This window comes from Podarcis muralis, chromosome 8 (assembly GCF_964188315.1).
Source record: "Podarcis muralis chromosome 8, rPodMur119.hap1.1, whole genome shotgun sequence".
Taxonomy (NCBI): Eukaryota; Metazoa; Chordata; class Lepidosauria; order Squamata; family Lacertidae; genus Podarcis; species Podarcis muralis.
This window is the reverse complement of record NC_135662.1, coordinates 6,206,179-6,278,030: the sequence shown is the minus strand read 5'-3', so window position 1 is coordinate 6,278,030 and position 71,852 is coordinate 6,206,179. Positions and strand designations below refer to the sequence as shown.

Below are 71,852 nucleotides of genomic sequence, written 5' to 3'. Positions count from 1 at the left end.
CCTTCTGCAAAGTGGCATAGCTATGTTGCAAAGCTAAACATGCCAGTGGTGGGCGGGGCCACAGGCAAAAGTAGGTGGAGCCACTGATATCAGTCAGTCAGTTTTATTGCACATAGCCAAAGGTTGCCGCAATGTACACAGAATCATCCAGCAATTAAAAGAAAATATGCTGGACTAATACAAAAAACTTAAAACATTTATATTATCAAGACATTACCTACTCTAAACAGAGCTATAAAAGTACCTTAATATACAGCTTAAAAGGGACGCGGGTGGCGCTGTGGGTAAAACCTCAGCGCCTAGGACTTGCCGATCGTCAGGTCGGCAGTTCGAATCCCCGCGGCGGGGTGCGCTCCCGTTGCTCGGTCCCAGCGCCTGCCACCCTAGCAGTTCGAAAGCACCCCCGGGTGCAAGTAGATAAATAGGGACCGCTTACTAGCGGGAAGATAAACGGCGTTTCCATGTGCTGCGCTGGCTCACCAGATGCAGCTTGTCACGCTGGCCACATGACCCGGAAGTGTCTTCTTAAGCGAGATGGGCGCGCAACCCCAGAGTCGGACACGACTGGCCCGTACAGGCAGGGGTACCTTTACCTTTAATATACAGGTTAAGACATTAAACAATAAAATTTGTAGGCTAGAATCATCACATAGGCAGTAATATATTTAAAAATAATGTTAATTAATACAATGTGCAATTATATTCGGAGTTTGGTAAACATAGAATATATATTGATGTAGATAGGGTCAAATAAATTCATCTCCTTTACAGTTGGTGGCTATCTTGGCTATATAATTTGCTCTAATTTTCCTAGCGGCAGTTGCAATGAGCCACTGATATGAACTTTGCCTTTTGTACAGTAGGCTTTCCCCACCATCACTGCCTGGCTCTCCATCCTCTTTTCAAGCAAGCCAGAGCCATTTTCAGAATTCAAGGGCACATTCCAGGCAGGCAAAAAACCACTCCAGCACGGCTGGTGTCATGATCCTTGCAACACGGCTGGGTTCGTGTTTGGCCTGGCAGGCCCAGGTGCAGGAGGAGGAAGAAACAGAGGGGTGGTGGTGTTAAACAGTGGGAACCAGGGTTGGAGGAGTGGGGTCTCCCCATAGTGCCTCGACCTCAGCTGCTTTGTAAGTGGGAGCACGGATATCAGCTCTTTCCCCTGGAGCAGAGAGCCTCAGTGGAGGCTGGGGAGGGCTGCGGACAGCTGACAGCAGGCTGACCAGAAGCCTAAACAGGAAAGTGCAATAGAGCCAGGCCTCTGTGGATGGAAACGTGTTTGCACTCCTGACATTCCCACAAGAACAAGCAAGTTTCGTGAGTGAGCATGCCATGACTTGTCCCCAAAATCTTGGTGGGCGAGGAGTGGAAACTTGTTGGGATGTGTTCATGTTTTAAAAAGTTATTTTTATTGGAAATTTTATTTACAACATAACATAACCCCCCACCCCCCAATACAGAAACCCACCCTCATTAAATGTGAACATAACATACAATGAGCATAAAAGGTAAAGGTAAAGGGACCCCTGACCATTATGTCCAGTCGTGACCCACTCTGGGGTTGCGGCGCTCATCTCCCTTTATTGGCCGAAGGAGCCGGCGTACAGCTTCCGGGTCTAAAGCACGTCAAAGTGCAAGTAGATAAATAGGTACCGCTCCGGCGGGAAGGTAAATGGCGTTTCCGTGCACTGCTCTGCTTCGCCAGAAGTGGCTTAGTCATGCTGGCCACATGACTCGGAAGCTGTACACCGGCTCCCTCGGCCAATAAAGCGAGATGAGTGCTGCAACCCCAGAGTCAGTCACGACTGGACCTAATGGTCAGAGGTCCCTTTACCTTTACCTCCCAGGTCCTAGTCTGACACTCTAACTGCTATACCACACTGGCTCCCTGGCCAGCCCTGCCCTAAAGCAGATCCTTGGACTTTAATAGCTTTCAGATGTTTTCCCTCCAGATGCATTTATTCCTTTTTGAACCTTGTGCATATTCTGGCTGCTGTCCACGAAGCACCCTTAACCTTCCTCAACTGGCCCAGCCTTTCCCTCCAGCGTCCTTGTGGTTCGCTGCTGGAGCCCGACACAAATATCACTGCAGCTGCAAAGAGAAAAAGAAAATCAGAATTAGTTCCTCTATGGGAGCTGGGGCTTAATCCTATAATCAGCTGAGAAATTTTCATCCTTTGTGCTGCCATGGTGACAGTTTGAAGCTTAACCCTTTTGGTGCTAATTAGCAAGCCTCATCTGGGTATCTCTCCGTAGCTTGAAAACAGGCCTGCAACCTGCAGAGAAGTCACAGGGCGTTTGGTTGAGGGCTGTTTCTTGGTGCAGTGTCAAAAGGGATCTCTCTCTGTTTATTGTTTTTGCACCAGAGTTTCTAAGCAAAAAAGTAAATGCATTTTAAAAAATACAGTCATACCTCGGGTTACAGATGCTTCAGGTTGCGTTTTTTCGGGTTGCGGACCGCTGAAACCCAGAAGTACCAGAACAGCTTACTTCTGGATTTTGGCAGTTGCGCATGCGCAGAAGCACTAAATCGTGCTTTGCGCATGTGCAGAAACACTAAATCGTGCTTTGCGCATGTGCAGAAACACTAAATCGTGCTTTGCGCATGTGCAGAAGTGCCGAACCACAACCTGGGTGCAGACACACAGACGCGGGTTGCGAATGCTACGGGTTGCGAATGTGTATCCCACACAGATCACGTTCGCAACCTGAGCGTCCACTGTATACTGTATTGTTTTGAGTTGGGGGGAGGCTAGTAAAGGTAAAGGGACTCCTGACCATTAGGTCCAGTCTTGGACGACTCTGGGGTTGTGGCGCTCATCTCGCTTTATTGGCTGAGGGAGCAGACATACAGCTTCCGAGTCATGTGGCCAGCATGACTAAGCCGTTTCTGGCGTACCAGAGCAGTGCATGGAAACGCCGTTTACCTTCCCACCGAAGTGGTACCTATTTATCTACTTGCACTTTGATGTGCTTTCGAACTGCTAGGTTGGCAGGAGCAGGGACCGAGCAACAGGAGCTCACCCCGTCGTGGGGATTCGAACTGCCGACCTTATGATCGGCAAGTCCTAGGCTCTGTGGTTTAACCCACAGCGCCACCCGCGTCCCTTACAGACTGCAGGAAGAGACCCATAATTCCTGGTTACCCTCCAGTTTCTCATTTTGGAGCTGTCCTTGGTACTGCAACCACCAGCCTTCCTTGCTGCCTCGACATCCTCCCTCTGGGAACCTAATCTTGTACTCTCTGCATCAGTTTCTCAAAGGGCCATTAACTACAACAGGTGAATGTGGTCCCTTATATGGGAGAATAAAGGGATGCAATCAGACACACCCCTGGGGCAGAGCCTAAACCTGCCCCGCCCCTGCTGATACCACCCACTGAGAACCCAGCCTGCTCCGTCTATTTGCATAGCCCCGCTTCTCCCCCTGTGCTGCTCCACCCGGGCTCTGGTTTTTGGTCACACTTTGATGTGACAGTGCGTCAGAAGAGAAGACTGGGAACTGGCTTTGACACAGGCTAGCTGACTACTATACAAATCTGGCAACCAGATGCTGAGATGCTCACCTGACCCCCTAAAAGCTCACCTGTGTTGGTGCAGAGGCTGATCATTCCTGACCAAAGCGATGCAGTGACGGGGATATGCTCCTCCAGGGGCAACCCTGAATTCATTTATCCATTTATATACCGCTTAATCGCCAAGGTGTCTTCTAAACAAGTTCACAAGTATAAAACCAATTGCAATAAATATTAAAAACACATAATTAAAATACGCAAGGAAACAGTTCCGTCATAAGGTTGCGATAAGCCATCCATGCTTAAAATATACAACAAAAGAGCCCATTAAAACAGCACAGCTATTAAAAGAATTGAAACAGCAATTGAAACTGGAAGCTCAAGTCAGGAGATATGGGGAATACTTGATCAGGGGCAACTTCTGCCACATGTATGGGGTGAGCAGGGCAGGAGCTGTCTAGTAGGTTACATTCCAGCCATGCAAAACGTCAGAGGTTTCTATATGTATTACCTCTCCCCTCCCCCACTTGCCTAGGCAAGCATCGTGTCAGAGAAATTTCCCTTGTGGATTCTACTACTCCAAACTCCCAATTAGAATAGAATCATAGAATCCTAGAGTTGGAATAGACCACAAGGGCCATCGAGTCCAACCCCCTGCCAAGCAGGAAACACCATCAGAGCACTCCTGACATATGGTTGTCAAGCCTCTGCTTAAAGACCTCCAAAGAAGGAGACTCCACCACACTCCCTGGCAGCAAATTCCACTGTCGAACAGCTCTTACTGTCAGGAAGTTCTTCCTAATGTTTAGGTGGAATCTTCTTTCTTGTAGTTTGGATCCATTGCTCCGTCAGACTTTATTCTGCAATGCATTACCGGAAAGAGTACAAGAATCCGTAAGAACATTTGCAATAGCACACACCCTGTGCAGGAAGTATATACACAATTGTCAAGGGCGTTTCCCTGCCAGAGGAATGCACATGGCAGATAGTTAAGTATTTGTTGTCAGAGATAACGCTTGCAGTCGTTTCTGCGGCTCTGGATATTGATGCACACCGATCTAGCGTCCAGGCAGCTATTCCCAGGTCTGTGATCTATGGAGTAGCTGCAGCAACAGGCTACCACTCCCCCTCCAGCAGTTTGTGTACCTTCTACCAATGGGATGCACACATGCAGGCAGAGACTACGCCTGCATGGAAGTTGCCTCTGCTCTTCCCACTTCAGTTCTCTCCTGGTCCTGGGAGACAGTGGTGCAGGAGAGGGTGGGGAAGCACCCACTCCTTCCCTTCCTGGCCTTCTCTTCCTCCAGCTCTGAAGCTTCCCCTTCCTCTGATTCTTGCCTCCTGGCTGGTACAGGGCCCCACAAACCACTGCCCCCCTATTGTGAGTCAGACGCCAACCCCTCTTCCCCAAATGAATACTCATCACCCATTACCAGTGCTGGATTTATGTATAAACTAAACAAGCTATAGCTTTGAGACGCACTCTCTTGGGGCTCCGCCCCCCAAAAAAGAAAAAAATACTGGATGTACATTTCCAAAATACAAAATAAAAATAAAATGAAATGAAACCTACATAGAGCAACAGTGGCAAATGGTACCTATTAGGTCCATAAATTACCATATAGCATATATTCAACAGTGACAATTTGTTGTTGACAAAGGACAGCTGGACAAATAAAGGGCCCCATTGCCTTCAGTAGCTGAGGGCCCCATCAAACCTAAATCTGGCCCTATCCATTACCCTTCCCAATTTACCTCTGGCTATTCCCACCTCTGAGAGACACCCACAGAAAAGGTTCTCCCTGAGAGATCATTGGGCTGGAAAATGTCCCCCACCCTTGCCTTATAGAAAGAACAACCAATATTTGTGGATGAACATCCTTCCAAAGCACAACTTGTGCAACTGTGGTGGATAGACATCAGCAGGTGCCTTGTGGACAGGATCAAGAAATGGGTGCAAAAAGGAAAGTTATTTCACTGTACAATCAGGTCAGGAGTGGTGAACCTCAGGCTCAGGGGGCAAAAGTTGCCCTCTGGGCTGTGATCTATGGTGCAGCTGCAGCAACAGGTGACCTCTCCTCCTCCAGCAGTTAATGTGCCTTATGCTTCAGACTAAGATACTCAGCATTCACCATCCATGCCACCTTGGGAAATATGGATGTCCTGGTTTATATTGGTGCATCACTATTTCTTTCTCTTGCTATTGATTATTTGTTTGCTTTGGATATGGTAATATTCAACACCCTGTGACGGCACTTTTCTGTTTGTAGTAATACTAATGTTGTTGTTGAGTTGTTTTGTCATGTCTGACTCTTCGTGACCCCCTGGACCGGAGCATGCCAGGCCCTCCTGTCTTCCACTGCCTCCCGCAGTTTGGTCAAACTCATGCTGCTAGCTTTGAGAACCCTGTCCAACCATCTCGTCCTCTGTCCTCCCCTTCTCCTTGTACCCTCCATCTTTCCCAACATCAGGGTCTTTTCCAGGGAGTCTTGTCTTTTCATGAGGTGGCCAAAGTATTGGAGCTTCAGCTTCAGGATCTGTCCTTCCAGTGAGCACTCAGGGCTGATTTCAAAAGTATCAATTCTTCAGCGATCAGCCTTCTTTATGGTCCAGCTTTCACTTCCATACATCACTACTGGGAATACTAATACTAATACAGTGGTACCTTGGGTTACATACGCTTCAGGTTACAGACGCTTCAGGTTACAGACTCCGCTAACCCAGAAATAGTACCTCAGGTTAAGAACTTTTCTTCAGGATGAGAACAGAAATCGCATGGCGGTGGCACAGCAGCAGCGGGAGGCCCCATTAGCTAAAGTGGTGCTTCAGGTTAAGAACAGTTTCAGGTTAAGAACGGACCTCCGGAACGAATTAAGTATGTAACCAGAGGTACCACTGTACTAATACAAATGCTAATAATAATAATGCTAATGATAATAATAATAATAATAATAATAATAATATGAAGCAGCAGCAACAACTGAACTTTAAACACACACACACACAAGTTGTCACAGTTAAGTATTTGAGGAGGATGTGAGGGAGGCATGTGACATAGGGAAAATCTTTAGGGGCAAACAGAGAGGACTGGAGACCCACATTTGACCCTGGGGGCCTGAGGTTCGCAACCCCGATGCAAAGGCAATATCATCACGAGCAGCAGAGCTAGGATTGGAATCGCTCAAACTGCCATTATGACTCATTGACAGCAGTGCGTTGTGTTGACAGCTCACTTAACTGTCTTGCTCTTGCCCTGCAGTGAAGGGGGGGGGAGGGAAAGCACACAAACACACACCCTTGTGTTTGTTTAATGGTTTTAAAAAGAGTAATTATTCCCAGCCCAAGAGTTCATCGTTTGTTTTTGTTTTCGCATGTGCGTCTTTCCCCCCCAAACTTGCTCCAAACCAGTTTTGCTTGGCAGATCCCAGTGAGGAAAACAAAAGAACCCTTTTATCTGGGCGCAGCAATGTTAAATATAGCTCCTGCCACAGTGGAAGCCTGAAGCCTGAGTTCACCCCACAACTGCACGATGCCTCAAAAAACCCCGGGCCTCCAAAGTGACAACAAGCGGTGTTTCTGTTCAGAGAGCCTGGGATCTCCTAGATGTCTGGGGTTTATGTCAGAGCAGATTTCGGTGGGAAAGGCGATGGGTGGATGACCCAGACACACTGCCTCATGTGCATTACGGAGCACATGTGAGAGTGGGCGCTCATCCACATGGTGCAATGCTTGGTTGGGATGATGTGCACCAGATTACTGTTGCGTTGAGCGCCGTTGCATTTGCAAGCCCCCAGAAGAGGCCGCCATGAGAACAGGAATGCAAGGGAAGATGTGCCTTTGTGCCCATCTAGCAACCTGGTGACAGTAGCCGCGAAATTAAAGGACACCTGCTTCTTGGGAGAAAAGCAATGACAAACCTAGACAACATCTTAAAAAGCAGAAACATCACCTTGCCGACAAAGGTCCGTATAGTTAAAGCTATGGTTTTCCCAGTAGTGATGTACGGAAGTGAGAGCTGGACTATAAAGAAGGCTGATTGCCGAAGAATGGATGCTTTTGAATTCTGGTGCTGGAGGAGACTCTTGAGAGTCCCATGGACTGCAAGAAGATCAAACCTATCCATTCTGAAGGAAATCAGCCCTGAGTGCTCACTGGAAGGACAGATCCTGAAGCTGAGACTCCAAGACTTTGGCCACCTCATGAGAGGAGAAGACTCCCTGGAAAAGACCCTGATGTTGGGAAAGATGGAGGGCACAAGGAGAAGGGGACAACAGAGGACGAGATGGTTGGACAGTGTTCTCGAAGCTACCAGCAGGAGTTTGACCAAACTGCAGGAGGCAGTGGAAGACAAGAGTGCCTGGCATGCTCTGGTCCATGGGGTCACGAAGAGTCGGACACGACTAAACGACTAAACAACAACAGCAGCCTGTCAAAGAGTGAGCTGGAAGTATATCACACTGTTCAAAGTTGGAGCAAACTCTTTATTAGCCAAACCACGATCTTCATAGACTTGGCTGGGCATCCAGGCCAATGAGCACAGTAGATCATCCCTGGTAGGTCTGGCCCTATGAATCAGTTGCTGAGAGTGAAAGCCCCCACCTCCCCACAGCTGTCTATGTCCCTTCCTCTCCAGGGCTTCCAATCTAGCATTTGCAGACGACGCCTGTGTGCAGCCAACCTTTCCTCTGCCCTTTTCATGCCTCTTCTGGTTCTGGGAGACAAGCAGGGTGGGTGTGATGGCCTGGGATTCGGACTCGGAGGCTGAGGAATCCCAGCCTGCACAGGATTCCCCACCTCCATAACTAGCTGACCCAGGGCTGGGGCTTGAGCCTGAAGGGTCCTCACCTGTGCTGGATCCTCAGGTGCAGGCATCACCTGAGCCTTCTCTGGTTCCTGAGGTGATGGAGGACCCATTGCCTGCAGGTGCGCCACTCTCAGCCCCGTCAGGGGAACCTGAGGTTGCCTCTGGGTCCAGTAATCCTCCAGCCTCTCCTGAGCTCCAGAGGCTCAGGGCAGAGAGGTGGAGGGAACTAAGTTCCCGCAGGAGGAGTGCTCGCCTCCAGGCCAGGAGAGGCGAGTCACCTGTGGACTGGGGCCGCCCTATGCCTCGGGGCAGATAAAAGCCAGCCAGCCTCAGTCCCAAGTTGCAGGAGCAACGTTGTTGGTAGCCAGTTCCTGCCTGCACCCTGTCCTGCTGGAGCTCCTGACCTCACCTGAATCCCTGCCTTGGACCCAGCTTCAGCCTTGACGGCCGGCCTCAATACTGCTCCCTTGACCTTGGACTGGACTCGGACCTCGCCTCACAGAAACCCATGGGAAGAAGAAGAAGAAGAAGAGTTTGGATTTGATATCCCGCCTTTCACTCCTTTTAAGGAGTCTCAAAGCGGCTAACATTCTCCTTTCCCTTCCTCCCCCACAACACTCTGTGAGGTGAGTGGGGCTGAGAGACTTCAAAGAAGTGTGACTGGCCCAAGGTCACCCAGCAGCTGCATGTGGAGGAGCGGAGACGCGAACCTGGTTACCCAGATTACGTGACTACCGCTCTTAACCACTACACCACACTGGGACCAGCACAGTGGGGAGGGGAGCTTGTTGCAGTACAGTGGGGAGACACTCGTGATTATTCACCAGCCAGACTCATCTCTGCCTCTTGACCTCCCTCATCCCCCTCACCTGCTTCCACTTCTGCCTTTGATTCTGGACTTCTCCGCCACAGACTCTCCCTGCTCACTAAAACCCTGCTCACTTCTCCCTCTGACCACTCACCATCGTCCTCCCACCACCAGTCCCTGGGCTCTGAGCCTTCTTCCCTTGGAGGTTCCTCAACTGGTTCCTCTCACTGTTCCTCTGCATCCAAGCAGTCCAGTACAGCCAGACTCTCTTACTGTTTGCAGCCTCTTCAGCTAACAGCCAGGATCGTTCCTCCACCCCCAATTTTTTTTAAAATTGATTTTCCACATTTATCACAAAATGACATAAGAAAGAAACACAAAGCACACAACCAAGCAAAACACATTACAATACAATAAAATTAAACACAAAAAGAAGTGATTTCTTCTAATACCTAATTCTCATAACGTTGACAACTGACTTCCTCGAATCCCCTCTAACTGAATTTCATTATATCACATTTAGTAGTAGTAAACACTAAGGGCTGGAAGATTAATAAAGGAGAAGAGATTAGTAAATGAAAGGAGTTAATATTATTAGAAATATGAATTTGGAGAACTGTTATAAACAGGCAGGATGGTTTAGGGGTGCAGAGACATCACCTTGCCAACAAAGGTCCGTATAGTCAAACCTATGGTTTTCCCAGTAGTGATGTACGGAAGTGAGAGCTGGACCATAAAGAAGGCTGATTGTCGAAGAATTGATGCTCGAGGAGACTCTTGAGAGTCCCATGGACTGCAAGAGGATCAAACCTCTCCATTCTGAAGGAAATCAGCCCTGAGTGCTCACTGGAAGGACAGATCCTGAAGCTGAGGCTCCAAGACTTTGGCCACCTCATGAGAAGAGAAGACTCCCTGGAAAAGACCCTGATGTTGGGAAAGATGGAGGGCACAAGGAGAAGGGGACGACAGAGGATGAGATGGTGGGACAGTGTTCTTGAAGCTACCAGCATAAGGTTGACCAAACTGCGGGAGGCAGTGGAAGACAGGAGTGCCTGGCGTGCTTTGGTCCATGGGGTCACAAAGAGTCGGTCACGACTAAACAACAACAACAACAACCTAGGGTTGCCATCTTTGGTCAGGCAAAATAAGGGACAGGTTGGGCAAAATATGCGACATGTCAGCAGAGGAGAAGAAAGCAAGGCAGAAATAAGGGACAATCATCCCTTTTTATAAGGGACAAGTGGCAACTCTATGCCTCACAGCTCATGGAGGTCTGGTTTTTGTCCTCCTTTATCCCAGCAAACTACCTGCCAAAAATCCAGGCCTCTTGTAAAACAACACTTTCCCCTGTCACCTCACACCCTTCCCTGTCACCCTGGCAACCCCTGTTTTGCACAGACCTGAGAACCTTATTTGATGTGTTAGATGCCAGGCCATTGTTTCATAATGGCTTGCAATCAACCAGCCCGGCTAGGCTGGTTTGAAAAGGACAAGGATTCCTTATCCAGAGTAGTTTTGTAGCTTGTACTTTACCTTCCTATCCCAAATATTAGCTCTATTTTTGGTCCAGTATACCTGAGCGTCTCTGCCCACATCGTTCAGCCCGGACACTGAGGTCCAGCGCCGAGGGCCTTCTGGTGGTTCCCTCACTGTGAGAAGCCAAGTTACAGGGAACCAGGCAGAGGGCCTTCTCAGTAGTGGCACCCGCCCTGTGGAACGCCCTCCCATCAGATGTCAAAGAGATAAACAACTACCTGACATTTAGAAGACATCTGAAGGCAGCCCTGTTCAGGGAAGTTTTTAATGTGTGACATTTAAATGTACTTTTAATCTTTGTGGGAAGCCGCCCAGAGTGGCTGGGGAAACCCAGCCAGATGGGCAGGGTACAAATAATAAATAATAAACAATTATTATTCATTAATTGATTTGGATTTTTTGGTGGGGGGTCCCCTCCCCCAAACTTATAACAAGATGAATTCATACTACTACTACTACTAATTAGTAGAATTCATACTACTACTACTACTACTAACCTGGGACGTGGGTGGCGCTGTGGGTTAAACCACAGAGCCTAGGACTTGCTGATCAGAAGGTCGGTGGTTTGAACCCCTGCGACAGGGTGAGCTCCTGTTGCCCGGTCCCTGCTCCTGCCAACCCAGCAGTTTGAAAGCACGTCAAAATGCAAGTAGATAAATAGGTACTGCTCCGGCAGGAAGGTAAACGGCGTTTCTGTGCGCTGCTCTGGTTTGCCAGAAGCGGCTTAGTCATGCTGGCCACATGACCCGGAAGCTGTACGCCGGCTCCCTCGGGCAGGAAAGCGAGATGAGCGCCGCAACCCCAGAGACAGTCATGACTGGACTTAATGGCCAGGGGTCCCTTTACCTTACTACTACTAATATTTATACCCTGCCCATCTGGCTTCTTCTGATAATGAGGATGATCACAGAGAGCGACATAAACCACTTGGTGGCCTCATACATAGCTGTGTGGTTGAGCAGCAGCCATATTTAAATGCATTTATTTACCCAGGCTGGGGCCTCTTCCTAGGGCGCCTCAGTCGTCACTCATCCAGCTTCTGAATGACTCTCTTGTTGGGTTTTCCCCGAAGGCTCCAGTGCAACTTTCTAACGCTTGTTCGACCAGATAATTTGACAAGCCTTCAAGGAGCGACTCCCCTTCTCAGCCAGCCCTGGGTCTGAACTTTTCCAAAGGGAGTTCCTTCTCCACACACACACCTCAATCTCATCCAAGGCCCTCATGTGTGGCCCTGAGAGTCAGAGGGGTTGTCCCGAGATAAGGGACACCCATCGTCCCATCCCTTTGATTGATAACAGAGGACTCAAGGTGGTGGGGAAAGGAGCAAAATTGCTTTGAGCTCTGGCATTCCTGTGGGTTGACATGAAAGATGGAGACTATGTCTGCTCATATTCCACAACAAAGGGCATCGTTTAGGAAAGGCAGGGAATGTTGCTGCCTGGGACTGGGACCCCCAGCTTAAACTCCCCCATGCTGTCTGCAAAGATTCCTTCCAATTTTTAAAATTGAGGGTGGTTTTTTTTTTTTTTTTAAAAAAGGGGATTTTGTTGCTGTTGAAGGGAGTTGACTGTTTTCTTTTTTGGTTTTCCAGTTTTTGGGGTGGCCTGTTTCATTATGTGGTTTGTGTATAGCTATGTTGCTTTTGGGTGGGTGAGTGCATTTCCAAGCGAGCACCACCAGTTTTTCCTGTGAAATCAGTCTTTTTGGTCCCCGTGGCAGTTTCTTAGATTTCCAGATGTTTCCCTGTACCCAAAATACTCAAGGGTCCCTGGCTTAGGAGAACGTATATTTCAGGTCGGCTGACTTGTCATTTGTCTTGAGTAATTATTGCAATTATCACCAAGATGTCAGTGCCAAAGGCACAACTCCGTTTAAAAGGGGGGGGGGGGGAAAGAACAACAAGAAGTGATTGTTTGACCTGTGTTGATAACATTTGCCATAGTTGTTAAGGGATAAAATTAAACCAAAACAAGTGCTCTTAAAATAGATTGCTGTGACACAACAGTTTAACCTTGACTGTACACACACAGACACACAAGTATGCCTTTGAAAATGCCATGAATCTCCAATTCCTCTTGCTAAAATTTCTTTGCCCTTGTCCAAAGTAAGAAACAGGCATTTTCCTGCCTCCCAGACAACAAAACCCCCCTCTCTGCCTCGCTGATGTGGCCCAAATAATACGTTTGGCACCAGCTTGCCTGCAGGAGTTGTTGAAAGGAGGCGTACAAGTTGCTTTCTAAACATCTTAGGGACTCAGCTTCAGATTTGTGTAGGGTTTACTCCTTAGGGCAGGCGTCAGCAAACTTTTTTAGCGGGGGGCGGTCCACTGTCCCTCAGAACTTGGGGGGGGGGCTGGACTATATTTTTTGGGGGGGTGAAACACGAACGAATTCCTTTGCCCCACAAATAACCCGGAGATGCATTTTAAATAAAAGCAAAAAAAATTCCTTCCAGTAGCACCTTAAAGACCAACTAAGTTAGTTCTCGGTATGAGCTTTCGTGTGCATGCACACTTCTTCAGATACACAGTGTGCATGCACACTTCTTCAGATACACAGCCAAAGTGTGCATGCACACGAAAGCTCATACCGAGAACTAACTTAGTTGGTCTTTAAGGTGCTACTGGAAGGAATTTTTTTTGTTTTAACTATGGCAGACCAACACGGCTACCCATCTGTAAATAAAAGCACTCATTCTACTCATGTAAAAACATGCTGATTCCCAGAATGTCTGCGGGCCAGATTTAGAAGGCAACTGGGCTGGATCTGGCCCCTGGGTCTTAGTTTGCCTACCCATGCCTTTTCTTTCTGCTAGATGGGCTACCATCCTAGGTTGACCCGGACACTGAGGTCCAGCGCCGAGGGCCTTCTGGCAGTTCCCTCGCTGCGAGAAGCCAAGTTACAGGGAACCAGGCAGAGGGCCTTCTTGGTGGTGGCACCCACCCTGTGGAACACCCTCCCACCAGATGTCAAAGAGAACAACAACTACCAGACTTTTCGAAGACATCTGAAGGCAGCCCTGTTTAGGGAAGCTTTTAATGTTTGATGCATTACTGTATTTTAATATTTTGTTGGAAGCTGCCCAGAGTGGCTGGGGAAGCCCAGCCAGATGGGTTGGGTATAAATAATAAATAATAATTATTATTATTAATAATCTGGGAAGGTAGAGGAGAAAATAAGGCACCTTCTTTGGAAAGTAGGGCAAAACATTACAGTGGTACCTCGGGTTACATACGCTTCAGATTACATACGCTTCAGGTTACAGACTCCGCTAACCCAGAAATAGTGCTTCAGGTTAAGAACTTTGCTTCAGGATGAGAACAGAAATCGTGCTCCAGCGGCAGCAGGAGGCCCCATTAGCTAAAGTGGTGCTTCAGGTTAAGAACAGTTTCAGGTTAAGAACGGACCTCTGGAACGAATTAAGTACTTAACCCGAGGTACCACTGTACATTCATGGCCCAAACGACACCCACTGCAACTTTGCAGGGATGGTGAAATTGAAAGAACTATTTTGGCTCAGCTATTAAACCACCACTCTCGTTGCCCTTATTATTACCCCTTCAGCTCTCCCTGCGAATCAAAGGCTATTATTAAGGCAGCATCCGTCTTTTCTTGGGAGTGAAAGTCCCCTGTAGGCCTCAAGAGCTTTCCGAGGGCAGCCAGCACAATCCAACCAGGCAGTAAATTTCTTACAGATGCTGGTGCAACAGATCCCGATATAATCTGATGTTTCATAAATGTCTTAAGAGATTAAAGCATCGTCTGCTGTCCAGCTCTCTGGGAAGAGTCACGTCCCTGCAGAATAAACTCTTGGCAACGATCTTGCGTAAGAGGCAGGAGGCGATAGCTAAAGGTCTCCTCTGTGAATCCTTACAAGGGCAATTACATAATCGCAGGCCTTCATCTATCAGAGGCGATCCTTTTCATTAAACAAAATGGCCCAGAGAAATGGAGCTCGCATACATCCAATCTGGAAACAGGCCAGAAAGGGAAGATAACAATCAAATAAAGAAAAGTTTAACCCTGAAGCGTAAAACGACTCTTAAATTCTAATTTTGGTTTTTTAAAAAATGTCCTACCCACTGAGAGCCCTTTCCTCTTCCATTTGTCTTCCAAGGAACTTATATTTAGGGAGTACTTATGTTTAAGGAAGCTTTTGATGTTTGATGTTTGATCGTGTTTTTAATATTCTGTTGCGAGCCGCCCAGAGTGGCTGGGGAAACCCAGTCAGATGGGCGGGGTATAAATAATAAATAATAGTTATTATTATGGTTTTTTAACAAAAGTTATTTTAAACATCTTCTTCAGTTATTATTAAACATAGTAAAAGGTAAAGGTAAAGGTACCCCTGCCCGTACGGGCCAGTCTTGCCAGACTCTGGGGTTGTGCGCCCATCTCACTCAAGAGGCCGGGGGCCAGCGCTGTCCGGAGACACTTCCGGGTCACGTGGCCAGCGTGACATCGCTGCTCTGGCAAGCCAGAGCCGCACACGGAAACGCCGTTTACCTTCCCGCTAGTAAGCGGTCCCTATTTATCTACTTGCACCCGGGGGTGCTTTCGAACTGCTAGGTTGGCAGGCGCTGGGACCGAGCGACGGGAGCGCACCCCGCCGCGGGGATTCGAACCGCCGACCTTTCAATCGGCAAGCCCTAGGCGCTGAGGCTTTTACCCACAGCGCCACCCGCGTCCCCAATATTAAACATATTCTTCACTTATTGGAGCTTGTTCTATACATTTTTGCTATTTTTGCAGGAGTAATATACCACCGATACATCAATTTCATATAATTCTCCGAGTTATAAAATCAGTAAATTTTAAATTCACTTTCCACTGACACCTTCTTCTTTTGCCGTAACCAAAACAGGTAGATAAATTTCCTCTTCTGTTTATGTAACAAGGTTGAGCCCCGATGACTTTCATTGTCTTATTAAAATTCATCGGTCAAAGCCGTCCTTCTTTTTACAGATGCTCTTTTTCCTCCTCCGTGTTTCATGCCATCTTTGCAAACTATGAGGAAGCAGAATTGTTTTTCACCATAGCTATGTGCAAACTTGCACATCAGGAAGAGATCACAGGAGACTCTGGGGTGAGTTGCATAACGGGAGGTGTAGATTTGGTAAACAGAGTCACAAGTTGGCGGCTGGTGGCTTCTCAAACCTAGTTCATTGCCAAATGACCGAAGTCTCATAGAAAACATGCAAAACGCCCCGGAAAAATCTCCTCTGAGCAATCACAAAGGTCCGTATAGTTAAAGCTATGGTTTCCCCAGTAGTGATGTATGGAAGTGAGAGCTGGACCATAAAGAAGGCTGATCGCTGAAGAATGGATGCTTTTGAATTATGGTGCTGGAGGAGACTCTTGAGAGTCCCATGGACTGCAAGAAGATCAAACCTCTCCATTCTGAAGGAAATCAGCCCTGAGTGCTCACTGGAAGGACAGATCCTGAAGCTGAGGCTCCAGTACTTTGGTCACCTCATGAGAAGATGGTTGGACAGTGTTCTTGAAGCTACCAGCATGAGTTTGACCAAACTGTGGGAGGCAGTGGAAGACAGGAGTGCCTGGCGTGCTCTGGTCCATGGGGTCATAAAGAGTCGGACACGACTAAACGACTAAACAACAACAACCTCGGTCTATGAACTTTCTTAAAGTCCTAAGTCCTTTCTTAAACCGAGGCGCGCTTTCCCTAATGAGGCCTCCCGCCGCCGGTGCCCTTCCACCGTTCGGCTTCCGTTCTTAGACCGAGGTAAAGCTCGCTAACTGGACCAATACTTCCAGTTTTGCGGAGTTCATAACCCGAATAGTTCATTAACAGGGCTGTTCTTAAACAACTGTAATACTAGAGTGAAATGTGCATTAAAACACATATATTAGCGAAAAGTTTTTTTTTAAAGAAAACATTTTTCTTTTTGCAATTTGATTCATTAACAAAAAATATCCAAACATAACAAAGAAGAAAAACAAAGAAGAAAAAATGTAGACCATAAAACATCGTAGCTTAGAAGGCCGAAATTTCAAAGATACACAGACCCTCCCTATTTTCCAGGAATAGTCCTGGATTTACAGACGCCATCCTGGTTCCTGATTTGATCCCGGAATATTCTGCTTTTCCTTAAGATGTCCCTATTTTCATCCGAGAAATGTTGGAGGGTAGGGTAAAGGTAAAGGTAAAGGGACCCCTGACCATTAGGTTCAGTCGTGGCCGACTCTGGGGTTGCAGCGCTCATCTCGCTTTATTGGCCGAGGGAGCCGGCGTACAGCTTCTGGGTCATGTGGCCAGCATGACTAAGCCGCTTCTGGCGAACCAGAGCAGCACATGGAAATGCCGTTTACCTTCCCGCCAGAGCGGTACCTGTTTATCTACTTGCATTTTGACGTGCTTTTGAACTGCTAGGTTGGCAGGAGCAGGGACCGAGCAATGGGAGCTCACCCCGTCACGGGGATTCGAACCGCCGACCTTCTGATCGGCAAGCCCTAGGCTCTGTGGTTTAACCCACAGTGCCACCCGCGTACTGGAGGGTATGGTAAGTTGCCCTATTTTCATCAGCTGGCTTGTGGCCCCAAGCCAAGGACGTAAGTAACTATACAACCTTTTAGAAGACATCTGAAGGCAGCCCTTCAGTACAGGGAAGTTTTTAATGTTTAATGTTTTATTATATTTTTATATATGTTGGAAGCTGTCCAGAGTGGCCGGGGCAACCCAGCCAGATGGGCGGGGTATAAATAGTAAAAATTGTTGTTATTGCTGTTGTTGTTGCTGTTGTTGTTGTTATGGAATAGGGCGTCCCTATTTTCACTGGAGAAATGTTGGAGGGTATGGATACAGCACAGCTCCAAAGCTCCAAAAGTATTAACTCATGTAAAGATTCCCCTAACAAATTAGTATTCTCCACCTGTGAGTTCCATTGTGGTTGAGAATAAAGATCCTGTATAGTTTAAAATGAGCCAGTCATTTGCATATACTGGTAGCCTCGATATTTGTATAAGAAAGAAAATCATACCATATATGGGGTGGAGGTCATTTGAGTCCTGCCTTTTAGATACTCTTAGTTTATGAGATATCTTTTCAAGACAGGCTATTTCCCAAACCTTTGAATGCTAGCAATCCAAATTAAGATTAGAGGTCTTTCAGGATTTGGCAATGCACATGGTTTTTCAATTGAAAAAAATAAATGGAAAGAAGCTGATATATATATATATTCTTCCTTCTGACATAACAAAAACAGCTTTGTTTTGGGACATTTTACCACCCGATTTGAATCTGGCTTGGAGTAGAAAAATATCTCGTACCACTGCTGCATGCCAGTTTCATGCTGCGTTGCAGGTCGCTCATTGTGGAAAATCACCCCGTAAAACTGCCTATGAATTTTATTTTCTGTTTATTGTTCTTAGGCTGGAGGGCAGAGAGTACACACCTCTATGGCACTGAACCAGGACTAAATACACACACACAAATTAGGCCCTGTTTTGCTGTCATTACCAAATAGTTAAAATTCTGGTCGGTTCAGGTAGACACCACCCGAGGCAGTGAGAAATAGAACAAAGGTAGTCAAAACAGCTGCTTATGCCAGACACTTTGTCCTCATCTGAGTGTTCTGGGTCACCATTTCTTTTGAGCATCCTCTCTCTGTGCTTTGCAAGGTGTGCTTAGAGAAAGATACCAGCAAACCCACCGCAGGCTGGTGTTGGAAGTTCTTCCCTTGATTGTGAAGGCATAGGACTATAGAATTGCAGAGCTGGAAGGGACCCTTAGTGTCAATGCAGGAATCCCAGCTAAAGCATCCATGACAGATGGTCATCCAACCTCTGCTTAAAAACCTCCAAGGGAAGAGAATCTGCCACCTAGGATCATAGAATCATAGAAGAGTTGGAATAGACCACAAGGGCCATCGAGTCCAACCCCCTGCCAAGCAGGAAACACCATCAGAGCACTCCTGACATATGGTTGTCAAGCCTCTGCTTAAAGACCTCCAAAGAAGGAGACTCCACCACACTCCTTGGCAGCAAATTCCACTGTCGAACAGCTCTTACTGTCAGGAAGTTCTTCCTAATGTTTAGGTGGAATCTTCTTTCTTGTAGTTTGGATCCATTGCTCCGTGTCCGCTTCTCTGGAGCAGCAGAAAACAACCTTTCTCCCTCCTCTATATGACATCCTTTTATATATTTGAACATGGCTATCATATCACCCCTTAACCTCCTCTTCTCCAGGCTAAACATGCCCAGCTCCCTTAGCCGTTCCTCATGGGAACCTCATGGGAACGTTCCTCATGGGAACCTCTCATGGGAGTCCGTTCCACTGCCGAACAGCTCTTATTATCAGAATTCCCCCTTCAAATGTTCAGCCGGAATCTCCTTTCTTGTAACTTGAAGCCATCAGTTTGAGTCCTACCCTCCAGAGCAGGAGAAGACAAGCATGCTGCCTCTTCCATGGGGCTGCTCTTGAGACTGACCCAGAAACTCCAGAAGTGCAGAATGCTGCGGTGAGACTCCTTATGGGGTCCTCGCCGCGGGATCACATTCATCCAGTGCTACACCAGCTGCACTGGCTCCCGGTGGAGTGCAGGATCAGGTTTAAGGTGCTGGTTTTAACCTTTAAAGCCCTATACGGCCTAGGACCCTCGTACCTACAGGACCGGCTCTCCTGGTATGTCCCATGGAGGACCTCACGGTCTTCAAACAAAAACATCTTGGAGGTCCCGGGCCACAGGGAGGTTAGGCTGGCCTCAACCAGAGCCAGGGCTTTATCGGCTGTGAGCCCGATCTGGTGGAACGCTCTGTCCCAAGAGACCAGGGCCCTGTGGGACTTGACATTTTTCTGCAGGGCTTGCAAGACAGAGCTGTTCCACCAGGCCTTTGGCCAAGGCACAGTCTGACCCCCTCCTCACAGAACTCTAGCCCAATGGTTGCCATTAATTTGATTCTGAATTATTTTAGAATGAATTGATTTTAGAATGTATTTCAATTAATTGATTGTGATTTTAGGGAAATTGTGTTACTTTTACTGTTGTTATCCGCTCTAGGCCTGGCTTCGGCTGGGGAGGGCGGAATATATTTATTTATTTATTTATTTATTTATTATTATTATTATTATTATTATTACCCTCTGTCATCCTTGTTTTTCATTCGCAGATGATCCCCTGCTGTCGTGGGGGCTGCCTCCATTAAGGCAGGCGGGACCGGAAGCCTCCAACTCTGTAGCTCTACGATTCTATGAGTTGGTTCCCATCTCCTGAGTGACCAATGCTCTTCTTTGTCCAATTTCTGCTTTTATGTCCTGCGTTCCAGGAATCTCCTGTGACACTTTGCTGCTCACGTGCCTTTCCTTGGCGCATTCGGACAGAGGAACATCCCTTACAAGATGCCAGCATGCTTCAATTAGAGGGAAAGCTCAATGATAAGGATTACTCATCAGCCCTCTTTGGTGTGCCTCAGCCAGGGGGCACGGCACCTGCATGTAGGGTTGCCACCTGTCCTGTATAATACGGGAGTCTCCCATATTTCAGTGTAAAATGCTATGTCCTGCATTGATACAATTTGTCCTGTATTTCAGGTCTTCTCTCTCCCCCCCCCCTGCCAAGTTAGGGATCCCCCTTCTCTCTCTCTCTCTCTCTCTCTCTCTCTCTCTCTCTCTCTCTCTACCTCTCTCTCTCTACCTCTCTCCCTCTCTCCCTCTCTCTCCCTTGGTCAACTTAGAGATCCTCTCCAAATGATGGCAAGCGAAGGTGATTGATTACATGGGAATGGCAGAGATGACCGGCAGAATCCTTGACCAGGGGAGTGAGACAGTGGAAGAAGATTGGAAGAAATTTAAAATATATCTTAAAAATTGTTGTAATATTGAGGAGTGCTGAGATGTTATGGTGTTAAGAAACAGAGAATTGCAGCTGTAAATCATAAATCTAAGGGAATTATAATGAAGATGAGTTAATTAATTAAATGGAGGGTTGCTGTCAAAAGGGAAAAATAAGGATGCAGAAAAAGGGAGGTATGGGGAAGTCCGGGAAATAAGGTGAAGGAAAATAAGTTTATGAAATTATACATGTTTATTTGTTTGTATGTTTTGTTTTGTTTTACTGTTTGTTTTTATTACATGTTTGGAAAATTAATAAAAATTATTTTTTAAAAAAATAGAGATCCTCTCCAAATGCATGTGCTTGAAATGTAATAATATCTATCATCTATCTATCTATCTATCATCTATCTATCTATCTATCTATCTATCTATCTATCTATCTCTATCTATCTATCTATATCTATCTATAATCTATCTATATCATCTATCTATCTACAGTATCTATCTATCTATCTATCTATCTATCTATCATCTATCTATCTATCATCTATATCTATCTATATGTATCATCTCTCTCTCTCTCTCTCTCTATCTATCTATCTATCATCTATCTGTCTATCTATCTATCTATCTATCTATCTATCTATCTATCTATCTATCTATCTTCTATCTATCCTCTATCTATCATCTATCTATCTATCATCTATCTATCTATCTATCTATCTATCTATCTATCTATCTATCTATCTATCTATCATCTATCTATCTATCTATCTATCTATCTATCTATCTATCTATCTAATCTATCTATCTATCATCATCTATCTATCTCTCTATCTCTCTATCTCTCTATCATCTCTATCTCTATCTCTATCTCTATCTCTATCTCTATCTCTATCTCTATCTCTATCTCTATCTCTATCTCTATCTCTATCATCTCTATCTCTATCATCTCTATCTCTATCATCTCTATCTCTATCTCTATCTCTATCTCTATCTCTATCTCTATCTCTATCTCTATCTCTATCTCTATCTATCTCTATCTCTATCTCTATCTCTATCTCTATCTCTATCTCTATCTCTATCTCTATATATCCCACCCATCTGGCTGGGTTTCCCCAGCCACTCTGGGTGGCCCCCAACAGAATATTAAAAGCACGATAAAACGCCAAACATTAAAAACTTCCCTAAATAGGGCTCCCTTCAGATATCTTCTAAAAGATAGTTGTTTATTTCCTTGACATCTGATGGGAGGGTATTCCACAGGGCAGGCGCCACTACCAAGAAGGCCCTCTGCCTGGTTCCCTGTAACCTCACTTTTTGTAGGGAGGGAACCGCCAGAAGGCCCTCGGAGCTGGACCTCAGTGTCCGGGCTGAACGATGGGGGGTGGAGACGCTCCTTCAGATTGTTTGAAAGGTCATGTATTTAAGCTCTGGGTAGCCAAGCACAGACAGATTTGCAAATCCATGTGTATGTGTGTGTGCGCATGCGGCAAATTCCAGAGAGGCCATCCTGTTAGGCTGCAATGAATTGCAATGGGATTTTTTTGAACTAGATGGAAAGGGGGGGAAAATCACCTCCAACCGCCCTGCTCTGTCCTGTCCTGTATTATGCCGGGACAAAAGGTGGCAACCCTACCTGTGTGAGCTCACCTGGAGCCCTGCCACTCTTCCAGAAGCTAATGGACAAAAAGTGGGTCAGGTAAGCCAGTGTTTCCCAACCTTTTTTGGGCAAAGGCACACTTGTTTCATGAAAAAAAATCTCAAGGCACACCACCATTACAGCCCCGTGACGTCAGCGCGCAGTGTCACGCCGGGAGGGACGCACGAAAGTGTAAGATTCAATTTTTCCCCCTCCCCCTTGCCTTCCTTCTGTGCCAACCGCCAAAAAGCCAAGAATCGCGGGACCGCCGGCAGAGGGGGGGAGGGCGAGCGGAGGCAGCGGCGAGCCCCGTTCCTCCCCATCCGCCCCATTCCGTGCAAGGAGCGCGAACAGGTGTGAGAAGGGGGTCAAACCTGCGGGTCGGCGCCGGGGAACCTCCAAGCTTTGGGGGTGGGGGGGAGGAGGCAGCAAAGCGAGGCAGGAAGGAGAGCGCGGCTTGGCGAAGTACTCGGCGGCGAAGGCCAGCAGGTCCGGCGGCTGGTGCCGCAGCACCTCCACCGTGTAGCCCTGCAGCAGCTCAATCAGACCCGGTGGGATCTCGATGCTCCTCTTGTAGCCGAGGCGCGCGGGAGACTCAACGGACGGGCCCGGGGGAGAGAGAGAGAGAGAGACACGACGGAAAGAGAGCAGGAGTCCCTGCTCGCCGTCGCCACCGCTACAACTACTGTGGCGGTTGGTCGTGGTCGTCGTCGCCGCCGCCCACCTCTATCTATCTCTCCCCCTCAGCTTTCTACGCGGGCCTCGAGCCGGAGGTGGGGGGTGGCCGCCGCCGCTTTCTCCGCCTCCACGTCCTGCCTCCTCCTCCTCGAGCCCTCCGTCAGCCCTGAGGGAACCGCCGCGCTCGCGCCGCCGCTCTCTGACACGCGAGAAAGAGAAAGGAACGGAGCAGCGGGGTAGTCGGGGGAAGGAGGGGTCGGAATGGAAGCGCGAGGCGAGCTGCGCATGCCCAGCAGGAAGCGGCGGAGAACGCCACAGAGAGAGAGAGAGAGAAGCAAGGGAGGGTGGGGAGTGGGCGGGAACACGCTTCATGCGTCACAATAACGGACAAGAGGCGCTCGAGGGATAGATTAGGACCTAATTTGACTTTTACAAAAAAAAAAAAAATCTTTCGAATTTTCCCCACGGCACACCAGGCAACATCTCGCGGCACACTAGTGTGCCGCGGAACAGTGGTTGGGAAACACTGAGGTAAGCCAGAAACACAAAGCTTTTGCACCTGTCTGGCCTGTCTGGTCGTTTGCCTTTGGGAGGATTAAGGAAGAGCCTATTCAGAAGAGCTCCAGGGCAGGGACCGCCCAAATGCCACGAAACCTCCGCCCTGGCCTTGGAGAAAATCTTTTGTATAGCCAAATGCCCAGAGATCACGTAGCCACTGAATCACCGCTGGGCAATTAAGAAGATGTTACAAGATCTCCTTGTCATCCACTTGACGGATTCATAGAATCATAGAATAATAGAGTTGGAATAGACCACAAGGGCCATCGAGTCCAACCCCCTGCCAAGCAGGAAACACCATCAGAGCACTCCTGACATATGGTTGTCAAGCCTCTGCTTAAAGACCTCCAAAGAAGGAGACTCCACCACACTCCTTGGCAGCAAATTCCACTGTCGAACAGCTCTTACTGTCAGGAAGTTCTTCCTAATGTTTAGGTGGAATCTTCTTTCTTGTAGTTTGGATCCATTGCTCCGTGTCCGCTTCTCTGGAGCAGCAGAAAACAACCTTTCTCCCTCCTCTATATGACATCCTTTTATATATTTGAACATGGCTATCATATCACCCCTTAACCTCCTCTTCTCCAGGCTAAACATGCCCAGCTCCCTTAGCCGTTCCTCATAAGGCATCGTTTCCAGATTCATGGCCCACCTGGATTTAATAGCACGGGTTGTGTTTATACAAGATATGCTGAAGTCAGCTAAAATCTCAGGGAGCACTTCGAATAATAATAATAATAATAATAATAATAATAGTAATTTATTTATACCCCACCCATCTGGCTGGGTTTCCCCAGCCACTCTGGGCAGCGTCCAACAAGTATTAAAATACAGTAGTCTGTTAAACATTAGAAGCTTCCATAAAGAGGGTTGCCTTCAGATGTTTTCTAAAGTCTGGTACAGTGGTACCTCGGGTTAAGAACTTCTGGAGGTCCGTTCTTAACTCGAAACTGTTCTTAACCTGAGGTACCACTTTAGCTAATGGGACCTCCCGCTGCTGCTGCACCACTGCCGTGCGATTTCTGTTCTTATCCGGAAGCAAAGTTCTTAACCTGAAGCACTATTTCTGGGTTAGCGGAGTCTGTAACCTGAAGCGTATGTAACCTGAAGCGTATGTAACCCAAGGTACCACTGTAGTTGTTCTTCTCTTTGACATCTGGTGGGAGGGCATTCCACAGCGCGGGTGCCACCACCGAGAAGGCCCTCTGCCTAGTTCCCTGTAACTTGGCTTCCCGCAGGGAGGGAAGCGCCAGAAGGCCCTCGGCGCTGGACCTCAGTGTCCAGGGAGAATGATGGGAATGGAGACACTCCTTCAGGTATACTGAGCTGAGGCCATTTAGGGCTTTAAAGGTCAGCACCAACACTTTGAATTGTGCTTGGAAACGTACTGGGAGCCAATGTAGGTCTTTCAAGACCAGTGTTATGTGGTCTCAGCGGCCACTCCCAGTCACCAGTCTAGCTGCTGAATTCTGGATTAGTTGCAGTTTCCGGGTCACCTTCAAAGGTAGCCCCACGTAGAGCGCATTGCAGTAGTCCAAGCGGGAGATAACTAGAGCATGCACCACTCCGGCGAGACAGTCTGCAGGCAGGTAGGGTCTCAGCCTGCGTACCAGATGGAGCTGGTAGACAGCCGCCCTGGACACAGAATTAACCTGCGCCTCCATGGATTCCTGCATTTATGACCCACCTTTCCTGCGAGGAGTTCAAGGTGGTGTGCATGGCTTGCCCCTTCCCCGTATTCTCCGCACAACAATCCTGCAGAGCCGATCAGGGCAAGGGATAAGCACACAGGGGCCAAGGTCAACCAGTGAGCTTTATGGCCGAGTCAAGATTTGAACCCTGGTCTCCCAGGTCTAGTCCGACCTTTTAACTACCACACCAAACCTGTTCTGGGCTGGGAAGCTGTCATAGCGAAAGAACGTAACCCCACTCCCAATTTAATCTGGATTTACCCTCCCTGGTAAATGAAAAACCCTATTGCCAATGACCCCTTCAGTAAACACACAAGACATAACCGGCTGTAAAAGGTAAAGGGACCCCTGACCATTAGGTCCAGTCGTGGCCGACTCTGGGGTTCCGGCGCTCATCTCGCTTTACTGGCCGAGGGAGCCGGCGTACAGCTTCCGGGTCATGTGGCCAGCATGACTAAGCCGCTTCTGGCAAACCAGAGCAGCGCACGGAAACGCTGTTTACCTTCCCGCTGGAGGGGTACCTATTTATCTACTTGCACTTTGACGTGCTTTCGAACTGCTAGGTTGGCAGAAGCTGGGACTGAACAACAGGAGCTCACCCCGTTGCGGGGATTCGAACTGCCGACCTTCTGATCAGCAAGTCCTAGGCTCTGTGGTTTAACCCACAGCACCACCCGCGTCCCCAAAACTCATAATAATTCTATGCTAACTAGATTTCTAGACCACCCAGCAGCTGAAGTTCTCTGGGAATGTACAGTAAAGGCCAAGACAGCCACTCTCTCTCCTGAGTGCCAGCTAGGAGCTCCACTAGGCCTCTCAGCTCTCTCAACCAAGACTTGCAGAAAACTGTAATGCCATTAAACGCAACCCAGCTGGTGAAGCGTAGCCCTTTCGCTGGCAGCTGGTAAGCAGTAAGAACCTTATTGCTCGGATCAGCAGAGAGAGAGGATCCTGGAGGTTCGCCCGAAGATTATAACCGGAGGTGCTGCGGTTATGCAAGATGGTGAGGAACACGTTGCAAGGAGAAAGCACGATCGAGCGAAATCCACTAGAGAGAGGAGGCGCAGGGAAAGGGTGGTTGGTGGAGTTGGGATGGCAGAGCAGTCCTTTATGTCGGCGCCATCTAGTGGTCGAGGGGGGGGGGACATCACAGAGGCACAACTTATCCGAGCCAGAGCTTAATTCTCTGAAATTGTTCCTGAAACTGGCAAAAGCGCTGATGTACTACATATCCTCCAAGCGTCCCGTTTTTCCAGGGACAGCCCAGAATGACAGAAGAAGAAGAAGAGTTTGGATTTGATATTCCGCCTTTCACTCCCTTTAAGGAGTCTCAAGGGACGTGGATGGCGCTGTGGGTAAAAGCCTCAGCGCCTAGGACTTGCCGATCGAAAGGTCGGCGGTTCGAATCCCTGCTGCGGGGTGCGCTCCCGTCGTTCGGTCCCAGCGCCTGCCAACCTAGCAGTTCGAAAGCACCCCCGGGTGCAAGTAGATAAATAGGGACTGCTTACCAGCGGGAAGGTAAACGGCGTTTCCGTGTGCGGCTCTGGCTCGACAGATGCAGCTTGTCACGCTGGCCACGTGACCCGGAAGTGTCTGCGGACAGCGCTGGCTCCCGGCCTCTTGAGTGAGATGAGCGCACAACCCTAGAGTCTGGCAAGACTGGCCCGTACGGGCAGGGGTACCTTTACCTTTACCTTTAAGGAGTCTCAAAGCGGCTAACATTCTCCTTTCCCTTCCTCCCCCACAACAAACACTCTGTGAGGTGAGTGGGGCTGAGAGACTTCAGAGAAGTGTGACTAGCCCAAGGTCACCCAGCAGCTGCATATGGAGGAGCAGGGAAGCGAACCCGGTTCCCCAGATTACGAGTCCACTGCTCTTAACCCCTACACCACACTGGCCATCTTGGTTTCTGATTTGATCTCAGAATGTCCCACTTTTTCATATTCCTCCCCTCCACATCCCAGAGAACAATTAAAAGTAGTTTATGTGTCTGTAGAGGTATAAAAATGGAGCCCTGCTTTTCCTGACAATAATATTCCTGCACCAAATGAAGGAACTGTTAAAGCTGGCATAGGAAGCCCTTCCTATAATTTTGAAGGAAAAGCTCACCAATTGGCTTGAGTGTTTATTCCTTTATTGTAAATGGAGCCTTTCACTGTCTACACACAAGTAAGTCCCAGTGTATTCAATGGAGCTTACGTCCAGGTAACTGGTACAGACTGAGCAGCCTTTCACTGCAATCCAAAGCATTTTTACTCAGAAGAATGTCACACAGAGATAAATAGGTATGTTCATGATGCTTTTGAATTCTGTTGCTGGAAGAGACTCTTAAGAGTCCCATGGACTGCAAGAAGATCAACCCTATCCATTCTGAAGGAAATCAGCCCTGAGGGCTCACTGGAAGGACAGATCCTGAAGCTGAGGCTCCAAGACTTTGGCCACCTCATGAGAAGAGAAGACTCCCTGGAAAAGACCCTGATGCTGGGAAAGATGGAGGGCACAAGGAGAAGGGGACGACAGAGGACGAGATGGTTGGACAGTGTTCTTGAAGCTACCAGCATGAGTTTGACCAAACTGCGGGAGGCAGTGGAAGACAGGAGTGCCTGGCGTGCTCTGGTCCATGGGGTCACGAAGAGTCGGGCACGACTAAACGACTAAACAACAACAAAATGTTCCTGATCATTCTCAGTATTACTGTTGTTGTTGAGCAAATGTTTTTCTTTTTTAAAAAAAATCATGGTGCATGTGTTAATTAACTTACCAATGCCATATTGTCTGTATTAGCAGTGATATTTTTGTAAATTGCCACAGTTAACAAAGTGATTATCAGCTGTCTCTGCTTTTCTGCGTTGCATTTCCTTCTGAGATGTTTATACTCATGCAGGCCCACAGGTGGCAATCCTAAGAATATGTCTGTGCGAGTGGGGCGGTGTGTGTGTGGGGAGAGAGATTAGGTTCAGTTTGCATTTAAAGGCGAACCTACCTAGTTCACATTCTCCAAAACAATATGGGAAACAAAACCTAGCTATCCTTCAAATTTGCATTTCTCTGAGTTTTGTGATGCAGATCCCAGCCAGGATACAGATCCCAGCAAAAATGCATAGATTTGGTGGAGATTTGACGTTTTCATCCCCAAAATGTTTTTGATTTGAGTTCCTACTGAAATGAGGCTGCAATTTAATGTTGTACTAAATCTTGTTTTTAAGTTGTATTTTAATCAATTGTTTTTACCTGGTGTTAGCTGCCTGGAGCTCAGTCTTGGCTGGGGAGGACAGGGTATAAATAATAATAATAATAATAATAATAATAATAATAATGATAATAATATGTTTAGTGCCCCCAAAATTGCATATATTAGGGGAAATAACATCCCACAAATGCATTATGTTAGGGAAATTGCTTTGCAGAAAGGTGCGAATCAGGCATACAAAAATGTGTATATTGGGAGAACTTTGCAAAACCATCGTGTTTTGTTTTTGTCTTGTGGACTTTTTTTTAAAAAAGATTGCTAACTGATGCTGAGAACTGAGGAATAATAAGGAACAGAGAGAAACCAAAATTGACAGATTTGAGCATTCCTCTGTATTTGTGTGTGTTTATTATACATATATGTCATACATACACATCCACAGTCAGTCAAAGGAGACAATACTGTTAGCCACCTTCCCATGTTAGCCAAGTCAGTTCATGACAAGGAGAAGAGTTTGCAATTCTTCCCAGCAGAGGGCAGCAGTATACATTCTTCACCATTTCCATTGCTCATACCTGCTAGAGCACAATCCGCCTGGACATTTAAGGCTATGAAAACCTGAAATGGGAACAGCAGTGTTCGGCTCTCTACCCACTTCTAGCATCTAATCAGACTACAATCTTCTTCTTTGGCGATCACTTGTAGCCGAGTAAGATTGTCTTCCATAAACATGGTTTTAACAGTGAGTCCGTAAGTGATTGTGGAGGCCAATTCTGGATCCACACGTCCTTCCACACTGGGAACAAAGGTTTCCGGGCGGGAGTTGATCACAGTGTGGATCTGCCAAGCATGCCTTCCTCTTAGCATGTTTCTCCCTTTTGTCCTGAGTTCGAGTGTCTTCAAAGACCATGACACCTTTGGTAAGGCTGTTCTCCAATTGGAGCGCTTGCAGGACAGTGTTTTCCAATTTTCTGTGCTTATACTGCATTTGCGGTTAACAGATTGAGGTTGAATCCTGACAAGACAGGAGTACTGTTTTGTGGGGGACAAGGGGGCAGGAAGGTGTGGAGGACTCCCTGGTCCTCGGGTAACTGTGCCTCTGAAGGACCAGGTGCACATCCTGGGAGTCATTTTGGACTCACAGCTGTCCATGGAGGTGCAGGTTAATTCTGTGTCCAGGCCAGCTGTTTATCAGCTCCATCTGGGACGCAGGCTGAGACCCTACCTACCCGCGGACTGTCTTGCCAGAGTGGTGCATGCTCTGGTTATCTCCTGCTTGGACTACTGCAATGCGCTCTACGTGGGGCTACCTTTGAAGGTGACCCGGAAACTACAACTAATCCAGAACGCAGCAGCTAGGCTGGTGACTGGGAGCGGCCACCGAGACCATATAACACCGGTCTTGAAAGACCTACATTGGCTCCCAGTACGTTTCCGAGCACAATTCAAAGTGTTGGTGCTGACCTTTAAAGCCCTAAATGGCCTCAGTCCTGTAAACCTGAAGGAGCATCTCCACCCCCATCGTTCAGCCCGGACCTGAGGTCCAGCGCTGAGGGCCTTCTGGCGGTTCCCTCACTGCAAGAAGCAAAGCTACAGGGAACCAGGCACAGGGCCTTCTCGGTAGGGGCGCCTGCCCTGTGGAGTGCCCTCCCATCAGATGTCAAGGAAATATACAATTATCTGACTTTTAGAAGACATCTGAAGGAGCCCTGTTTAGGGAAGGTTTTAGGGAAGTTCTGATCTTTTATCGTGTTTTTAATATTCTGTTGGGAGTTGGCCAGAGTGGCTGGGGATGGGCAGGGTATAAATAATATATGATTATAATTAAATAATATATTATTATTATTGTTATTATTATGCTCAGCTCCCGTGTTTGGGCTTCACCTTGGGGCACCTGAGGCTGTGAAAACAGGGCATTGGACTAGATGGGACCTGGGTTCTCCTATTGCTCCTACCATGTCTTACCTAGTCCTGTATTGTTCGACTCAGATTGGCAGCGACCAGCTCTCTGATCCGTGTTCAACTGGTGATGCCAACGATCAAACTTGGTACCCTGCCATAGCTCGACTTCTGAGCTCAGCTGTTTTCCCAAATAGTAAAAAGCATGGGCGTTCCTTAATCTATCAAAGTGTGCCTACAGACAGAGCAAAGACTTTGAATCCACATTGGTATGTTCAGGGCCGTCTTAAGCATATTTGGCACTGTTGTTCAAAGACCCCTCCGGTGTCCCGTCCCCCCCCGTTTCCCAGAGTTGTCGACCTTTTCCCAAGCCTCTGCGGGGATCGCTCTCCTCCCGCGGAGGCTTGGGAAGGAAGCTGCATGCCTGCCAGCCATATGGTTGACCGGGCACAGCTGGCGGGCGTGCAGGAGGGAAAGGAGAGGCTGCCGGAAAGCCACGCAGCTCCCCCACTCGCTGGGGCGCCCCTGAGAGGCCAGCGCCCTGGCGCAACGCGCCAGTAAGCCTAATATGAAAGATGGCTCTGGGTATGTTACTAGACAATAGCATGCATTTCAGATTCATTAATCTGGACCGGTAGAGAATAACTGGATGTCTGCTGGGAAAACTGGATTGTGAGACGTATGTACATGCTGGCTCATCAGCTCTGATATATATGATTCCCAGATACATAGCATTTCTAGTGCCAAGTCGGACACGACTAAATGACTCAAAAACAACAACGGTGCCATAGAGGCAAGGCGCGTAGTTGAGGTGCAATCACTGGCTGAAATTGCAAGGCAACGGGTTAGTTTCTGCCGCCCAGTGTTTGAAAGAGAGGGAAGCTGGGCTCCTGGAGGGGATTGCATGAGCTGCGCTGTATATAGTAGTAGGTCAAAAGGGGTCAGGCAACTGAGAACTTGGTTTGTGTAGCAGGGACAAACTGCCACCACCTGCTAAACAGGACATAACTCATGCCAACAGATGCTCAGAGCCATTGCTGTGAAAAGGCCGCGGTGGAGCAAAGTTCACTTGACTGAGGCCAGAGCACCTTGAAGCATGAATCAAAATGCTGCCATTTCCCCCACATTCAATGTAACCCATCCGCTCAGTCTGCTGCTTAGGAATGAGAAGGATTAGGTGCAATTACTCCCCTTCTCAGAGGCAGTGGCGTAGCGTGGGGGGTGCAGGGGGGGCCGGCCGCACCGGGCGCAACATCTGGGGTTAGGGCAAATCCACAGGTTAGGGGGCGCAAATCCACGGGTTAGGGGGCGCAAATTACTTGCCTTGCCCCGGGTGCTGACAACCCACGCTACGCCACTGCTCAGAGGTTCTAGCTCTTAATGGCTGCCTGATGGGTGGAACTTCAACAGGTGCAGCTTCTGCTATTTTTTTTGACTGGGTGGGGAAATCGGTGTCATTTTGCCTGGCATGATAACTGTTTAGAGACACAGAACCCCTCTTGGAAACTAAGAGGGCAACTCTTGGCCCTGATGCCTGATTTGACAGAAGCAAAATCCTCTCCGTTTGGTGGCTTTTCCTCTCCAATGTTTTCCACTGGCCTGCTGCCACGATGGCCTTAGATTGTCAGGACAGTGAAGAAAGCAGGAGGTCTATGGAGGCTGCCAGTTGTTTAATTTCCTGCTATTAATGGAGCGTAATCTAAACACCCATGGCAAATATTTACCTCTGCGCTCCCTCTGCTGAATGTCCTGATGGATGATGGACAGCCCTCCACTCCTCTTCCAATCTCAATGGTTGGACTTATTCAAGAACCCGGGAGGAGCGTGGGGCGAAGCCTTCCTCCCATCATTCAATTTTAAGACTGCCAACTTTGATTGTCAACTGAATTGGGCGTGGGAAGCTGGTCATGACAGCAGGGGCAAACCAGCTTTCTTTGTTCAATTTTTTTTTAAAAAGCATGATCTTTTAAAGCATGAGCAAACCCACTAGAGGTCTCCAGTGCTCCACTGGGCTAGCCGTTGACATTTTAGATTTTCCACTATGCCCTATTTTGATGGGCATTTGGGGGGAGGAGTTGAGGGATGGAGGCAGCCAGCAGGTGCTCTCTTTTTTGTGGCAAAGCCCACCACCACAATGGTCCTTGGACAGGTGCGGTCTGGCAAATCTTAGATGACAGTGGATGACCCAAAGGAGAAGTTAAAATTTATTTTGAATAGTGTCTGCAAAAGCATGTACCAGTTCAAGTTATGTTGCCCTTCTTGTTCTATCCCCCAGTTTCCCTCCTTTGTTCTCAGTGATGTCCTCATGAAGCCAAATCTGATTGTCTATGTCATGCAGTGATATCATCCCTTCACCGCTGCATGATCGCTGATTGGCTGGGTTTATGCTTTTGAATTTGGTTGAGGCGCTCATCTCGCTTTCAGGCCAAGGGAGCTTTCCAGGTCATGTGGCCAGCAGGACTAAACCGCTTCTGGTGCAACAGAACGCCGTGATGGAAACTAGAGTGCACAGAAATGCCGTTTACCTTCCTGCCACAGCGGTACCTATTTATCTACTTGCACTGGTGTGCTTTCGAAAAGCTAGGTTGGCAGGAGCTGGGACAGAGCAATGGGAGCTCATCCCATTGTGGGGATTGATATCACTGACCTTCTAATTGGCAAATCCTAGAGACTCAGTGGTTTAGACCACAGCACCACCCGCGTCCCTTTACCTTCCATAACTACCCCCAACTGATTTCCTACAAGTTGACACAAGCCCTGCAGGGATGGAAATCAGATAAGAAGGGAAACTGCAGCGAAAAATCAGCAGGCAGAGAAGGAGTTAAGAATTCTCCCTCCCTCCCTCATTTCTTTGCGGAAATATCCTGGTTTTACTTTTTATCCCCAAAATAGTCCACTGGGGTCTTTCTTACATCCGACTGCCTGAAAAACACAGTTTGCCCACAGCTATCTTGGGTGACTTTTTCCAGAAATAATAATATTCCTGAGAAATAAGTCTCATAGTTAATTGTGCTTATAAATCTCTTGTTTATTGCTCTCTTGACTTTTTGCATTCAGTTGGGATACACATTAAAAATAATAATAATACCACCACCAATTTCTCAAAATTGTTCATCTCCTTTATTATTATCCTTCAAAGTTCTAAGTCACTGGTTGCTTCCAGACAGCATCCATTCTGATTTGTTTGTGCAAAGTTTGTCGAGTGGTGAGACCATAGTGACTGTTTATTGACATCCATTTTGATTTGCTTGTGAGGCGATTGTACAAATGTTGCATAAAACAATTGTTATCTCACACTCTCCACTGCATTTCCCCATCAATCTCTTTATTGCAGAAAATTAACGATTTTGGAGAGAAAAGTGGATTTGCTGCCAAAGCAGCTGAAATTTGCTGGTCCATGGCTGAATTCCACTTGAACATAGCAATAGTCTGGAAGCACCCATTGTTAACATTTCCTTCTGTCGTAGTTGAAACTGTCTATAGGAGTGGCATCTCAACAAAAAAACCAAAACACCCTTCTATGTTTCAAGTTCTCTCCAAGTGATGGTGGAGAAGTGGACAGACCTGCCAAAATATGTAGCTGCGACTGTCCTTTGCTCTGTGGTTCCCAGCTTGAGGGAGCTGGTGCTGCAAAGTCGGGATGCAGACTCCATCCTGGGGTGCAAACCCAGGAACTGGCAATGAAGTGGAGACCTCGCCATATCATTCCCACAAGAGAAAGCCAGCCTGCCATTCTTGGTGCCATTGGAGAACCCAATGAGTGTTGCTTCGTATTTGATGAAGGTCCACGTGATGTTCTAAATTACTCTTAGGAAAGAGAATAGTGTCGCATATTCTGACATTTACAACAATGTACATGGGGACGCACCAGCCTTTAGGAGCTGGCTGTACTGTTTGGTGAGGGGAGGGCCACCGGGGTCCCTACAGCATTTGAGAAGGCCATAATGGCATTCGAGCCCGAGCCCTTGTTTACGCTGATGATGTCTCCACTGGTCTGCTCCGGCTCAGACTTCCTGAAGATGTTCTTCATGGTTGACTGGAAGTTGTTGGTGACAAAGCAGTAGACGATGGGGTCCATGCAACTGTTGAGGCTGCTCAAGGTGACGGTCACGTGGTAGACGATCAAGCTGATGTCATTGGGCATGGCCGGGTTGATGGAGATGGCCAGCTGGCGCACGTGGAAGGGAGTGAAGCAGATCATGAAGATGATGAGGACCGTGATGAGGAGCTGCACTGCCCTCATCCGCCGCTCGCGACTCTGGTGCATGAGCGTCGGCTTGGAGAGGGCACACATGATCCTGGTGGTGAAGAAGGTGATGATGACAAGGGGGAACAGGTACTCGCAGACCATGAGGGGCAAGATCTGGGCGATGCAGCAATCTGAGAACTGCATGGCCATGGTGAGAATGGAGAAGGTGACCACGGTGGCAAAGACCCAGATGAAAATGCAGATGCCTTTGGCGTAGTTGGGGTTCCTCCACCGGCGGGAGGCTTCTACCTGGACAATGGCCAGGTACCGGTCAATGCAGATGCAGGTGAGGAAGAGGATGCTGCAATACATGTTGACGAAGTAGGTGAAGATGTGGACGAGGGCACACCTCTGGCAGTTCCTGGCGCTATAGTGCATGATGATCCGGATGGGCAACGAGAAGCCCACCAGCAAGTCGGTGATGATCAGGTTGATGGTGTAGATGACCGAGGTGGTTTTCGTCTTGGTGCGGAAGCAAAAGACGTAGAGGGCCAGAGAGTTCAACACCACGCCCACCAGGAAAATGATGGCATTGATCACCACCAGGACTATCCACAGGGTATAAAACGTGTCCGACAGTTCTCCATCGAGGTGGACAAATTTGTTGAACAGGCTGTAAGTGGTGTAATTGGACGACACTGTGGAGTTATTGGAAGATGCCATGGTCGAGTGTTTTACAGGCACCTGCAAAACACCAAGCAAAGAGTCAGTCTCAATTTCACATTTGCACAGAACTGTAATGACAGTAATATATGTTGAATCCCATGATTCTTTTTTTGAAGCTGGAGATGTGAGGGCTCAAAGCCTGGCCTGGCCCTGTCCTTATTTCCAGATATGTCTGGATGCTCAGTGGTGGGGGAAACAGCAATTTGCACATGCCCAGAGAAACTGTTGTTGCTGTTGCCATATTGTTCTTACAGGAAACAGGTTGCAGGGCTTTTGTAGGGAAGCTAGGCCCAAAATCAAGCCAGACTCCACACAGGCAATTGATCTGAACATGTGGTGCAAAATCCCTCTACTTCCATGCGCAAATCTTTCTACCTGAATAACAGTGCATGATTTTCGTATAAGGAACTTAAAATGAGGAGGGTCAGTTGGGGACAGTGAGAAATGTCCCTATTTACCTTTCCTGCCCCGACCTGGGGTTGCGGCACTCATCTCGATTTACTGGCCGAGGGAGCCGGTGTACAGCTTCCAGGTCATGTGGCCAGCATGACTAAGCCGCTTCTTGTGAACCAGAGCAGCGCACGGAAACGCCGTTTACCTTCCCGCCAGAGTGGTGCCTATTTATCTACTTGCACTTTGACGTGCTTTCGAACTGCTAGGTTGGCAGGAGCAGGGACCGAGCAACAGGAGCTCACCCCCCCCCATCGCAGGGATTTGAACCGCCGACCTTTGGATCAGCAAGCCCTAGGCTCTGTGGTTTAACCCACAGCGCCGCCCGCGTCCCCTAAGGTCCATGAATAATAATAGCTTAAAGGTCCCGGGCCCTAAGGAAGCCAGACTATCCTCCACCAGGGCCAGGGCTGGTGACGAATTTTCAGTGACGGATCCAACCTGGTGGAACACTCTGTCCCATGAGACTAGGGCCCTGCAGGACTTGATCTCCTTCCGCAGGGCCTGTAAGACAGAGCTATTCCGCCTGGCCTTCAATATGAATTAGCCTGATCCTCTATTCCCTTTCCCCCTTTCCTCTTCTATGAAGAAACCCTCTCTGGGACCCCATATTTTCGTAAATTCTTCCCAGGTCTCCTTGCTGGCCCTAGTAGGACCAACGTGGCCAGTTAGCCCTGGTGATCACTTGATGTCTACTGACTGGGTTCTTTCTTTCTTTCTTTCTTTCTTTCTTTCTTTCTTTCTTTCTTTCTTTCCCAAAATGACCCCTGAATTTTAGAATTTTATTGATATTGACGCTGCATTTTATGTTGTATTTTATGCTGTTTTCAAGTCACATTTTAATCAAAGTTTTATATTTGCTGTTAGCCGCCCCAAGCCCGGTTTTTAAACCCGGGAGGGCGGGGTATAAATAAAAATTTATTTATTTATTTGTTATTTTGATCTGCGTTGTGTTGGAGGGTACGTGCCTAACCCAGAGACAGTGAAGTTGCGGCGCTCATCTTGCTTTATTGGCCAAGGGAGCCGGAGTACAGGGTTTACAGGAGTAAACCCTATTGCCAATGACCCCTTTAGTAAACACACAAGACATAACCGGCTGTAAAAGGTAAAGGGACCACTGACCATTAGGTCCAGTCGTGGCCAACTCTGGGGTTGCAGCGCTAATCTCGCTTTATTGGCCGAGGGAGCCGGCGTACAACTTCCGGCTCATGTGGCCAGCATGACTAAGCCGCTTCTGGCGAACCAGAGCAGCGCACGGAAACGTCGTTTACCTTCCCGCCGGAGCGCTACCTATTTATCTACTTGCACTTTGATGTGCTTTCGAACTGCTAGGTTGGCAGGAGCAGGGACCGAGCAATGGGAGCTCACCCCGTTGTGGGGATTCGAACCGCCGACCTTCTGATCGGCAAGTGCTAGGCTCTGTGGTTTAACCCACAGTGCCACCCGTGACCTTAAGGACCTGAAATCTCCAGGTGCGTATTGGACAACACTGGCCTAGATGGATTGATTGTAAGACCACTCTGAGAATGGCATAGGGCACAGCGGTTTTCTAACAACTCCCAGTTCCTCTAGCAAACTGCAGCTCCCAGAATTCTTTGGGAGAAGCCATGACTGTTTAAAAAGGTATCAGAGCGAATTCAATGTATGGTGGGAACACGGCCTCAAGTATAAGGCATCTTCCTACATTCCTGAGAAAGAAGGCGAGATACGAAGATGCATTTTCCTGGCGTGGAAACTCAAAAGAGCGCAATTTAAACAAACCATCTGCATTAACTTTTCTGGCTTCCTGCATCTCCTAGACTTGAATCAAAGTTATTATTATTATTGCCTCTCCCTTGTTCCTCCTGCTGGGCAAAAATTTTTCCCCAACCCTGTTTAATTCTCCAAAACCTCAGTGTTTAAACATTCTCCCAGTGATTTATCATTTTATTTATAAATGAAGGGTTAAAATTTTCTTTCTTTCTTTCAAACGGTTCTCTTTGTCTCTTGGCAAGTTCTTGCTCTGCTCCAGCTCAGATTGGCCAAATATGGTATTTTACTTTTGTGGAAAGTGAGAAGGGCTGCCTGTGCCTTCAGAGAGTGCCCTGATGAAGGCTGAGAGGCAGGAAGAAGAGGCTGCTGTGAAGAGCAGAAGAGAGAGTCTCTGCATGAAACTGGGAGAAAGGACTCAGAGCCAGGCAGAAAGGGGAGCTGCAACCACCATGAAGGACATGGTGCAAAATCCCTCTACTTCCATGTGCAAACCTTTCTACCTGAATAACAGTGCATGATTTTCATAAAGGTAAAGGGGCCCCTGACCATTAGGTCCAGTCGTGACCGACTCTGGGGTTGCGGCGCTCATCTTGCTTTATTGGCCAAAGGAGCCAGTGTACAGCTTCCGGGTCATGTGGCCAGCATGACTAAGCCGCTTCTGGAGAACCAGAGCAGCGCACGGAAACACCATTTACCTTCCCATCGGAGTGGTACCTATTTATCTACTTGCACTTTGACGTGCTTTCGAACTGCTAGGTTGGCAGGAGCAGGGACCGAGCAACAGGAGCTGACCCCGTCGCAGGGATTCGAACCACCGACCTTCTGATCGGCAAGTCCTAGGCTCTGTGGTTTAACCCACAGCGCCACCCGTGTCCCTCTATGGTTTTCATATATGATTTTCATATAAGGAACTTAAAATGAAGAGGGTCAGTTGGGGAGAGTGAGAGATGTCCCTGTTTTGATTCTGAGTTATGTTGGAGGGCACGTGCCAACCCAGAGACTGTGAAGATGTGGAGGTGCTCAGCTCCTGGCCTCTCCAGCTGCAAGCATCTTAAGTAGAAGCATCTGCCTGAAAACTACAGCTCCCAGAATTCTTTGGGAGAAGCCATGACAGTTAAAGAAGTATCGGAGTGAATTCAATGTATGGTGGGAACACAGCCTCAGGACAGTGGTATCTCGGGTTACAGATGCTTCAAGTTACAGACACTTCAGGTGACAGACTCTGCTAACCCAGAAATAGTACCTCGGGTTAAGACCTTGGCTTCAGGATGAGAACAGAAATCATGAGGCAGCGTGGCGCCAGCGGGAGGCCCCATTAGCTAAAGTGGTATCTCAGGTTAAGAACAGTTTCAGGTTAAGAACAGACCTCCAGAACGAATTAAGTTCTTAACCCGAGGTACTACTGTACAGTGGTACCTCGGGATGTGAACGGGATCCCCGTTCGCATCCTGAACAGAATGTAAGCCGCAACAGCGTTTCTGCGTGTGCGCAGGTCATGTTTCACTGCTTCTGCGCATGCACGTGGCGTCATTTTGACCATTTGTGCATGTGCGAGCGGCGAAACCCAGAAGTAACGTGCTCCGTTACTTACGGGTCGCTACGGAGCGCAACCCGAAAATACTTATCCTGAAGCGTATTTATCCCGGGGTATGACTGTATAAGGCATCTTCCTACATTTCTGAGAAAGAAAGTGAGATACAAAGATGCATTTTCCTGGTGTGAAAACTCAAAAGAGTGCAATTTAAACAAACTGTCTACATTAACGGGGAGCTGCAACCACCCTGAAGGCAGGGGATGCTTTTGGTAACATGGGAACCCCCGCAAGGACAAAATTTGGTGCCCCCCCAAAAAAATATTTCTTATTTTCACTATAATTCCTTTTGGTACAGTTGCTTTTTTATTGATCTTCTCAGTAGGCAGCCATATAAATATGGGTTTTAAAAAATTATTATTATTATTCACACCCTTTTGCCTCAGCACCATGTGCACCTACAGGACACTTTGGAACTCCCTGCTTATTGAAATCAGGAAGACGCCTTCATTGACCCCTCTTTGGCGCTTGCCTAAAATGTTTTTGTTTAGACAAACCTACACAGATGTTTAGAAAGGTGTTGTGAGTTTTAGTCTGTTTTTCGTCTACTGTTGGTTTAACTTTTTGAAAGTCTTGTATTGTGTTATTCTTGCTAAGTTATTAATAATAGCTCCTCTTCATCCTGGAGAAGAGTGACTAGTGGGGTGCCACAGGGTTCTGTCTTGGGCCCGGTCTTATTCAACATCTTTATCAACGACTTGGATGATGGACTCAAGGGCATCCTGATCAAATTTGCAGATGACACCAAACTGGGGGGTGGGGTGGCTAACACCCCAGAGGACAGGATCACACTTCAAAACGACCTTGACAGATTAGAGAACTGGGCCAAAACAAACAAGATGAACTTTAACAGGGAGAAATGTAAAGTATTGCACTTGGGCAAAAAAAATATATGAGAGGCACAAATACAAGATGGGGGACACCTGGCTTGAGAGCAGTACATGTGAAAAGGATCTAGGAGTCCTGGTGGACCACAAACTTGACATGAGCCAACAGTGTGACGCGGCAGCTAAAAACGCCAATGCAATTCTGGGCTGCATCAATAGGAGTATAGCATCTAGATCAAGGGAAGTCATAGTGCCACTGTATTCTGCTCTGGTCAGACCTCACCTGGAGTACTGTGTCCAGTTCTGGGCACCACAGTTCAAGAAGGACACTGACAAACTGGAACGTGTCCAGAGGAGGGCAACCAAAATGGTCAAAGGCCTGGAAACGATGCCTTATGAGGAACGGCTAAGGGAGCTGGGCATGTTTAGCCTGGAGAAGAGGAGGTTAAGGGGTGATATGATAGCCATGTTCAAATATATAAAAGGATGTCATATAGAGGAGGGAGAAAGGTTGTTTTCTGCTGCTCCAGAGAAGCGGACACAGAGCAATGGATCCAAACTACAGTGGTACCTCGCAAGACGAATGCCTCGCAAGATGGAAAACTCGCAAGATGAAAGGGTTTTTTGTTTTTTGAGCTGCTTCGCAAGGCGATTTTCCCTATGGGCTTGCTTCGCAAGACGGAAACGTCTTGCAAGTTTGTTTCCTTTTTCTTAACACCGTTAATACAGTTGCGACTTGACTTTGAGGAGCAACTCATAGCACGCGGTGTGGTAGCCTTTTTTGAGGTTTTTGAAGACTTTGGTGATTTTTGAAGCTTTTCCAAAACTTTTCCGACACCGTGCTTCGCAAGACGAAAAAAATTGCAAGACGACAAAACTCGCGGAACGAATTAATTTCGTCTTGCGAGGCACCACTGTACAAGAAAGAAGATTCCACCTAAACATGAGGAAGAACTTCCTGACAGTAAGAGCTGTTTGACAGTGGAATTTGCTGCCAAGGAGTGTGGTGGAGTCTCCTTCTTTGGAGGTCTTTAAGCAGAGGCTTGACAACCATATGTCAGGAGTGCTCTGATGGTGTTTCCTGCTTGGCAGGGGGTTGGACTCGATGGCCCTTGTGGTCTATTCCAACTCTATGATTCTATGATTGTTTTATCTTTTTTCGTAAACCGTTTTGCAGGTTGTTGCCCCCCCCCCCTTTTTAAGTCAAGTGGTGTACAAATTTTATGAAACCAGCCAACAACAACCAACAACAGAAGTCTAGTGTCCAGTACAACGTATTACCAGATGGAAAACTATGGAGAGACCTGGTCGGAATAGAGATACAGTGGAAGCTCGGGTTGCGAACATGATCCGTGCGGGATGCACGTTCGCAACCTGCAGTGTTTGCAACCCGCAGCAGTGCATCTGCGCATGCGCAGCTTGCCATTCGGCTTTCTGCACATGTGCAAAGCGCGATTTAGCGCTTCTGCGCATGCACGGCCGCCGAAACCTGGAAGTAACCCGTTCCGGTACCTCTGGGTTTCAGCGGGTCCACAACCCCAAAAAGCACAACCTGAAGTGTCTGTAACCCGAGGTATGACTGTATTGGATTCTTGTCTCATTACACACGCTAAAGCTATTTTTGGTCACCTGCATACTATTCCTTGCTTTTTCCTGTAGGACTAATTGCAGTCGTTAACAGTCGTCAACAGGTTTACAATCACCCATCTCCTACTACCTTTCTGGGAAATACCCCACCCCACCCTCCCACTATATATAAGAGGCTGGTGACTTCTGTTTCAGTGTATCTGAAGAAGTGTGCATGCACACAGAAGTTCATACCTAGAACAAACTTAGTTGGTCTTTAAGGTGCTACTAGACTATTTTTAAATTTTTTTATTTAATTCAAGGGAAGTTATAGTATCACTCTATTCTGCTTTAGTCAGACCACACCTGGAAAACTGTGTCCAATTCTGGACACCGCAATCTAAGAAAGATGTTGACAAGCTGGAAGGTGTGCAGAGGAGGGCAACCAAGGTGATCAAGGGTCTGGAAACCAAGCCATATGAGGAACAGTTGAAGGAGCTGAGTATGTTTAGCCTGGAAAAGAGGAGACTGAGAGGAGATATGATGACCATCTTCAAATATCTCAAGGGCTGCCCCATGGAAGATGGAGCAAGCTTGTTTTCTCCTGCTCTGAAGGGTAGGACCTGAGAACCAATAGCTTCACGTGACAAGAGAGGAGATTTTGACTAGATATATGGAAGAGATTTCTGGCAGTAAAAACTGTTTGACAGTGGAGCAGACTCCCTTGGGAGGTTATGGTCTCTCCTTCCTTGGAGGTTTTTAAGCAGAGGTTGGGTGGCCATCTGAAATGGATGCTTTAGTCGAGATTCCTGCATTGCAGGGGGTGGACTAGATGATCCTGGGGGCATAGATGTCAACTTTCCCCCTTTTTCAAAGGGAAATTCACTTATTCCGTATAGGATTCCTTGCAAGAAAAGGGAAAAGTTGACAGCTATGCCTGGGGGTCCCTTCCAACTCTACAGTTCTGTGATTCAACCCATCAATCAAAATATCACAGAACTTGCTCCAGAACTTTCCCCGCGGAAACCCACTCTTTAAAGCTCAATTGGAGCAAACACAAATCTGTGGGGAAACCGGAATGGAAATTTGATCCAATTCAGCTTTGAAGAGCAACTTTTTGCGGGAAAAGCTCTGGTCAAAACAAACCACATGCTCAGACATGGAACATTAAAGTGGGGAGCTCTCCCTGGAAAGAGCAGGGAGTGTGGCTAAGCCCTTCTTGTTAGGCTGCGCATTTGGGGTTGTTGTTGTTATCTCCCAAGCTTTGTCTTCTCAGGGTACTTTTCCCTGCTGAAGTCACAGCGGCTAAAAATATTCCCTTGATTTGAAGAGCTCTCTTAAAAGAGACACTGCGACGGGGCTGAGTGGAATTGGTTCCTCACTCATCTCTATATTTATCGGCGCACACACTTCAAGCCTCGTAAAAAACATTTTATTGGGGAGGCTGGGACAATTATATTGTGTATACACATCCCCTCAGCTCCCACACACAAGCCCATCACAAGCTTTGGGAGGAAAAGTCAGACAGCAGCTCAGGGCCAAAACAAGACGGCCTCTAAATGTGTCACATTGAGCTACAAATCTTGATTTTTCTTCCCAAAGTAGAGGTATACATGGGTGGGGCTGGGGGAGCAGGGAAGGATCTTAATAGGGAGCACAGTACACAGAGCGGGAGGAGACACATATCTCTTCCCAGCACAGTACTATTGATTTCAGTCTCCAAACCAGGCCAGGCACTAATGATGGTCACCAACTTGGATGGCTTCCAAAGAGGATTGGAGAAATTCATACAGGAGAAAGCTATTGATGGCCCTTGTGCATGATTCCTGCTTGTTGGTTTTCTGCAGGCATCTGGTTGGCCACTGGACTAGGTGGGCCATTGATCTGATCCAGCAGGTTGTTCTTGTGTTCTATGACGAGAATGGGTCCAGATCATCCATTTTACACAAAAACACTTGGAACCTGATGGCCACTACCTACCGGAACACCTTGCCCCCCCCCCCCCCAAAGAGAGGTTGACCATTGGCCAACAGTAACCCAGATCTCTTTCTTGAAAGACCTACATTGGCTCCCAGTACATTTCCAAGCACAATTCAAAGTGTTGGTGTTGACCTTCAAAGCCCTAAATGGCCTCAGTCCAGCAGACCTGAAGGAGCATCTCCACCCCCATCGTTCTGCCCGGACACTGAGGTCCAGCGCCGAGGGCCTTCTGGCGGTTCCCTCATTGCGAGAAGTGAGGTTACAGGGAACCAGGCAGAGGGCCTTCTCTGTAGTGGCACCCGCCCTGTGGAATGCCCTCCCACCAGATGTCAAAGAGAAAAACAACTACAGTGGTGCCTCGCAAGACGAAATTAATTCGTTCCGCGAGTTTTGTCATCTTGCGATTTTTTTCGTCTTGCGAAGCACGGTGTCGGAAAAGTTTCGGGAAAGCTTCAAAAATCACCAAAGTCTTCAAAAACCTCAAAAAAGGCTACCACACCGCGTGCTATGAGTTGCTCCTCGAAGTCAAGTCGCAACTGTATTAACGGTGTTAAGAAAAAGGAAACAAACTTGCAAGACGTTTCCGTCTTGTGAAGCAAGCCCATAGGGAAAATCGTCTTGCGAAGCAGCTCAAAAAACAAAAAACCTTTTCGTCTAGCGAGCTTTTGTCTTGCGAGGCATTCGTCTTGCGAGGTACCACTGTACCAGACTTTTAGAAGACATCTGAAGGCAGCCCTGTTTAGGAAAGCTTTTAATGTTTAATAGGTTATTGCATTTTAATATTCTGTTGGGAGCTGCCCAGAGTGGCTGGAGAAACCCAGCCAGATGGGTGGGGTATAATAAATAAATAAATAAATAAATAAATAATTCCTGCTATTGGCACCATTTGCCGATGGATTCTTTTATTTTGCTGCATTCCCATCCCACCTTCCCTGCAAGAAGCTCAGGAAAACTTGCATGGCTCTCCTCCATTTTATCCTCTCAACAACCCTACGAGGTATGACAGACTGAGAGGCGGTGATGGATCCAAGGTCACCTGTTAATGGAGAAATATGATGGCTCCCCTGGACACAAAAAAAAAAAAAACCAAGGACACCAGCCAGGAATACTAGAGCAAAACAGCAGCCAGTAGGCTTGGTCTTTATTGAAGACTGTCGCGACAGGACTCCCACCTGCCACCAGGTGGAACAAGATGGAAGCCCCGAACAAAAGAGCCCCCAAACTTTTATTAGCTGCTAATCCCCATGTTACACCCCCCCAAACTACATCACTCATACATCACGGTTACATCATGAGAGGGGAGGTCTGGGGGCAGTAATCTGAGCATCCTGGACCCTGCCCCATGGTTCTCCTTGCCTTCCACCAAACACCCATCAAGTGTAACAAAAATGATATTTACATTTCCCTGTTTCCCAGCCAAGTTAATTACACCCTTTTGTCTTCATCTGGGTTTCTTATTTCTGGAATGGCTACCTGTCTGGCACTCAGGAGGCCAGGAATTATCACTCAGGCAGAGGGGCTGCTGAGGAGCTGAGCTCACAGGTCTATATGAATTTCTGAAGTTTTCCCTGTGAGCCAGTACATAGATACATTGATCAGTGAATTCTTACATTTGTATCGTGCAGCAAAGGCCCTTTGAATAGCTAGGAAGAAACTGTGATGAAGTGTTTTGTGGGGACAAATCACAAAAGTCACAAAAGTGATTATGCTGATTTTGATAGTGGGCTGCATGTGCATGATATCTGTTGGAGGGGCAACCCCCCCAATACATAAATTCCTGCCACACACCCAGTGCCCTTTGTTGTTGAAAGATTCAGTACACATAAAAGGAATTGGTCTCCCCCCGCAGTGCAGCAACTATGGAACTTCCTTCCCCAAGAGGCATTGATGGTCACCAGTTTGGATGGCTTTAAAAAGAGGATTGAACAAATTCATGGAGGAGGGGAGGGCAATTGATGCCTACAGGCCGTGATGGCTCTGCTCTGCTTCTGGGTACCAGTTTCTGGAAACCACAGAAGAGGAGAATGCTCTTCTGCTTGAATCCAGGTTGGTGGTTTCTCACTGGCATCTGGTTGGCCATGGTGAGAACAGGATGGGCCATTGGCCTCATCCAGCAGGCTCTCTTCATATTCTTACATAGCACAAGATGCTGAGACTCCATAAGAAAACCAGAGCCCTGCTGAATTAGACCAAAGACCCAGCCAGTTTAGTGTCCTGATTCCTACATTGGCCAACTTCGCACCAAACACGAAACCCATCTAAGCCGATGAGAAGAAGAAGAAGAGGAGGAGGAGGAGGAGGTTGAGGAGTTTGGATTTGATATCCTGCTTTATCACTACCTGAAGGAGTCTCAAAGCGGCTAACAATCTCCTTTCTCCTTTCCCACAACAAACACTCTGTGAGGTGAGTGGGGCTGAGAGACTTCAGAGAAGTGTGACTAGCCCAAGGTCACCCAGCAGCTGCATGTGGAGGAGCGGGGAAGCGAACTCAGTTCACCAGATTATGAGTCCACCGCTCTTAACCACTCTTAACAACTACACCACACTGGTTCTCGGTGCTGCATCCTTTGGTACCGAATTCTGTAGTTTAACTATGCCAGGGGTCAGCAATTTCTTTCAGCAGGGGGCCGGTCCACTGTCCCTCAGACCTTGTGGGGAGCTGGACTATATTTTGAAAGGGGGGAATGAACGAATTCCTATGCCCCACAAAGAACCCAAAGACGCATTTTATATAAAAGCACACATTCTACTCATGTAAAAACACGCTGATTCCCGGACCGTCCACGGGCCGGATTGAGAAGGCGATTGGGCCACATCTGGCCCCTGGGCGTTAGTTTGCCTATCCATGAACTATAAAGAGGTGGCTCCTTTTCCCCTCTCCTGCATCTCCCTCCTGCCTCAGAATAAATACAGCACCGTCTTTCAACCACCAACAGGGCATCCCCATCAACAGGGCATGAAGGCCATATCTCCCAGAAATTTGGAATCCCAGCCTCTTGACCAAGAGGTTCCATCTCCCAGTTAAGAGCCGCTGATCCTCCTCTGTCTTCCCTTTGGAAGACGATGTGATGCTTAAACAATTTCCGCGCTCCCAGTTCTGTAGCACGGCATTCAACGGGGAGCGTGGCTTGTTGCCATATGGACAATTACCCGAATCCAGCTTTGAGCGGGGGGAGGGGGTAGCCCCCACCCTCACACTAAACTACATCTGGTCACCTCAAGTGCAACAAAAGGTGTTTATTCTAAGGACACAGTGGCAAATGCATACACTGTAAACATCCTCTTGCCGCGCTAATCCCCGGACAGATGTACTATTTATATAAAACTGTTAACCGCCTAATAAGGGTGAAATGACAACAGGGAAGATTTACAGACACCACATGCACTCTCTCCCTCTCTCTCCCTCATAGTTAAAGCTATGCACTCTCTCCCTCATAGTTAAAGCTATGGTTTTCCCAGTATTGATGTATGGAAGTGAGAGCTGGACCATAAAGAAGGCTGATCGCCGAAGAATGGATGCTTTTGAATTCTGGTGCTGGAAGAGACTCTTGAGAGTCCCATGGACTGCAAGAAGATAAAACCTATCCATTCTTAAGGAAATCAGCCCTGAGTGCTCACTGGAAGGACAGATCCTGAAGCTGAGGCTCCAATAGTTTGGCCACCTCAGCAGAAGAGAAGAGAAGACTCCCTGGAAAAGACCCTGATGTTGGGAAAGATGGAAGGCCCAAGGAGAATGGGATGACAGAGGACGAGATGGTTGGGCAGTGTTCTTGTAGCTGCCAGCATGAGTTTGACCAAACTGCAGGAGGCAGTGGAAGACAGGAGTGCCTGGGGTGCTCTGGTCCATGGGGTCACAAAGAGTCAGACACAATTAAACAACAACAACAAGAAGCATTAATGGCGTGACCCTCCAAATCGAATGCCTGCAGCGGATCATGCCCTTGACAGTCTCTCTGTTTGTCTAGTCCCAGGCAGGACCAAGATCTGCTTCGCCCAGCACCTGTGCCCAGGAAAGGTCCCAACAAGGCATGTGTTAAAAACCCGTTGCCGGGCCCTTGAGAGCAAAAAGACAACCCCAAAGGCCAAAGATGGAAGATCTCAAAAGCAGCCAAGTACAGGTATTTGGAGGAGGGGGTGGGATTCCAGCCTGCTTCTGTACCCCTCTTCCTCCTCTCTTACAGCAGCCGCAGCAACAGAAGCCAAACTCCCAGGAAACACCATGGATTTAGACAGCTGGCACCTTCCTGTACTACTAATATTATTATTCAATTGACATGTATAGCCTTCAAAGAACTTCAGGAAGTCAGCTTGGATTTCCCCCACTAAATCATCACAACTGTCCTTCTAGTTGCTAAGTGTGAGAGGCAGTGTGGTGTAGTGGTTAAGAGCGGTAGACTCCTAATCTGGTGAACCAGGTTCGCTTCCCTGCTCCTCCACATGCAGCTGCTGGGTGACCTTGGGCTAGTCAGACTTCTCTGAAGTCTCTCAGCCCCACTCACCTCACAGAGTGTTTGTTGTGGGGGAGGAAGGGAAAGGAGAATGTTAGCCGCTTTGAGACTCCTTCAGGTAGTGATAAAGCGGGATATCAAATCCAAACTCCTCCTCCTCTTCTTCTTCTTCTTCGTTGGACTGCCTGATGGTCCTCCAACGAGCTTCATGGCTGGGTGGGGTTGTGCACAGGTGAGGAGCCAACAGCATGTGTTTGTGTATGATGGGGAGGGAACCTTGGAAGACTGGTGACTGTGGGTGGTTGCTTGGACCATATCACACTGGTTCTAAAGGATCTTCACTGACTCCCAGTACGTTTCTGAGCACAATTCAAAGTGTTGGTGCTGAGCTTTAAAGCCCCGAATGGCCTCGGTCCAGTAGACCTGAAGGAGTATCTCCACCCCCATCGTTCAGCCTGGGCACTGCGGTCCAGCTCCGAGGGTATTCTGCTGGTCCCCTCACTGAGAGAAGTGAAGCTAAAGGGAACCAGGCAGAGGGCCTTCTCGGCAGTAGAGCCCTCCCATCAGATGTCAAGGAGATAAAGAACTTCACACGTTTTAGAAGACATTTGAAGGCAGTCCAGTATTAGGAATTTTTTTACGGTTGATGTTTTATCATGGTTTTATATTCTGCTGGAAGCTGCCCAGAGTTGCTGTGGAAACCCCGCCAAATGGGCGGGGTAGTAGTAGTACTAATAATAATAATAATAATAATAATAATAATAATAATATAATTTATTATTTATACCCCGCCCATCTGGCTGGGTTTCCCCAGCTACTCTGGGCAGCTTTCAACAGAATATTAAAATACAGTGGTACCTCGGGTTAAGAACTTAATTCGTTCTGGAGGTCCATTCTTAACCTGAAACTGTTTTTAACCTGAAGCACCACTTTAGCTAATGGGGCCTCCTGCTGCTGCCGCGCCGCCAGAGCACGATTTCTGTTCTCATCCTGAAGCAAAGTTCTTAACCCGAGGTACTATTTCTGGGTTAGTGGAGTCTGTAACCTGAAGCGTATGTAACCTGAAGCGTATGTAACCCGAGGTACCACTGTACAATAATCTATTAAACATTAAAAGCTTCCCTAAACAGGGCTGCCTTCAGATGTCTTCTAAAAGTCTGGTACAGTGGTACCTCGCAAGACAAATGCCTCGCAAGACAAAAAACTCACAAGACGAAAGGGTTTTTGGTTTTTTGAGTTGCTTCGCAAGACGATTTTCCCTATGGGCTTGCTTCGCAAGACGGAAACGTCTTGCAAGTTTGTTTCCTTTTTCTTAACACCGTTAATACAGTTGCGACTTGACTTTGAGGAGCAACTCATAGCACGCGGTGGGGTAGCCTTTTTTGAGGTTTTTGAAGACTTTGGTGATTTTTGAAGCTTTTCCAAAACTTTCCCGAAACCGTGCTTCGCAAGACAAAAAAAATCGCAAGACGAAAAAACTCGCGGAATGAATTAATTTCGTCTTGCGAAGCACCACTGTAGTTGTTTATCTCTTTGACATCTGGTGGGAGGGCGTTCCTCAGGGCGGGTGCCACTACCGAGAAGGCCCTCTGCCTGGTTCCCTGTAACTTGGCTTCTCGCAGTGAGGGAACCACATTTTCTCCTCTACATGCAAGTGCAAGGCTGTTCTGGAAGCGGCTGTCCAATTTGCAACTCTAAACCATCTCCCTTGCATGACCCATCTGGTTGGGTCCCTGATTGGCTCGTGGATGGAGGATCTGCACAAAAACTTACTTCTGGTTTCTGGTTGGCTCCCCGGAGAAAGCTTTGCTAAGGGATACTGAAAGGGAGCAGCTGACATGGGGACCGGGGTTTAAAAGTAAAAAGGGTCTTGCCCACAGGCTGTGTTATGATGATGCTTTTCGTCAAGGTGAGAGGTTTGTGGAACCCCTGGGAGCTTCACATGGGATTCTAGAAGGGATTCAACACACATAGGCTACTGTGGATAAAATCAAACCATCAGTCCCCACTAGTCTGCTGTGACTTGCAGAACCTCTCTTCCGCTAGAGATGGGGAAGAAATTTGGTTTACCTGATCTGCACACCCTGAAACACCTTTCTGCATGTGGCTTTCACTAATATATTACATTTTTTGCATATTACCATTGCTAACACAATGCATTTTTCTGCATATACCCTGTTATACACATTTTGGAGTTGGGGAACTGCGTTGGGAAATTTGGAGAATTGTGGATTTCAAAGGGAAGCTGGGTTTTGCTTCAGCTAGTTACCAAACACTGGTGACGTTCATTTGCATATCTACTGTATATTTTCCTTTTCGGTGGGGGAAATGTCATATTAAAACCAGAAGTCATTTCTTAGATGGGAAACAGAAAGCAAGAGTGGATGACAGTAGAGGTCTCTGGCTGGGGTCAGGTGGGGACATTCTTTCCCCCAACCAAAGGATTCTGGGAACTGTAGTTCACCCCCACAAAGCTGCAGTTTTCAGCACTAACTACAGCTCCCAGGGTTCTTTGGGGTGAGGGGATGTGTGCTTTAAAAGACCAGTGTCCATGCAGTCTGGGCTGCGGAGAAGCAGAGACAGTAAAAACAAGAATAAAATCTTACCTATGGAATCGGTGCTTTTCATTCAAGATGCTTGGGAGTTATTCCGAATGGAAAGTAAAGCCTCCAGAAGAAGAAGAAAAAATTCCCCTTCTCTTTTCTTTCTTTCTTTCTTTCTTTCTTTCTTTCTTTCTTTCTTTCTTTCTTTCTTTCTCCCTCCTCCTTCTAAATATAGCGTTGGACGCAAAGACAGGCAGCCGAGTGTGGAATAGGCACTGGAAACCGAAAAGAGAGAGAGAGGAGGGAAAAAAAATGAAACTCCTTGTCTTCTGTCTGTACTCCAAACTGCTTTGCAAGCTCCTGGCTCGCTGCCTCAAATCTCTTGGAAATTTACGAAGTGGCATGGGACTTGCTGAGTATTTAAGCCTTGTGGGGTGGCTTTATAATTTATTTATTTATTTATTTTATTTAGGGCCAAGGCGTGTGGGGGGGGGGGGAGGAACTCTCTGTGTCCCTTTGCTTGTGAGCAAATATGCTCAAGGTGGCTTAGAGAGACACAGAGAGATACGAAGTTAAAACCTAATAAACATTAATCTAGAATCCAAACACACACACACACACACACACACACACACACACACACACACGCAATGCAAGGCTAAAAATCTAGATTCTAGCAGCACAAAGGCAACCGGAAAAGAAGAATGTGCTTCTGGTTTTTCTGAATGGGCGAGTGAAACAGGACCGGGAGAGGGTTCTTTAACCAACGGGGCCACCACTAAAAAGGCTTCTGTTCTGGAAGAACTGAAGTGAATCTCATCTCAGATGGTGGTATTGTATTTATTTTTATTTATAAACCGCCGTGTCTCAGGGCAGTTCACATAAAAAGACCACAGCATATTAAAAAAGCAGCTCTCACTGCAGAGGGTATTTGGGTGAATATGTTCTCTCAACTATCCTGAATCCATCACATCTTTCTTTTTTAAAGCAAACACTTTGAGCTTAGCCTGGAAACTAAATGCTAACCAGTGGGATTCGTTAAAAACTGATGTCATGTGTGCTCAGCTCAGCATGAGAGCCATTTTGTCAAATTGCTGCAAGTCACATCACCACCTTACATTTAAAGTACATTTATGGTGCTTTTACAGTCCTGGCTTCCCCCAAAGAATCCTAGGAGCTGCAATTTATCCTTCACACAGCTACAGTTCCCAGCACCCTTAACAAACTAAAGCTCCCAGGGTGTTTTGAGGGAAGCCATGTCCTTTAAATGGGTGTTGCCAAAGTTCCCGAACTGTCTCCAAGGGCAATCTCATATAGATCACCTCACAGAAGTCAAGACGAGGAGTTGGCAGGACATGCAAAACAATAGCGTGGTTTTTGTTTCCCAGGAAGGGGCATTGCTGGGATACCCAGCAATGGAAGAAAGAGTTTTTAGTCACAGTACTGTCTGTGCATTCACAAGCACTCTCTCCCTCTCTCTCCCCCCCTCTCTCTCCCCTCCCTCTCCCTCTTCCTCTCCCTCTGTGTGTCTGTGTCTGTGTGGTGCAACAGTAAAAGGTAAAGGGACCCCTGACCATTAGGTCCAGTTATGGCCGACTCTGGGGTTGCGGCGCTCATCTCGCTGAGGGAGCTGGCGTACAGTCATGTGGCCAGCATGACTAAGCTGCTTCTGGCGAACCAGAGTACAGTGGTACCTCGGGTTAAGTAATTAATTTCATTGCGTAGGTCCGTTCTTAAACTGAAACTGTTCTTAACCTGAAGCACCACTTTAGCTAATGGGGCCTCCTGCTGCTGCCGCACCGCCGGAGTACGACTTCTGTTCTCATCCTGAAGCAAAGTTCTTAACCCGAGGTACTATTTCTGGGTTAGCAGAGTCTGTAACCTGAAGCGTATGTAACCTGAAGTGAATGTAACCTGAGGTACCACTGTAGTGCATGGAAACGCCGTTTACCTTCCCGCCGGAGCAGTACCTATTTATCTACTTGCACTGGCGTGCTTTCGAACTGCTAGGTTGGCAGGAGCAGGGACTGAGCAACGGGAGCTCACCCTGTTGCGGGGATTCGAACCACTGACCTTCTGATCGGCAAGTCCTAGGCTCTGTGGTTTAACACCATTGTCCCGTGATGTGACTGTACTGGTCAGTAATAACCCAGTCCAAAGTTGCCATTGACTATTAGCTGAAACATGATCTTCACAGACTTGGTTGAGTGTCATTCCTAATGAGCACAGCAGCTCATTCCCAGTGGGCAATCATAGACTGCGCCGGCAGGCAGCCATCTCTCCTCCACCCTTTTCAGGCCTCTCCTGGTGCCGGGAGACAAGGTGGGTACGGGAGGAGGGGGAGACACCCTTGTCTCTTCACCAGGCCGATTCATGTCTGTGCCTTCACTTACCTCCTCACTCGCCTGCTTCAGCTTCTGCCTCTGATTCTGGACTCCCCTCTGCCACAGACTCTCCCTGCTCACTAAACCCTGTTACCCCTTCAGCTCCCGACACCTTCTCCCTGTCTTCTCCCTCTGCTCACTCATTGTCACCCCACCACCACTCCCCAGGCTCTGAACCTTCTTCCCTTGGGGTTCCCCAGCTGGTTCCTCCCAACTTTCCTCTGCATCCAACCAGTCCATGACCATATGAACCCCTTTCCAGGACAGATATATTTACTACCTCTGCAGCCAATGAAACAGCTGCTGTAGGTATCTGTATTGTAGGAAAGGAGCTTCAGTTTATTCCCTTTCTGGTCCATTATTCCCTTTCTGGTCCACCTGCTTTTGATGGAAAGGGGAAACAGCTAGACTTCATCAGCGCCGCCCCCAAATCCTCTGATGATCTCTCCCAGTGGATTCATAGCTTTAACTATACGGACCTTTGTCGGCAAGGTGATGTCTCTGCTTTTTAACATACTTAAAGGGTAAAGGGACCCCTGACCATTAGGTCCAGTCATGGCTGACTCTGGGCTTGCGGCGCTCATCTCGCTTTATTGGCCAAGGGAGCCGGCGTACAGCTTCCGGGTCATGTGGCCAGCATGACTAAGCTGCTTCTGGCGAACCAGAGCAGCGCACGGAAACGCCGTTTACCTTCCCGCAGGAACAGTACCTATTTATCTACTTGCACTTGATGTGCTTTTGAACTGCTAGGTTGGCAGGAGCAGGGACCGAGCAACGGGAGATCACCCCATCGTGGGGATTCGAAATGCCGACCTTCTGATCGGCAAGTCCTAGGCTCTGTGGTTTAACCCACAGCACCACCCGTTAGGGCCCGTTAAATCACTAAGAAACTTGCCTGGCTCCTTCAGCAATGGAATTCCCCCAGACTCACAACACTATTTTACAGGGCTGGAACCAGAAAGACTCTCTTCCAAGTTCTTGGAAAGTCAGATCTCGGAGAGTCATCAACAGCCCTGAGTTCCACAGGCCTGACTCAATATAAAAAAGACATTGTTGTGCCTGATTCAGAACAGCCCACCGACCTCTTGACTCTCAGCTTCTGTGAGATCCGGATGGCAAAGTGTTCTGTGGAACACCCTACAGAAGCAGTTTGTTGCAGCCATATCCAAAGTTGGGCAGCCCCCATCTCTGGTGTTGCGTCACTTATTCCCACCAGTTCCGTCTTGCTTTTTCGTTACGACGAGCCATAAATATGCCTGGCTGGGATGTTGTTGTGGTCCACTCCTCAAGGAAGGAAACCCAAGGGCTCTCATTCGTCTTAATTGGTGTCACCGAGGGCTCCCTCTTGCTATGTGCTCCAGAGGCAGCTAAGGACGGAGTCTGTTTACCCAACCAATTCCGATGCATGGAAATCCATTTATCAAATTGCTGCTACTGGAACTAATGCTGTGCTAACAGCCCCCAGGCGCTTTGCTGTCCTCACTTGATTTCCCAGTGCAAACGGAGGACAGAAGGAATGGTCTTCTTCCTGTCTCCAGCCGTCTGCCCCTGGAAAGCTTATACAAAAAAGGAAGACTTCGTTCTCAACTACGGGCTCATCAACACTTACCTTCTGTCCATGTACTTTCTAAGAACAGGTCCACATTTTCAAGCTCTGCACCTGAGTGCTTTTTCTTTTCTCTCCTTGGAAAAACTGCTCTTTAATGCTGAATCGGAACAGCAATTCAGGTTATCCATGAATTGCCATTTGCTCCACTTCAGCAGTAAGGAGCAGGGTTTTTAAAGATCCTTAAATAATAGGGATGCGGGTGGCGCTGTGGGTTAAACCACAGAGCCTAGGACTTGCCGATCAGAAGGTCGGCGGTTCGAATCCCTGTGACGGGGTGAGCTCCCGTTGCACGGTCCCTGCTCCTGCCAACCTAGCAGTTCGAAAGCACGTCAAAGTGCAAGTAGATAAATAGGTACTGCTCCAGCGGGAAGGTAAACGGTGTTTCCATGCGCTGCTCTGGTTCGCCAGAAGCGGCTTAGTCATGCTGGCCACATGACCTGGAAGTTGTACGCCAGCTCCCTTGGCCAGTAAAGCAAGATGAGTGCCGCAACCCCAGAGTCGGTCACAACTGGACCTCATGGTCAGGGGTCCCTTTACCTAAATAATAATAATAACATTGTATCGTCACCATAACTTGAGACAATGGATTCCATATATTAATAACACCTTTGCAAAAGGGCCCCAGGCTATGCACACAGCTGCATTGTTTTCACACAGCCGTGCAGGATTGTAACCTGGGGGAACAGCACTACGGAACTGCAGCTTGAGAACTCCCAGGAGCTGGGTGATTTGGGAAGCTGCAGTACCTCCTTCCCACCAGTCGCACTGGCGGTGCCCAAGAGCAGCAGGGCAGCAGCTCCCTCTTGTGGCGAAATGTCACAGTTGCAGCAGGAGCATAGAAGTGGAAGGGGGAGGGTTAAGCACCGGCGCTATCCCAATGAAGAGTTGGCAAAGCTCAAAATGCGTTTGGATTAGGGCTGCAAGCATGCGTCTCTTTGACAGGTAGACCGAATCCAGGACAGTGCATGACACGGTATACCAGAGCAGACAGAAAAGGACTTCCAGAGACTAAATCAGGGATCATAGAGTTGGAAGGGACCATGAAGATCAATTAAATTAAATTAAATTAAATTAAAAGACACCTGCTTCTTGGGAGAAAAGCGATGGCAAACCTAGACAGCATCTTAAAAAGCAGAGAAATCACCTTGCCGACAAAGGTCCGTATAGTTCAAGCTATGGTTTTCCCAGTAGTGATGTATGGAAGTGAGAGCTGGACCATAAAGAAGGCTGATCGATGAAGAATTGATGCTTTTGAATTCTGGTGCTGGAGGAGACTCTTGAGAGTCCCATGGACTGCAAGAAGATCAAATGTATCCATTCTTAAGGAAATCAGCCCTGAGTGCTCACTGGAAGGACAGATCCTGAAGCTGAGGCTTCAAGACTTTGGCCACCTCATGAGAAGAGAAGACTCCCTGGAAAAGACCCTGATGTTGGGAAAGATGGAGGGCACAAGGAGAAGGGAACTACAGAGGATATGATGGTTGGACAGTGTTCTCGAAGCTACAAACATGAGTCTGACCAAACTGTGGGAGGCAGTGGAAGACAGGCATGCCTGGCGTGCTCTGGTCCATGGGGTCACGAAGAGTCAGACACGACTAAACAACAACAACAAAGTATGTTAGTAGAATAAAGGAAGTTGCCTTGTGCCGGAGGGTGGTGGTGAGAAAGATTAAAGCCAGAATGTTATGTATGTGGGAGCTGTGCTAGAAGCAGGCTGCAGGCAGAAGACTAAGAGTGAGAGCCATGCTTGATTTCTGCTTGAATCCAAGGCTGTATCTTTGGGAGAAGCAAGATATGGGGTGCTAATGCTGTGAGCCCCTCCATCAAAGGCTACATCTGTGTAAATTAACCATATTATCGTAAAGACACCACAGTCTCCACTGCCTCCCATTCCAAGGAAATAGAACTTTACTTAAACACCTGGAATCTCGCACCACAGAGATCAGGGTGGTAGCCCCCAAATGGAAAATGAGTGAGGTCCTAACCAAAGAACTGAAGTTGACAGGGTATGCAGAACTTGCACTTAACATAGAATAAGAGAACAAGAAGAACATATGTTTAAAGAAGATGGGAAAACGTTTATTGAATAGGCGGAAAATAATTGTGTACAGTTGAAAACGCTGGCAGCATTAAGATAAATTCAACAGCGTGAATAGGTTTTGATGGATGCAATAATGGAAAACCGGTTGGTATAGTTTTTGTAAAAATATGCAGGGATTTAAGATATGTAAAATGACCCATGGAAAGAGAGGAAGGGAAGTCATTGATATCTTAAGGATGTAAAATGTGCATTTGAAATTGCAAACAAGAAAATTTAATAAAAACTATATTTTGAAAAATCAGGCTTAAATGCAGGTGCATGTGGTTTCTTTAAAAAAATTGTAGATTTTTGCAGACATGTGGAGACATGAATTTAACATGAAAAACTGAGAGAAACTGGAATTAACAGATCCATCCATCCCTAGGATCCCTGGGTCCATTTGTGGCTATAATTATTCAGATTTTCTGTGTCTGGGGAAAGTTTCTTAAGTTGTTACTGCCATCTCTTCCAGGTGGGCTGGAACACCTGTCTGGTCCTGGTTGGCCATCCACTCCCTCCTGGATTTGAGCAGCCACGAGGGATAAACACCAAGCATGTACAAAGTTGTTTACTCCAGTCCAGGTATCTCACCCACATCCCAAAGCTGTAACAGCTGAAACTCACACAACACAGCTCCAGATGGAAGGACCTGTTAGAATTCTGAAATCCAGAGGCAAGTGATGTTATCCTCAAAATGCCTTGCACACAATTTGTGGTGGGAAAATGGGCCTTCAACTTCAATCTACACTTAGCTAGCCCCACTCCTGCTGGCCTTCTGGCTTCCAACCAGCCCAGGATGTGGCCCAGGCTGCCAGCGTCCTCCTCCCCTGTCTCAGCTGAACTCAGCAGGGAGCAAAAGGTAAAGGTAAAGGGACCCCTGACCATTAGGTCCAGTCGTGACCGACTCTGGGGTTGTGCGCTCATCTCGCTTTATTGGCCAAGGGAGCCGGCGTAGAGCTTCTGAGTCATGTGGCCAGCATGACTAAGCCGCTTCTGGTGAAACCAGAGCGCAGTGCAGGGAAACACCGTTTACCTTCCAGCCGGAGCGGTACCTATTTATCTACTTGCACTTTGACGTGCTTTCGAACTGCTAGGTTGGCAGGAGCAGGGACCGAGCAACGGGAGCTCACCCTGTCGCAGGGATTCAAACCGTCGACCTTCTGATCGGCAAGTCCTAGGCTCAGTGGTTTAACCCACAGCGCCACCCGTGTCCCTCTCAGCAGGGAGAAAGATGGGGACAAAACCAGAATGAGCTCTTGTTCCACCTACTGTGGTCCTCCTTGCCTTCTGCCCCACCAACGCCAATGGGCACCAGCCACTGCTGCTGTGGACCTTCCTTCTCATTCTCCTTGAGTCTGGACTTCTGCCCCCAAAGTCCTGCTGTGGCGTTTGCTTCCTATGTGTGTGACATCATATTGGGTTCATAGGGAAAGGGTTAACTAATTGTAAAATGACTAACCAATGGGAACCCAAGGGGCAGAGTTAACTTTATATAAGGTTTAAGCACAGGGAGAATTTGTTAAGAGGACATTGTGTATGCCATCAAATGCCAACAGTGTCCTTCAGCTCTCTATATTGGACAAACAGGCCAAACCTTACGCCAAAGAATAAACGGACATAAATCTGACATCAAGAATCACAAGACAGAGAAACCAGTAGGAGAACACTTCAATCTCCCAGGACATTCTATACAAGATCTCAAAGTAGCTGTTTTACTACAAAGGAATTTCAGAAATAGACTGGAAAGAGAAGCTGCTGAATTGCAACTCATTACCAAACTTAAAACCATGGAGAGACCTGGTCTGAACAAAGACATTGGATTCTTATCTCATTATACATGACAAAGCCATTTTTCACCTTCTCACCCCTTGCTTTTTCCTGTAAGACCTATTGCAGTTGTTAAGAGTCGTCAACAGGCTCATCACAGCTATCTGCCAATCACCCATTCCCACCACCCTTCTGAGTAATACCCCTCCCCACCTTCTCACTATATAGAAGGATCTGGCAACTTCTGTTTCAGTGTATCTGAAGAAGTGTGCATGCACACGAAAGCTCATACCAAGAACTAACTTAGTTGGTCTTTAAGGTGCTACTGGAAGGAATTTTTTTTGTTTTGTTAAGAGGAGTTAGAGTTAGAGTGGTTGAGAAGACAGTCTGGAGTTAGACAAGAGAGGGAAGATACGTCTGTGGGTTGGGCTAGTCTGGTGTGAGAGAGGGAGAGAATTTGTTAAGAGGAGTCAGTCTAACAGTTGAGATAATCAGTCAGAAGGTATTTGGAGGCAGAGACATCACCTTGGCAACAAAGGTCCTTATAGTTAAAGCGATGGTTTTCCCAGTAGTGATGTATGGAAGTGAGAGCTGGACCATAAAGAAGGCTGATCGCCGAAGAATTGATGCTTTTGAATTATGGTGCTGGATGAGACTCTTGAGAGTCCCACAGACTGCAAGAAGATCAAACCTCTCCATTCTGAAGGAAATCAGCCCTGAGTGCTCACTGGAAGGACAGATCCTGAAGCTGAGGCTCCAATACCTTGTCACCTCATGAGAAGAGAAGACTCCCTGGAAAAGACCCTGATGTTGGGAAAGATGGAGGGCACAAGGAGAAGGGGATGACAGAGGATGAGATGGTGGGACAGTGTTCTCGAAGCTATGAACATGAGTTTGACCAAACTGTGGGAGGCAGTGGAAGACAGGAGTGCCTGGCGTGCTCTGGTCCATGGGGTCACGAAGAGTCGGACACGAATAAACGACTAAACAACAAAAGGCTGGTAAAGAAACTATAGTTAAGATACTGACAGGAATATTATCTGCAAAACCATAAACTTGTCAATGTTTGTAAAATAAACTTGTTATTTTGGTTCACTTTTAACAATTGACTGGACTCAGTGTTTTACCAGAGAGTAACTGGTTGGTGGCAGAGGGGAAGCGATCACAGTGGTGGCACAGGGATCAATAGACCGTTAAATATCCGGGGACCCTGTGTGATGGCCACACCTGCCCTGGTGAAGACAGCACCACTGCCCCCATGGAGTCCTCCTGAAGTCCTTTAGAAAGGATTTGTGCACCCATGATGAACAGCTGCGCGGCTTCAAACTGGCTGTTGAGGCTCTGCCAAAGGAAGGCAGGATTCCCAGGCTATCATGCCTGACAGATGCCAGGCATGTGGGAGGAGACGGCGACTCCCGATCCGCCCGCAGCTCCCAGGGCCGGGTGGGAACCAACGAGGAGCCTTTGAGGGGCAGGAGCGAGCTGCTGTTGGAACGTGGCTGCAGGCAATAATAGCTTCCCAGAGAAATGACTGATAGGGTTTAAAATACATTTCCTCCTGCTTGACTGAAACAGAGTCATATCCAGCAGTGTCTTGGAGATGTCTTAAGGCGTGTGTGTGTGTGTGTGTGTGTGTGTGTGTGTGTGAGAGAGAGAGAGAGAGAGAGAGAGAGAGAGAGAGAGAGAGAGAATGTACCTTTCCCAGACTGAGGACCGCCTGGTCCAATTGGAAGGTCGGTGGTTCAAATCCCCGTGATGGGGTGAGCTCCCATTGCTCTGTCCTGGCTCCTGCCAACCTAGCAATTCAAAAACACACATAAAAGGTAAAGGTACCCCTGACCATTAGGTCCAGTCGTGACCGACTCTGGGGTTGCGGCACTCATCTTGCTTTATTGGCCGAGGGAGCCGGCGTACAGCTTCCGGGTCATGTGGCCAGCATGACTAAGCCGCTTCTGGCAAACCAGAGCAGCACACGGAAACGCCGTTTACCTTCCCGCCAGAGTGGTACCTATTTATCTACTTGCACTTTGAGGTGCTTTCGAACTGCTAGGTTGGCAGGAGCAGGGACCGAGCAATGGGAGCTCACCCTGTCGTGGGGATTCGAACCGCCAACCTTCTGATCAGCAAGTCCTAGGCTCTGTGATTTAACCCACAGCGCCACCTGCGTCCCACATAGTGCAAGTCAATAAATAGGTGCCGCTGCGGCAAGAAGGTAAACGGCGTTCTCGTGCACTCTGGCACTCCTCACAGTGTCCCGTTGCGCCAGAAGCGGTTTAGTCATGCTGGCCACATGACCTAGAAATCTGTCTGTGGACAAACTCTGGCTCCTTCGGCCTGAAAGCGAGATGAGCGCCACAACCCCCGAGTCGCCTTTGACTGGATTTAACCACCCAGGGGTCCTTTTTAACTTTTTTTTTACACCTGGTCTATTCATGCCACTCACGTTGTATGCAGGGCTGATGTACTGGGTGAACTAATTGGTTCAATTAATCAATTGAAAGAAATGTGCTGTGCTTGTCCCATGGGTTACACGAGAGGCGAGGTCCAAGTCTGGTCTGTGGTCAAGGTGCAACATGGAGGCAGGCTGTAGTAGCTGAAGCTGGGTGCAGGGCAGGGAGTTGGGTGAAGTCAGGAACAGGCATGCAAGCAGGGAGCCAGGGCAGGTCAGGAGCTCAGGCAGGAACTAGCAACCAACACTGTTACTCCCGCAACTTAGGACTGGGGCTGGCCGGCTTTTATCTGCCCCGAGGCATAGGGTGGCCCCGATCCTCTGGTGACTTGCCTCTCCTGGCCTGGAGGAGAACACTCCTCCTGCGGGAACTTAGTTCCCTCCGCCTCTCTGCCCTGAGCCTCTGCAGCTCTGGAGAGGCTGGAGGATTACCGGACCCAGAGGCAACCTCACCTTCCCCTGACAGGGCTGGGAGGAGAGCACCTGCAGGCAATGGGTCCTCCATCTCCTCAGGAGTCAGAGCAGACTCAGCTGATGCCTGCACCTGAGGATCCAACACAGGTGAGGACCCTTCAGGCTCAGGCCCCAGCCCCGGCTCAGCTGGTTCTGGAGGCGGGGAATCCTGTGCAGGCTGGGATCCCTCAGGTTCAGCATCTGAGTCCGAATCCCAGGCCATCACATGTCCTCTTGCTAGTTCCGCCACCCTCATAAGTTCAGGGTGGTGGTGGTGGCCCAGAGGGCCAGCTCTATGGTAGCCCTCAAGTTGTGGAATTCCCTCTCCACAGAAGTGAGTCAAGAAGGACACTGACAAACTGGAACGTGTCCAGAGGAGGGCAACCAAAATGGTCAAAGGCCTGGAAACGATGCCTTATGAGGAACGGCTAAGGGAGCTGGGCATGTTTAGCCTGGAGAAGAAGAGGTTAAGGGGTGATATGATAGCCATGTTCAAATATATAAAAGGATGTCATATAGAGGAGGGAGAAAGGTTGTTTTCTGCTGCTCCAGAGAAGCGGACACGGAGCAATGGATCCAAACTACAAGAAAGAAGATTCCACCTAAACATTAGGAAGAACCTCCTGACAGTAAGAGCTGTTCGACAGTGGAATTTGCTGCCAAGGAGTGTGGTGGAGTCTCCTTCTTTGGAGGTCTTTAAGCAGAGGCTTGACAACCATATGTTAGGAGTGCTCTGATGGTGTTTCCTGCTTGGCAGGGGGTTGGACTCGATGGCCCTTGTGGTCTATTCCAACTCTATGATTCTATGAGTCTGGCTACTTCACTATACAGCTGTCAACAAAAGCTGAACGCCCACCTCTTCACTTTGACACCTGATATGTGTGTTTTCAGGGCCTGCCCTATTCAGCACCTCTGGTGGGGGACAAGTCATGTCCACCTTTGGTCCTCACCCTGCACTGAGCTCTCACCTGTGGCTCTTAGAAGCTGTCAGCATATGACAATGGCCACAATCCAGGAAATGGCTTCGACTGGCTGGCTAAACCAGGTGACGGTAGCCGACGGGTCTCAAACCCTTGTTCAGTTAGGGACTTTCCTTGCACATGAAGACGGGCTCTGGCAGTTCAAACGGATGAGACCAATGGCGGGTCCATTGGTGAAGAAGACATTTGGACTACTGCAATGTGCTCTACATGGGGCTACCTTTGAAGGTGACCTGGAAACTACAACTAATCCAGAATGCGGCAGCTAGACTGGTGACTGGGAGCGGCTGCCGAGACCACATAACACCAGTCTTGAAAGACCTACATTGGCTCCCAGTATGTTTCCGAGCACAATTCAAAGTGTTGGTGCTGACCTTTAAAGCCCTAAATGGCCTTGGTCCAGTATACCTGAAGGAGCGTCTCCACCCCCATCATTCTGCCCGACACCGAGGTCCAGCACCAAGGGCCTTCTGGTGGTTCCCTCACTGTGAGAAGCCAAGTTACAGGGAACCAGGCAGAGGGCCTTCTCGGTAGTGGCACCCGCCCTGTGGAACGCCCTCCCACCAGATATCAAAGAGAACAACTACCAGACTTTTAGACGACATATGAAGGCAGCCCTGTTTAGGGAAGCTTTTAATGTTTGGTGTATTACAGTATTTTAATATTTTGTTGGAAGCCCAGCCAGATGGGCGGGGTATAAATAAATTATTATTATTATTATTATTATTATTATTATTATTATTATTATTTTCTACATGTGTTGTAGAGGGAAGTGAGGGGAAGATGGGGCTCATTAATTTGGGAAAGGAGTCCATCTAGGAGAAGGAAAACCCTGAATCTCTAAACCTCCTCTGCCTTGTGGCAAAACTCAGTTGGGAGTAAACCCAGAGGGAAAATTTGTATCCACTGCCTTGTGGGACATCTTCGGGAGAAGAAAGAGCTAAGGTTGTAGAATTATGCCTGGTCAGGCGCTCAGTTTCCTTCACGAGTGACAAGATTTCATTTTGGGGATTTGGGGAAGAAGAAGAGTTTGGATTTGATATCCCGCTTTATCACTACCTGAAGCAGTCTCAAAGCGGCTAACAATGTCCTTTCCCTTCCTCCCCTACAACAAACACTCTGTGAGGTGAGTGGGGCTGAGAGACTTCAAAAAAGTGTGACTGGCCCAAGGTCACCCAGCAGCTGCATGTGAACACGCGAGGAATCGAACCCAGTTCACCAGATTACGAGTCTACCACTCTTAACCACTACACCACACTGGCTCTCAAGAGAATGGAAATACTTTCACAGGAAGATGGGACAAAACGCTGGCCGGCCAAACCTCCAAAGACAGAGCAAGCTGTTGAGTGTTGGGATACAATTCCATTCTTATTTCCTAGGTAGCGCATACCAAGCCTAGAGAACCTGTTGCCCTTGAGATGTTTGGTGGATTATAATCTCCAGAGCTGGATTTAGGGCAGTTTTGGTGGTTCTTCCACACAGGAGGCCGAGCCGAAGGGGTACAAAATTGAGAAGATCCGTAATGGAGAAGATCCATTTAGGGGTGCCAAATTTTGGCCTCGCATAGGGCCCAAAATTTGTATTATGAAAGATTACCTAAGCCCACCTCGTAAGCTCTCATACTCTCTGACCCTTGCTACCAGTGCTTCCACTTCAGCCAACTGCTTTGCAACAGAGTTGGTTCACACATTCAGATGCTGAGTCTACATGGACTGCGAGCCCAAGTCACCATGTAGGTGCATTTGTGAACCAGAGATACTTAGTCACAAATGCCAGCCACGATCTCTGTGTGAAAGTAGGGCACACTCTCATATTTCTCAAATGATTATTCTATTTATCTATATAACTTACTAGTCACTCCTCGGTTGCAGAAAAAGAAAATTAAAGCAGTAAAGATGGAAAAAAACAGGCACCATAAGACAACCAGCCAGCACACATACAACTGGGAAACAAACTCTTGCCAGAAAGGTCTCTATATTCCTAGTAAAGTTTATTAGAAAAATAGCTCTTGTGTTGACGGATGTTTGTGGGAAGCTTTTTAACACTGAGGGGCACATTTCCACATTTCCCACTGGGAAACCTTTCTGGTGGCACTTATCAGTGGGGAGTGTGGCAAAAATGGGTGTGGTCTGACATACCACCATCCAGCCAAGCAAGCGTTTGAGTGTTGGAATTACAGTAGCAAGGATCATTCAGTTAGTAACCAAAGGGTTAATTCTCTTGACAGTTACTCCACCAATGAGAGAGTGGTGGAGGTGTTGCTTAACCACCCATCAGAGTGCCATGATGCTCACTGAGGTAACATGTGCTCTGATTGGCTGTGTGGTACTGAGGGAGTTTTCCTCAGTACGTGTGGTTGAATGTCTTCCTACTATGAACAAGGCGAGACAGGAGAAAGACTAATAATAATAATAATAATAATAATAATAATAATAATATCCTCTTCAGCATTCAGAGCATGTTGCAGCCAGGTAAAAATCACTCGAGGGGAGTGCAGCACAGGGCCAGAGGTATGTGTGGGCTGGGCAGGGCCCCAAAGCCTGGATATATAGGTTTGGCAGGCATCAAATGACAAACCTAGACAGCACCTTAAAAAGCAGAGACATCACCTTGTGAACAAAGGCTATGGTTTTCCCAGTAGTGGTGTATGGAAGTGAGAGCTGGACCATAAAGAAGGTTGATAGCCGAAGAATTGATGCTTTTGAATTATGGTGCTGGAGGAGACTCTTGAGAGTCCCATGGACTGCAAGAAGATCAAACCTACCCATTCCGAAGGAAATCAGCCCTGAGTGCTCACTGGAAGGACAGATCCTGAAGCTGAGACTCCAATAGTTTGGCCACCTCATGAGAAGAGAAGACTCCCTGGAAAAGACCCTGATGTTGGGAATTTGGAGGGCACAAGGAGAAGGGAACGACAGAGGACGAGATGGTTGAACAGTGTTCTCGAAGCTATGAACATGAGTTTGACCAAACTGCGGGAGGCAGTGGAGGACAGAGGTGCCTGGCGTGCTCTGGTCCATGGGGTCACGAAGAGTCGGACACGACTAAACGACTAAACAACAACAACAACAAATAGATGAATATCAACAGGCAGGGAGTTCCAAAGTGTAGGTCCTGCTACACTACACGATTGAATTCTTACAAATACAGAATGGGTTTTTTGTTAGGGCTACCATTCCTGGACATTACCAGGATTTCAAAGGTGGAAGTGACGTCCGGGGGGACGTCTGGTTTGCCCTGGATCTTTGGCACGTAAACTGAAAAATCGCAGGTCTTCCTACTTCCAACTTTTGGGGTGTCCTGGTTTTTTACTTTTTGAAATATGGCAACTGAAGGAGTGTCTCTACCCCCATCGATCTACCCGGACACTGAGGTCCAGCGCCGAGGGCCTTCTGGCGGTTCCCTCGCTGCCAGAAGCCAAGTTACAGGGAACCAGGCAGAGGGCCTTCTCGGTAGTGGCACCCGCCCTGTGGAACGCCCTCCCACCAGATGTCAAAGAGAACAACAACTACCAGACTTTTAGAAGACATCTGAAGGCAGCCCTGTTTAGGGAAGCTTTTAATGTTTGATGCATTACTGTATTTTAATATTGTGTTGGAAGCCGCCCAGAGTGGCTGGGGAAACCCATAGGAATAGGAATAGTTGTACAGAAACAGGTGAATAATGGAATAAGTGAACTTAAAGAAAAGCCATAAAGAGTACCCAGACTTCCTCAGACACCTTCAGTCGCAGTCCAAAGTGTCAATTGTAACATCTGGAGTGTATAAGCCAGATTCTGCTTAATCTTCTAGTCATAGCTGTCAACATTTTCCTTTTTTTAAGGGAAATTCCCTTATTCTGAATAGGATTCCTCGCAAGAAAAGGGAAAAGTTGACAGCTATGCTTCTAGTCAACAAACACCAACTACCTTCTAATTTTTACAGGAGTGTTAAGGTTTTGGGGTTTTTTTGCAGCAAATGAATGAGAAAAAGTTTTCTGGGATGTTAAAGAGGAAACTATTTATTATAGCACGAGTATTCACGTTTTGCAGTCCCATCAGACGCACAGAGCGTTATCCTGAGTCATAAGAATGTAAAACACATGGGTTTGGGGGGTGGGGGGAGGAGGAGCGGTTGTAAAAAGTGAGGTCAGAGCGAAATAAAATCCAAAACAGTACAAACAGGGATGTGTACATACCTAGCAATTGTCATTCACAAGACCGTTCCTGTTGACAAAGGCATCCTAGTGTTGGTAAGCCTAAATTTGTTTTGGCTCAGTCCATGAGTGATATATTATTCTTATTAATTAATTAAATGTTTATACTGTCCTGTACCCATAGATCTCTGGGTAGTTAACAACACAGAACTCCAATATAAAAGAAACAAGATACATAATAAAAACAGAAACAGAAACAAACCCCAAAATCCCCACTTCCACAATGTCTCAGGGTCCAGGTAGGTTTATATGGAGAAAGGTGGTCCTTAAGGTATTGCTGGCCTGAGCTGTAGGATTAATATAGGTTTGTGGGCAGGCTTATCTAAGCAAAAATGTTTTGAACAGGTGCCAAAATGAGCTCCGTGCCTGATATCAATAGGCAGGGAGTTCCAGAAGTGCAGAAACGCTCGATGTATTGTAATTCACATTTTACACCCCCACAACCCATAGCCCAGGATAACACTCCATGGATCTGGTGGGTTGTAGGCCGCGAAAGCTTACACCGCCATCTATTTATCTCTCTCTTTTTGCAATATATTTACCTTTAACCTTCTGCAAGACTCTAAGTCCTCCTCCTTGCACTAACAGTGGCAACGATAAAAATTGCAATCCCTTCACACAATTCCTTTTCACTGAAAAACCCTGCCTTCTTATGAGACCCAAGTAGCAACCTCAGTTCTTAAGCTGAATCGATTCGGGAATTAGGGCACAAGACATAGCGGTGTTCTCCTCACTGCACTTTCTCAGGATCTGATCTCTGACAACTTTCTGCTCGAATAAATCTTTTCCACTCCACGGTGCACACAGCACGTTTAATGGATGTTCCCCAGCTTTGCTGTCTCACACACCAGTGGCTTAGTGATTCAGATACCTTCCTACTAGTCCTTTGTACCTCAAATGATGAAAATACACAGCAGAGGATGGGGGCCTCCAGACTGTCAGCATTTCACAGAAAGCTCAATTGGTCGAGCACGAGACTCTTGCATCTTGGGATCGTGAGTTCAAATCCCACGTTGGGCAAAATATTCCTGCATTGCAAAGGGCAAGACGAGCCTTGTGGTCCCTTCTGACTTTGCAATTCTACAATTCTATGAAACGCACACCAGGAAATCCACGTCTGTGGCACGCTCTGTCACCCTGGGGCAACACATACCCTTTTTAAAAATAATCTGACTCTCAGTAGTTTAGAAATTGATGGGGAAATGAGCTGGGAAATGCGGGGTGCATGAGACACCAATTGTAGGATTGGGACCCAATGGTCATCTAGTCCAACCCGCTTCCAGTGCAGGGATCTCAGCTAAAGAATCCCTGACAGGTGGCCTTCGAACCTTTGCTTAAAAATCTCCAAGGAAGGAGAATCCACCCCTTTCCTTCTTTTTTCTTTCAAAAATTGTATTGGTTTTCCAAGTTTATAACAAATATAACATACAAAAGAGAAAAAAGAAAAAAGAAAAACCATACAAATAAACACTTAATCCTCCTAAAAATCCAATTTAGTTTTCATTGTTAAGTGACTTCTTCAAATCCCCCCCTAACTGAATTCCATTGTATCCCCTTGTAACAGTTTTCCAATATCTTCTTTCTAAGAAAATTTATTTTTCAAATTCCTTTCTTTACTTCTTTTCATAGTTTCTCCCATAATGTTTTACAATTTAATCATATTCTATTCCTAAGCCAATTTGATAAATTCAAGTTGCTTCTACTTGTCTTATATTACAATTTTTAGCTAGGTAAAGGTAAAGGTACCCCTGCCCGTACGGGCCAGTCGTGTCCGACTCTAGGGTTGTGCGCTCATCTCACTTAAGAGGCCGGGAGCCAGCGCTGTCCGAAGACACTTCCGGGTCACGTGGCCAGCGTGACGAAGCTGCTCTGGCGAGCCAGCACCAGCGCAGCACACGGAAACGCCGTTTACCTTCCCGCTATAAAGCGGTACCTATTTATCTACTTGCACTTAGGGGTGCTTTCGAACTGCTAGGTTGGCAGGAGCTGTGACTGAAAGACGGGAGCTCACCCCACCACGGGGATTTGAACGCCGACCATACGATCTGCAAGTCCTAGGCACTGAGGTTTTACCCACAGCGCCACCCGCGTCCCATAATTTTTAGCTAAGTAATCTTTACATTTCTTCCTGGTGGAATCCATCGCTTTCCAAGGTAGCATGGGCGTAGCTGGGCGGGGGCAAGGGGAAGCTTCCCCCCCACCAAGTAATTAAATAGAACTACTTAACTAAAAGTAGAAATTGCAGAAAGATTTTGACAGATTTTTCTCCCTGAGCACTCAAAAGAAAGTAACTGCTCTTGAGACATTTCATCATTTCGAAGCTGCTAAACAGAGCCAGGCAGAGGATGATGACACATGGGTGGGATCAGACCAAGGTACCATCCAGTCTAGCGCTCTGTTCTGATGGCGGCCAGCCAGAAGCCCCCGAAGGAACCCCGCAAGCAGAAACATAGCACCACAGCACGTTCCCCACCTGTGATTCCCAGCAACTGTTGCTCAGGGTCCGACAGTGGGCTAGCAGTCTCTGATAGCCTCATCCTCCGTTTTTCGGTCTAATCCTCTTTCAAAGGCCATTGCTGCCTCTTGTGGAAGTGAACTCTGCCATTTAGCAAACCAGGATGAGCACAGGGCGAATGCCTCTCGCCCTTGCCACCTGCCCACGAACAAATCACAACAAATGCTCAGTAGAATGGAACCACCACAAAACCAAGCAAATCAGCACTCAATAAACAAGTTTTCTGGTGCAGCCACTAATCTCTCTCTCTTTGTTCCTCTTGCAAACCCAGCTCCCCACATATTATCCAGAGAAGATCGCAGTCCTTACCTGTCTATTCAGCTTGATGGAGAAAGCATCGCTCCTGCCTCCAGAACCCTGAGTCAGCCCAGCAGGAGTCCCCTGTTACTCCAGAGTGCTAACTCAATGCCGCCGCAGCCGCCAGACTCCTTTGGTTTACTTTGACATTGACGTCAGAGTCCTTTTCCTAGCGTCCAAAAAAACTTTGGCAAAAGGAAGGGAGGGAGGAATAAATATGCCTGCTGCAGAACCGCCTTTACGACTGGGAGAGACGTTCGGCCATGTGGGGGCATTTCCAGAAAGCAGCATGTCTAATCTCTCATGCAAAGGGTTTTTATTTATTTATCCTGTGCCCTGTTCGGCGGGGAAGTCAGGAGCAGCTTAGAGTGAGCTCCTTGGGCAGATTCCAGGCCCTGATTAGCCGGGGACCTGCTTAGTTTTAGCACAGTAACAGCTTTGTGCCGCTAGCAAGCCTTTTTTGTGGCAACGCATCTGAAAAATGCACCGCGTCAGAAAATATGGAGAGCGTAGTCCCGGAAATGGCAGAGGAATGGCCAACCCAAATGATCAGGATAGATTCCTTATGAGGAAAAGCTAACACCTTTGGGGATTTTTAGTTTTTATGGGGCAGAGGGAATGCCTGAGGCTGCAATCGTCTTCTTCTTTGGCGATCCCTCGTAGCCGAGAAAGGTTGTCTTCCATAAACACGGTTTTAACAATGAGTACGTAAGTGAATAAAGGTAAAGGGACCCCTGACCATTAGGTCCAGTTGTGACCGACTCTGGGGTTGCGGCGCTCATCTCGCTTTATTGGCCAAGGGAGCCAATGTACAGCTTCCGGGTCACATGGCGAACCAGAGCAGCGCACGGAAACGGCGTTTACCTTCCTGCCGGAATGGTACCTATTTATCTACTTGCATTGGTGTGCTTTCGAACTGCTAGGTTGGCAGGAGCAGGGACTGAGCAACGGGAGCTCACCCCGTCGCAGGGATTCGAACCGCCGACCTTCTGATCGGCAAGTCCTAGGCTCTGTGGTTTAACCCACAGTGCCACCCGCGTCCCTTCTGTAAGTGAATGTGGAGCCCAATTCTGGATCCACATGTCCTTCCGCAGTGGGGACATTGGTTTCTAGGCAGGAGTTGATCACGGTGTGGATTTGCCAAGCGTGCCTTCCTCTTGGCATATTTCTCGCTTGCGTCCTGAGTTCGAGTGTCTTCAAAGCCCATGACATCTTTGGTCAAGGCTGTTCTCCAACTGGAGCGCTCGCAGGCCAGTGTTTCCCAATTGTTGGTGTTTATACTACATTTTTAAAGATTTGCCTTGAGACATTCTTTAAATCCCTTTTGTTGACCACCAGCATTACGCTTTCCATTTTTAAGTTCGGAATACATATCTCATGTTACGTTTGCTTCATGTTACCTTTTTCAGGTTGCGTGCCGCGGCGACCTGGAAGTACCGGACAGGGTTACTTCCGGGTTTCGCTGCTTGCGCATGCACAGAAGCGCTAAATCGCGCTTCGAGCATGCGCACAAGTGCCAAATCACACCATGCACCTGGGCAGATACGGCACTTCAGGTTGCGGGCTTTTCATGTTGCGAATGGGCCTCCGGAACAGATTCTGTTCGCAACCAGAGGTACCACTGTAGAGTAGTTGCTTTGGAAGATGATAATCAGGCATCCGCACAACATGTCCAGTCCATCGAAGTTGAGGTTGAAGAACCATGAGGCTGCAATCCTAACTGTGTCTATGCAGTCAGAAGCAAGACCCACTGAATTCAGTGGGGCTCCTTAGGTAAGCGATATCAGGAGCGCTGCCCATATTTTTCTAATGAGAGTTTTGTGCTCACTGCTTTAATGGTTAAGCAGTAATGAATATTGCCAAGAAAGAGGGTAGAGAGGTTTCTTTCTTCTCATCTCTAGGGAACATCTAGCTGGCTAGACCTGACCTGCCAGGGGTCCCAATGAAGCTCATGAGGCCTTTAGTCTCAAATGTAGTGGTGTCCGGTGATATTTTAAAGTGAGGGGACCTCACTGCTCATCAGCTGAGGGGCAGAGAGGTCATACCTTGGTCCATGAGCAGGAAGCGTTTCCATCAAAACCGCGGCTAAATCTGAGATTTTACTTTGCCTGGCTTTTTGGTAGAGGCACCCCCCCACCTGGAAACAGCCCCATTATCTTTCAACTGTGCTCCAATTTACAGCCACTTATTTAGATCTCTTTTCTCTCTCTTTATTACACAAACTATATATAACGGGAAGGCAATCTGGAATGCAAGACATGTTTCTTGCTAGTCACCAGAATGGATTAATTTGCAACAGTGATGAAGTCCAGGAACAGGCTGCAGCTATCTCATTTGCCATACTGTACTCCTTTTAGTGGGTGGTGCTGTGGTCTAAACCATGGAGCTTCTTGGGTTTGCCGATCGGAAGGTCGGCGGTTCGAATCCCCGCGGCGGGGTGAGCTCCCGTTGCTCTGTCCCAGCTCCTGCCAACCCAGCAGTTCAAAAGCACAACAGCGCAAGTAGATAAATAGGTACCACTGTAGAGGGAAGCTTGACCACATGACCCGGAAAGCTGTCTGTGGACAAACGCCGGCTCTTTCGGCCTGGAAAGCGAGATGGAAATTATGGGGAAAGAACTACCCAAACTGTACAGAAACTTCATTCATGTATGCTACTACAGCGACAAGAATGTTGTCCAAAAATGGGAAGAAGAAGGACGTCCCAGCAAAAGAAGAATGGATACAAAAACCTCATGGAATATGCAGAAATGGCGAAACTTACTGGGAAAATAAGAAACCAAGGCAACAAACTTTTTATAAAAGAATGGAAATGGTTTATTGAATATTAACAAACAAATTGTCAACAAGTAAGAACACGGGCAGGATTATTGTAACAACCTGCAGTTTCGTAAGTGTATATATATTTAAAGTCGATGAATAAAAGAACAAATTGAGTTAATTTGGAT

General features: G+C 47.6%; 1 protein-coding gene across 2 annotated transcripts; it reads right to left on the bottom strand.

The window, feature by feature from the left end:
* Positions 1-33,103: 33,103 nt before the first annotated feature.
* GPR20 (G protein-coupled receptor 20) lies at positions 33,104-69,315 on the bottom strand. 2 transcript variants are annotated; one of them, XM_028736062.2, is made up of 3 exons: positions 68,918-69,312; positions 50,241-50,452; positions 33,104-35,039 (listed from the first exon to the last, which is right to left on the bottom strand). In XM_028736062.2, the coding sequence occupies exon 3, from the start codon at positions 35,016-35,018 to the stop codon at positions 33,981-33,983; it is 1,038 nt and encodes a 345-aa protein (XP_028591895.1). In that variant the 5' UTR covers positions 35,019-35,039; positions 50,241-50,452; positions 68,918-69,312; the 3' UTR covers positions 33,104-33,980. The 2 variants fall into 2 exon arrangements, with proteins under 2 accessions (XP_028591895.1, XP_028591898.1); XM_028736065.2 differs by lacking the exon at positions 50,241-50,452 and having other exon boundaries at positions 68,918-69,315.
* Between the last annotated feature and the right edge of the window lie 2,537 nt (positions 69,316-71,852).

Coding starts and splice junctions, on each gene's coding strand:
- GPR20 (XM_028736065.2), bottom strand. CDS start 35,018: ATGGCATCTTCCAATAACTCCACAGTGTCGTCCAATTACACCACTTAC.